Source organism: Castanea sativa, chromosome 4, assembly GCF_040712315.1.
Source record: "Castanea sativa cultivar Marrone di Chiusa Pesio chromosome 4, ASM4071231v1".
Taxonomy (NCBI): domain Eukaryota; kingdom Viridiplantae; phylum Streptophyta; class Magnoliopsida; order Fagales; family Fagaceae; genus Castanea; species Castanea sativa.
This window is the reverse complement of record NC_134016.1, coordinates 32071217-32143305: the sequence shown is the minus strand read 5'-3', so window position 1 is coordinate 32143305 and position 72089 is coordinate 32071217. Positions and strand designations below refer to the sequence as shown.

Here is a 72089-nt window from a genome sequence, read left to right as displayed (position 1 = left end):
TTGAGAATTATGAATGGATTATTTTTGTGAGCATATTGAATATGTTTTGAAAACCTATGGCAAGTCGTGATTGAAAGCTCAGTATTGTATTTAGTCCTTAGCAAGAGACAATCATACTGCAGCTAGTCCTTAGCAAGGGACAATCCTAGAAAAGGGGATAGTGCACATTTGATAGCTTCTAAGCAAGGGAGTATATTATTGTGGATCCAAAAAGGAAGCTCCTTAGCAAGGGAGTGCACCTTTAAGTTCTAAAGAAGCCACCCTTAAGAAAGGGAATGAAATGGAGGTTCTAGTCCCAAAAAGGGGACAACACAACCCTGTCAATAGGGCGTAAACATTGACCACGACAAAAGCCTAGAAAATTGCGTATATGATGGTATATATATATTATGATGGCTCACAATATAAAGATATTTTCTTTTATATGAAATATTTGATGATAAAATATTGATGAGTTACAAGTTATGAATTTGTTGTAAGAATTATTTATTTGAAAGGTTTGTTCCCACATTCCAATGTTAGTGAATTCCACTTATTGAGTTATCTCACACCTTCCCCCCCTTTTATTTCCCCTTACAGATACATTAGAGGGATTAGTGGAGTAGAGATTTTTGGAAGACAACAATTACGAATTATTTTGTGAAACTGAGGATTTTATTATTATTTTTATGGCATTAAAAATTGTATTGGAGAATTATTTTGAGGATGTTTTGTCTTTGGTGGATTAGAGCTCTGACATTTGTGATGAGATTTTAGGTTGCTGGTTTCTTTAATTTAATATTTTGTATGAATTATTTAGATTGAATAGACTTTAATTATTTATGATTTTGGGGCGTTACACCTTTTCTTGAGCCACCTATATATGTGTATAGATAGGACTAGGGTCAGAGTGAACCGAGGATAGAGATGGTGGGCCTAGTCCTATGTGTAAGTCCTGGTCAGAAAGTAGACCCTATCTAGCCTAGTTACTGCCCAAGTTGTTAGTATTGGAGGAATGATTTGGGCCATGAGGTGCAAGATGTTACCCACTTTCGTTGACCCCATTGAGGTGTTTGGCTTGTGTGCTGTAAAGTCTAGGGCCAGAACTAGAGTCACCTAATTCAAAGCAAAATCTCCCCCAATTGACTCGTTGCACCAAAGATTCAATGAAAGAATATGGGGATTTTGGGATTAATCCTCTGTCCCAGGTTGACCCTTGTCTGACCTCGGGTCTGACTTCATTCAATTTGTCCAAGTTGAACATAATAACTGTCACAGAAACACTCTCCGTGTCTGATGTCAGAGCTTGGGATTCTCTAACCTCACCATTTATTATAAAAGGACCCGAGTTTGCTATCCATGTCCATTTCAAACCCGAGGCTTTTGGGGGAAACCAAGATGGCCTCAAGGTAAACATTCCAGAGGGGTGTTCATGGATAGAGCTTGATTCAAGGGAGTTAGGGGGTGCATGTGGAAAGGTTTAGCTCCCTAAATTAAGTGAGTTAATTGTAGGGTTAAGGTTTGCATGGTCATTTTCTATTTGGGCCAAGGCATGGTGGAGGGTGTGGTCATTGTAATTCAGTGGTAGGGGATGGGGAGACTCATGGTCAAGGAATTGAGGATGGAATGTTGCATGTGAGGTTGACAATGAGATAGAGTGATTGTTATCTGGTTCAAAAGGGTTAGGGGGGTTTGGTGGTGTATATTTTTTAGCTCAAGTGGATTTGGTGGGTGGTGAAGGAGGGGGGGTAGTGTTGATGATGGTATAGGATTCCAAATCTAAGTTGGGATGTCCATGCCCTTTTATTAGTAGAAAAGGCTCTCAGCTCATTAGTAAAGGGGGGTTCTAGTGCATTATATCTAAATTGAACCTGGTGGATATTCTGGATACGAACCCATTGTCTAAACAAACTCACCTCAATGTTGTCCATGCTATAAGTACATTGATTCCTCGTTTGACCTATAAGTCCACAACGTTTACAAATTTTATGGATTCTTTCATACCTGCATTGGACCTAGACTCTGGCTACATCATCCAGATGTAGCATAAAACCTGTCATCAGAGGTGACCATGGATCCATACACACCTTTATCCTTATGAACCAAATATTTCTTGGCAGATTTTCATCCAAGTCTACTCTTTCATAAATGCCCATCGTTTGTCCCATTCTCTCAGCAAGTTTTAGGTACTGGTATTCTAAAGGAAGGCCATGGAGTTGGATCCACAGAGATACATAATTGAGTTGTAACCTTCCAAGAACCGAATTTGGTCCCCATTTTTCAAGCACAAAGAGCGCCCCATCCACTGACCATGGACCCTCATTGCAAATATGGTGAAGGTCATCCATGTGCTCAAAATGGAGAATGTAAAAGTAGGAGTCCCTACTTATGACAGAGACCGCACCCCTAATGTGCCATGCAGAGGTGATAATATGTTGAAGGTACCCTATAGAGAATTTCTTGTAGTCCAAAAGAAACCCTATAGCACAAGGGCTCCAGAACTCCTTTTGATTGGCAAGATCTGCTGGATCATCTTCAATGATGGGTCCATGTCGTGAAAAGGGGATGTCTTGGTCCCCACTGGAGCCTGAATCTAACTCAGTTTCCTCAACCAAAGGATCAGAGCTATTCTTTGAGCCATTACATTCAGTCCACCCATATTCTCTAGTAGTGAATATGTCATCCATGTGAGACAAAAAAAGTTAAAAAACTGTGCATGTAAGAGAAAGGTAGAAAAGGAAGGAAGAGGGACCACAAAAAAAGTCAAAAGGTGCTAAGAAGGAAAAAGAAAACAAAGAGTCAAGATGGAGGATATTCAATAAGAGGCTGATGATTGTTAATGGTTAGGGGTAGGCCACACTACAGGCATGCACAAGTAGTATAGGAAACGAGAAGAGAAGAAATAAAGAAAGGAATGGTTGGTAGTTGAAATATAAGACAGGTAATGACTACAGCCAAAGGGGTAAGGTGATAAAGGGAACTAGAAGGTCATCTAGTTGGTCTTTTGAAGAGACTAAAAACACCTTGAGAGCACCATGGACAAGATGATAACGGATAAAATGACAATCAATCTCGATATGTTTAGTCCGTTCATGAAATATATCATTGTGAGCAATATGAATGGCACTCTGGTTATCACAATAAAGAGGAGTAGTAGAAAATGTAGACACACCTAAATCCTTAAGAAGCCATTGAAGTTAGAGGAGTTTAGATGTGGTATCAACAAGGGCACAATATTTCGCTTCAATGCTGGAGTGGGCCACAACGGTTTGTTTATTGCTTCATTAAGAAATCAGAGAAGAACCAAGAAGAAAACAATAACTAGTGGCTGACCTTCAATTAGCGGGATTTCCTTCCCAATCAGCATTAGAGAATGTACGGAGAACATGAGGAAATTGAGCAGAGTAGAAAAGGATATGAAAGGAGTGCCATTCAGGTATTGAAGAATGTACAGGACAACAGCATAATGAGTCGATAGTGGAGCAAATAGAAACTAGCTCACCTGGTGAACAACATAAGAAATGTCTAAACAAGTGACAGTGAGATAAACTAGGCTACCAACCAATTGTTTGTAAAGAGAGGGATTAGACAATAGTTTCCCAGCTGAGGGAGTCAAATGCGCATTAAGTTCAATTAGAGTGTCAATAGTCTTGCTATCAATCTTTCTACCATGTTAAATATTAACTATGATATATTCCATGTTGAATATGCTTGAATAGATGCTGAAGAGAGAAGCATAAAATAGGAACACAAGAATACAAGGGTTACGTGGTTCAGTCTTATGACCTACGTCCATGGAGGAAACCCTTAAGGGCTACATTTTTATTATATAAGAGTGTAGTACAAAACCTGTGTTACAATGAACCATAACATGAGTATATATAGTAGATTAAACTCTAGATTAATAGACTTTTAATACAAGTAGAAGACTTGGCTTGTACAAAAAGTATAATTAGACTTGGGCCTATACTAATGGGCTAATATATTTCTAACACTCCTTCTCAAACTTAAGATGGAAGATTGATGAAACCTTGAGATTTGATAAGGTTGAGAAGATTCCTTGAATGAAGTTTGGCTCTGTGACAATGCTTTAAGGAAGGCAATGGTCTTACAATGTTGATGTGACTTCTAATGGTGGTATGGCCATAATGGAAAGTTTTGACGGTAGTATTGGGAAGCTAAAAAAGATGAACGCGACGATAAAACACCGAGAAAGACAAAGATTGCTCTTAAACACATTGTAAGGATAGAAAACCATGACCATAGGAAGGTAGCTCTGATACCATGTTAGAAATATTAAATGAGTGTATTATATTTCTCAAGTAATAAAATATACAAGAGTGTTTTTATATAAGAGGTAGAGTGTGCTATACAAGTATGTGTGCTATATAAGTAATTAAGGTGGAGCCTAAAGGCCATAGTCTTTTTTTTTTCTTTTTTCTTTTTGAGAAACAGGCCATAGTCTATTACACATTGAAAGTTTACACATTAATTAAAAAATGTTTTGATTCATAAAAAAAATCTCTTTAATAAATTGAAAAATGGTTGAGTCTCTTTTGTTGTTAAATGATGTTCCATCATACAAGTATAAAAACTATTGTTTTGGAGATTATGGTTTTATGTTGTTTTTCAGAGAGAAAATTGTGCTGCCGTATCTTGTATTTTTTTGCTTGAAAATAGTAAAATCTCTATAACTTAGTGGACGTAGGCAAATAGCCAAATCACGTAAATACTGTCTTATGTGTGATTATTTTTCTTCAACGTATATTTTTCTCTAGTATCTCACAGATGTAGAAATTTCGTTAAGTAAAATTTAGCAAAATTTAGAATTATTATTTATAAATATAGGGCGAGGAGAAAATGTTTTAAAAGCTAGGGGAGCTATGGCCTCCTACCTTCTCTAATGTCACCTAACAAACTGGACTGGCTAGGAGAGGAGAAAACTGATTGATGTGGGAGCTGAATTTAGGATCAATATGTATTGAGAAAGTCAAGGGACAACTTTTGTGCCATAAATTTTTTTTTTTTTTGGTGCCAAACTCTAATGTGAATGATTGTAAAAAGTAGTAGGTCAATATGGAAGTGTTTATATATTCATCACCCATAATCAATTGAATCATCTATCGTTAGTTCCTTCTTCATTTCCAAGAAAATCTGTATAATTAAGTAATTAATTAGGTTATATTGTTGTCATGCAATTATTTAATTTTTCTTTTAATATGTAAATAATGTTTACGTCTATTTTCTTCAAGTTCTAGCTAGTTTCTACATAGTCATAGACTCATAGGTTAGACAAAGAATTTAAGTGGGGCCTTTTAAAAAAAAAATTCAAATATCAAGTAAATAATATTTATTTAATTTCTATATTATAATTTTTTTATTTTGAAAAATATTCTTCAAAATGCAAAATAATTAATAAAGTTTTTGTATATAGGTTTTTGCTAACATTATTATTTTTTTTTTCCTAATGGTAATCCCTAATTTTGCTAGTTTTTGAAATTTGAAGATTTTTGGTCTGCCTGCTCGCCCTCTTGCATTTAAAGTGAGTCATGTATGATGTATATAGTCCGATGAGACTATTTTTTCTTTTTGTACCATTATGGAAGAAGATTCGGGTAAAATATGTACTAGTTCCTCTGGAATAAAAAAAGTGACCTATTTTCATTTGGTATTTTAGCTTTAAATTCTTTGACTCTTTGATACTCAATCAAATTCTCTTTGTTGAAGATTGATTGCATCCATTTAGTCCTATAATGTCTATATTCTTTCTTTTCTATTGAAGATCATCATAATAAGCAAGAATACCGAAATGAGGCGTTAACTCTTTTTCTTGTTTTGAAATTGAAAATGAAATATTTTGTTATTTTTTGAAACCCCAGAGTTTTAATATTACACTTTACACCCTTAAATTATAAGGTTTAAAATGTAATTTCCATCTGTTGGGTAAAATATAATTAATTTAGAATTTCATTTGAGTTGAATTTTTATTGACCCAATAATTTGGGAGCTTATTTATTTATTTTTATATATTTTTATACAAGATAGAAATTTTACTCTAACTTAATCTAAGTGTATATGTGTGTGAAGCTCTCTTTTGGAGACTTGAATCTCGATCCTTTCTTCCCACACCCCACAAGTACTTATACTTGTAGAATGACCACCGCATCTAAGGTGCGTAGTGAGAATTTGGGAACTTCTTAAAAGTGGGGAAAAAGTGTACAACTTAGGGGTTGTTTGGTTTTTAAAAAGCCATCACTCATCACTCCTCACTCAATTTTCATCACTCATCACTCATCACTCATCACTTAAAATATCCCAATTTCCTAAACCCCACATGTTTGGCACACTGTTTTCAGTTTCTCATCACTCAAATATTTCTACTTTTTGTGGGACCCACTGCTTGAGCACCATGTTAATGAGTATAGTTAGCCTATCCGCCTCACTCTCATTCCCCACCATTTTCCTCATTGCTCATTTCCCCCTTCACCCTTGTTACTCTTCCAAAACACAAACCCGAACCCAGCTAAAATCCAAACAACTCGGATGTTGTTTTCAAGTCTGGTGATGTTGTGATGCTCGTGGTGGTGGTGAGTTATGGGTCTGTGGAGGTGGCGTGACCCAGCGACACGACCCTGCAGCGGCGCAACCCAGCCCTATGAATCGATCTGATTTTATGTTTTTGGCATTTGGGTTTTGAGATCCAGTGTTGGTGGCGGAGAGTTATGGGTCTGTGGAGGTGGCATGTGATGTTCATGTGGCGGTGAGTTATGGGTTTGTGGAGGTTCGGTGAAGAGAGGAGATGAGAGCTGTGTGATTAAAGAGGGAAAAAAGAGAGATGAGAGACAGAGTGGGGGAGAGCACATGCTCATGAAGTCAGATTGATGAGACAAGGCATAAGTGGGTCCCATTTGGTTGAGTAAAATTACAAAAATGCCACATAACTCAGTTTTCCATAACTTGAAAACACCTAAAATGTGTTTTCAGTTTCCATAACTCATCACTTAAAAATCAGAGAATTGAGTGATGAAAACAAAAACTGAAAACAAATCCAAACACATTACTCAGCCGTGAGACCCATCAATTTTGAGTTATGGGTGATGGAAACTGAAAATCCAAGGGGCTATTTGGTTTTTTTTTTTTTTCATCAGTCGTCATTTCTCACTCAATTTTTGTCACTCATCACTTAAAATACCCAAATTTCCTATATTCGCCCGTTTGGCACATTTTTTCAACTTCTCATCACTCAATTTTTTATACTTTTTTGTGGGACTCATGCTTGACTCCTCACTCAGTGTTTCTGTTAGCCTACCCATGAGGAGGTGATTATTCTTGTTCTTCTTCTTCATCTACCTCCTCGTTCTTCTCCATCAAACCCAAAACCCCATTTCCCAAAACCCCATTTCATCAAAGCCTCCACAAACCCATCTCCTCCATCGCAACAACAGCCAAAACCCATCTCAGTCTCCAAACCTCGCCGCCCACTCAACGAAAACATCTGCGACGAGGCTCGCCACAACAACCCAACATACTCCCACCTCTTCTCTGCCAAGTACGTCCCTTTCAACCCAGACCCATCTCACCAAACCTTCGATGATCGGTGCAGCGGCACGAGAAGGGTTTTTTCCAAAGTCAGGGCGGCATGGGTTGGGTGAGCTCCGATTAGTGACTGCATGCGTGAGGAGGTGATTATTCTTGTTCTTCTTCTTATTCTTGGGTTTTGAGAAGTACAATAAAGAAATCTAAACAAGTAATGGGTATTTTGAAACCAATTCATGTTTGTTCTGTGATGAAGAAAAAAAAGAAAAGAAAGAAAGAACTGCAGTGAATACCAAAAATATTTTGTGATGAAGAACAAAAAAAAAAAAAGAAAAAGAAATGAAGAAAGAGCAAACTGACAAGATTTTGGCAAAAAGGAAGAAAAAAAAAAGTAGAAAGAACAAACTGAAGAACCATGGAGAAGAAAGAAAAAGATAAAAGAAAAGAAAAGAGGAGAGTGAAGTCAAAAGTTGCGGCTTGTGGGTCCCTCAATGTGTGTGTATTTACAAAAATACCATTATAACTCTATTTTTATAACTTGAAAACACCTAAAATGTTTGTTTAGTTTCCAAAACTCAACCTAAAAGGTCACTACAAAAAACTTGATTTTTAGTAGCGGTTGTAACCACTACTAAAACTATTAAAAACTGCTGTTAAAAGTCAATTAGGTCTATACCAGCGGTTTTCTAAACCACTGCTACAACTTGAATAACCGTTGTTAAGTTCCTGTCGCTATAGGTCACTATAGGTTATAGCAGCGGTTTTAGGAATCGCTGGTATAGAAAACATCTATAGTAGCAGTTCATAGAACTGCTACTAGAGAATTAAAAACCGCTAGTACACATAGCCTTACCTTTTGGAAATAATTATTTATTCCAACGGTTATGTAATTGCTGCTATAGATTCTTTAGCAACAATTCATAGAACTGCTGCTAGATAATTAAAAACCACTAGTACACACGGCCCTTCCTTTTGGAATTAATTATTTGTACCAATGGTTATGTAACTGCTACTATAGATTATTTAGCAGCAATTCATAGAACTGCTACTAGAGAGTTGAAAAACCGCTAGTACATAGGGCCTTCCTTTTGGAATTAATTATTTATACTAGCAGTTATGTAACTGCTGCTATAGATTCTTTAACAGCAATTCTATAAACCGCTGCTAAACAAAATTAAAAATATTAGCATTCCTTTCCCTTATTTCTAGCATGAATTATTTTTAATAGTAGATTTGTGAATTACTACTAGATATTCTCTAACAGCAGTTTTATACAACGGTGCTATAACATGTTTGGAATGTTATTAAAATCCACAATTTCAAAACTCAAAGTAATAAAATTATTGCAAATAGTTAATAATATTGATCCAAATGAAGATATAAAACTTTACAATTCGAAGTTTGAAATCACAAATAGCCAAATAAAAGTATAAACAATATTTTTTGGTACTTAAGATAGACAAGGATAAAATAATTGTAGACAACCTACAATGAAAACTAAGACTATAAATATTCCCTTTAAAGTATGCCAAAAGTCACTCCAGCAATAAAACTTGGTCTCCTTTTATATTCCAATGTATTGTCTTAGTTTCCTAGAATACAATAAACCATATATTTGCATTAGTAAAAATTATATAGTCAAATGATGACAAATACATATCTTCTCACATGCACTATTTTTATTGTATTATCTCTAAACCAAGAGTCAACAAGCTCAGAATAATCTTGACGATTTACCATATTTGGAGCGTTAACCACTACTTGTGTTGCAATTTTTGACTTATCAAAGTGCTTTTCTTTCAAAGCATGCTTCCAATTCCTTCATTAATCACCCAATCTCTTTAAAGTATGACGCTTGATTATCCATCTTGCAATCTCATCTTGGGAGATGTTAAATTTTGACTGAAACACAAATACATATAAAAAACCATAACCACTATGTAGAAGCATTTTTTCTTTAAAAAAAAAATGTTAGAAGCATTGAAATTCTGGAAAGAAGTATAATATATGTTACTAAAATTTGAATACCTCTATGATATTCCAACAATTTTCTTTGTAGTCATTTGGCATTGTACGCCAACTAACAACGTTAATAGGACAAAAGTGCGGCTTCCTTGCAGCAATCTTATAAATTGACTAAGCCTACGACTTTCATGTTCAGCAGGCTAGAAATAACGATCAAAAGACAACTTAACCTTATTTTTAGGGGCAAACTCCATATGTCATACATACTTGTTATTCCAAGTATCATATATATACCTGCATCATTTGTTTATGCACCAAAAAAAAAAAAAAGGAGTAGTCAACACCACAATTGTACTTATAATAATGTGTTATATGCTACAAGGACTACAAACATAAGTAATCGTATTCATAGCTACTTGTAATTTGAAATTTTACTTCCATATATTCTACATATGAATAGTCATCAACTTGAGGGTGAGTCTCTAATAGAGCCCTTGATTGATTAGTTGATGGGTCAAGTGAATGATCAGGTCGTGATATGTCATATGATTAATTAGGTGTTGATGAGTCATATGATGGACCTCATGGTTGGGATTGATTTTCAACCTCAACTAAATCAAAACATTCCATTGTCATATTTATGTGAAAATTTACTATTGATAATTACTCACATATGTTTGCAAATAAAATTAATGTTTGAAAAAGCAAGAGCACGCTACACATAGAATACTGTTAAAAACTCTATGAACAAATGACAAACTTTTAAAAAGAGGGAAAATTTAATGTAGTTAAATGACTCAACTCTTGAAACTAAAAATCACTTAATTTATTAAAATTATTATATTTTACTAGTTGGTTATTATGGTGCATTGGATCTTTACCTATGTTCTCTCTCTTCAAAGTTATGCATTATTTAAGGTTTTATAGGTGCCCAACAAAAGTCCCCAATGGAACTGTGATAATATTCATGGAAAACAAAAAAAACTAATGGGTTCCAACTAAATTTTTGAGAGTAAATTAGTGTGAGAGGATAATGATCATAGTCTAAAAATTGTTGTTAGGTGTGCCAAATAATTGTATTAGGCTCCTAGAATTGTTCATTGTATTTTTTGGTGTCCCAAAAAGACATTTTGGTTTTTTTTTTTTTACAAAATTTTTTAGTAATTAATCAGGAAAAAAGAATAATTTTCACTAATATTAGATTAAATTAGTATAAATTCATGAAAATCAAGAATCACGTGCACATATTCAAAGTCAAAGATAAGTCTCAATTCATTCATTACTCATTTTATTAATATAAATGCTAAGTCTCAACGCCTTCAAAAAATGCTAAGTCTCAACAAATCATGAAATGCATAAAAAATCTAATCAAATAATTAACATTATTTTATTTTTTATAATATATAATATATATTGTATATTTTTATAAATTTAATAAGCTTATTTTATTTATATGTTATATAATATTTTATTTATTTATTTAATAACAAATGCATAATACTCACTACAAAAAAATCATCTTGTCCCAGCGTTTTTTTCCTAGCACTTTTAAAAATCGCCGTAATAGATAAGCCTGTACCAGCGTTTTTTGAAAGCGCTGGTATAGGAAACCCTATTATGGCAGCTCAATACCGGCGTTTTACAAATCGCTGCAATAGGAGGTCTATAGCGGCGGTTTTCAAAAATGCTAGTACAGGATGCCTTATTGCGCTGGAATAGGGTTATTGATTTCCCTTCTGGTAAAGACCTATCCTGCTGGAATAGGGTGACCCTATTCCAGCGCTTTTAAAAGTGCTGGGATAAGCCTCTTTCCATAAGGGCATGGAGAGACCTATCCCAGCGCTAGAATAGGTGGACCCTATTCCAGCGCTTCAAAAAGCGCTGGGATAGGCTTCTCTCCGTAAGGGAATGGAGCGACCTATCTCGGCGCTTTTTGAAGCGCTGGAATAGGTAGACCCTATCTCGGCGCTTTTTGAAGCACTGGAATAGGTAGACCCTATCCCAGCGCTTTTAAAAGCGCTGGGATAGGCCTCTTTCCATAAGGGCATAGAGAGACCTATCCTAGCGCTTTTTGAAGCGCTGGAATAGGTAGACCCTATCCCAGCGCTTTTAAAAGCATTGGGATAGGCCTCTTTCCATAAGGGCATGGAGAGACCTATCCCAGCGCTTTTTGAAGCGCTGGAATAGGGTCTATTCCAGCGCTTCCAAAAGCGCTGGGATAGGTCACCTATAGTGTATTTTTTTAGTTATTCAATTATATGGGTCTTAATGGATAAACCCACTGATGCCCACTAAAATCCATCTAAAATTTAAATAAATAGCGTAAAATCTAAATTTCTAGAAAATTAACAAAATACCTCTGAAACTAAAAAAAAAATGACCAAAATACTCCCGAAACCTAAAAATTACAAAAATACACCTAAAACCCAAAAAATGACCAAAATACCCCCCAAAGTCCAAAGAATGACCAAAATACCCTTGTAACCTAAAAATGACCAAAATACCCCCAAAACACCAAAAAAAAAATTGATTGAAATACCCCTGAAACCGATTAAATGACCAAAATACCCCCAAAACCTAAAAATTACCATAGTACCCCTGACATCCAAAAAATTACCAAAATACCCCTGAAACATAAAAGATGACCAAAATACCCCCAAAACCTAAAAATTACCACAGTACCCCTGACATCCAAAAAATGACCAAAATACCCCTGAAACATAAAAGATGACCAAAATACCCCCAAAACCTAAAAATGACCAAAATACCCCTGAAATCCAAAAAATGACCAAAATACCCTCGAAACCTAAAAAATAGCCAAAATAACCCGAAGCCTAAAAAGTGATCAAAATAACCTTGAAACCTAAAAATGACCAAAATACCCCCGAAGCCTAAAAATTGAGGAAAATAGTCCTAAAACCTAAAAATGACCAAATTACCCCCCTAAAACTATAAAATGACCAAAATACCCTCAAACCTATAAAGTGACGAAAATACCCCTAAACCTTTGAAATGACCCAAATAAACCCAAAACCTCAAAAATGGCTACAAACAACTTGTAACCTCTAAAATTACCAAAAATACCTTAAAACCCCTAAAACGACCAAAATACCTCTAAACCTATAAAACGACCAAATGCCCCTCAAAATATCTAAAATGACCAACATACCACTAATCCTATAAGATGAACAAAATACACCCAAAGCCTCTAAAATTACCAAAATAGGGGTTTAGGAGGTATTTTGGTCATTTGTTATGTTTAGGGAGTATTTTGGTCATTTCTCAGTTTTAGGGGAGATTTTGGAAATTTTCTAGGTTTAGGGTGTATTTTTATCGACTTACAGGTTTAAGGGGCATTTTTGTCATTTTATAGGTTTTGGGGTATTTTGGTCATTTTTTACGTTTTAAGGATATTTTGGTCATTTTAAGGTTTAGGGGTTATTTTGGTCATAAGTAGGTTTTAGGGGTATTTTGGTCATTTTTTAAGTTTCAGGGGGTATTTCGGTTAATTTTTAGGTTTCAAAGGTATTTTAGACATTTTTTTTTATTTTGGGGGTATTTTGGTCATTTTTAGGTTTCGGTGGTATTTTGGTCATTTTTTAGGTTTCAGGGGTGTTTTAGTCATTTTCTATATTTCGGGAGTATTCTTGTAATTTTTAGGTTTTAGGGGTGTTTTGGTCATTTTATTGGTTTCGGGGGTATTTTGGTCATTGTTAGGTTTTAGGGGTATTTTGGTCTTTTTATTTTTGTTTTTGTTTTGGGGGTATTTTGGTCATTTTATGAGTTTCAGGGGTATTTTGGTCATTTTATGGGTTTTAGGGGTATTTTTGTAATTTTTAGATTTTGGGGGTATTTTGGTGATTTTTTGGATTTTGGGGATATTTTGGTCATTTTTTTTAGGTTTCATGGTTATTTTGGTAATTTTGAGGTCTTGGGGTATTAAATTATATTTTAATATTGTTGGTCCTTGAGTCTCATCTTACATTTTTTTTTAGCTATTACATTATATTTTACTAATTTTTAGTGAGGAATTATATTTTATTAATTTGAAGTATTAAATTAAAATATATTAAATTAAATTAAATTTTGTTAAATTGAATTATTAAAAAATATTTTTATTAATTAATGTAATTCATTTTATTAATTTGTATTGTTAAATTATATTTTATTAATTTGAAGTATTATATTAAATCTTATTAATTATTAAATTATACTCAATTAATTTGTAGTATTAAAATATATTTACATAATTGGAAGTATTAATTATATTGTTATTCATTAGTAAATTATATTACTAGGTTTGACAATTGTAGTATTAAATTTAATTTTAGTAATTTGAAGTATTAAATTATATTTTTTAATTATTAAATTATATTTTATTAATTTGAAGTATCAAATATTATTTTATTAATAAAATCCTAAAGAGCTATTAAGGCGGGCTTGATTTTCGCCACAACAAGTTATATTTCCATCATAATAAACCTTAGCCTACTTTTTCTTTATTGCAGCAGCTTTAAGTTCGCTATAATAGGTAAAAATGTTGTCACAATAAAAATCTGCTGAATTCCCTCTAAAACTCTTTAGTTCCCACCAAAACACTTGGTAAAAAATTGGGTCTCTTTCTCACTCAAATCAAACCATCTGACTCCCAAACACTCTCTACCTCATTCTCCCTCACTCTCGTCACTGTACCCTCGCCACTCGAACTACTGAACCACCACTGTTCTCTCCGCCGCCAATCCAACAGTCCTCCGATCTAGAGAGGAACAACCTCATTCTCCCTCACTCCCTCCCTTACTCTCCATCACACTCCGTCAGCCTTGCCTTCTGCTGCCAACACCACCACCTCCAACAACACAGCCACCGCGGCCATCCTCAGTCTCCTTCCCTACCTCAACCGCTTGACACACCCTCGACGGTATACCTTCCACTCTTTATTTATTTAGCACTTTTTTGTTTCTTTTTTTTTCATTAAATATTTGTCTTGGGTTTTTGGTTTTTGATTTTTGAATGTGTTAGGAATAGGATCGCTCTAGTGTGCTTAGCATTGGATTGGCTCGTATTATCAATTATTTATTGTTATTAAAATTGGTGTTATTTTGGTTTGTCATTCTCAAGTGTTCCCATTCTGTTTTAATTGGTTCATCTTGTCTATACTCTAACATATGTAAAGTTAATCTTTCAATTTTCTATATTGTGGATTGATCATGCATTGGCTCTGCTTCCTTGAGTTAGCACCTTAAACCTGGATTGTATTTTTACCACACAATTTTAAAAGTGCTTTTGTGCCTTGAAGTGACATTTCTTGTCTTAGGTTGCTCTAGAAATATTATCTAGCCCACATTGTTCTTCTAGTGTATATTTATATTCGTCTTATGTAGGTTACTTATGCCCCTAAAATACTACCTCATAAGTCATAATTCATTCTCCTATGGATTCAATTAATCCATAAATTTTATTTTATTTATGGATAAAATGTTATAAAGAGTTTTAAAGTATCTTCCCTGACACTTTCAACTTCTTATAAATTATGAAGCAACACAACATTTTGGTATCAAAATCTTTCTCTTTCAAATTCTTCACTCTTTATTACTTGTTTAAAGCTTTATGTCAGTTTGCTATAATGTTAAAAATGTGACCTCCTAAGGAGTTAATTCAACTTTACACATGGTAGGCATGATACATAATTCCTACAAACCGCATCCCACATGGCGACCAAAGGAAATGGGCACTCTCACGGATTGGGAAGTTGTGGAGGGGCCACAAATCAGAGTTGAAGAAGAAGCACTACAAGCAAGGCACAACTAAGGAAGAATTACTTCAGCTATCACTGCCGGAGGTTGATGACACTCAATTTCATGGCTTGGTGGAGTACTGGTTCTCTGACAATTTTAAGGTAGTAATAGTTACAGTAGTATAGATGTTTTGCTTTTATAGGTTCCATGCTCAAGAGTATTATATATTAGCTTGTTATTGTAATTGGTAGTGACTTTATTGAAATGTTTGTAGGAGTTGTCAAAAGATAACAAACTGTGGCGTGAAAAGCAAACATAGCTATATACGCTGGGATCGAGAAGCATGGCCCAGACGGCAGATAGCATGGTAAGAACAATATTTTGTAGCATTAATAACATGCTTAAAATAACAAAGCTTATATCATTTTGCTTTGTAAAGTATGAATAAATGTGATTCGACACCATCGAATCGACACCCTTGCTTTAATATGCTGAATGTACTGACCATGTTGTAGGCAACAAAGAAAGGCAAACAACTAGAGAGGGATGAGATGTATGTAGTGGCGTATTCTCACTGTAATGGTACTGCTGTGAATGCCACTGCGGAAGCGAACATTGTAAGTTTGTAACAAATTATACTTCTAAATTTAAATTTATTGTATTTTGAGTTGGAAAGAAGTTCTTTGATTAACGTCACATGGTAGGGACTTTAATTAAAGGGGAGACTGGTTTCTCATTGCCCAACCTTGTCCTTGATTAGGTTGCTGGGATTATTAGATTATATTAGATTAGGGTCGTCCAATGTTAGGAAACTTTTGTTTATAATATTTTTTTTTTTTTTTGTAGTTAATCCAACTTGCATCTGATATTAATTAAAATAAGAATAAAGACATGTCCTTTTAGGACCTATGAGTTTGACCATATTTTGCCCCAACAAACCAAAATTGCAGTAAACAACACACTTACAAATATTTGTAGAAAGCTGAAATATGGCATAGAAAATTGGGAACTGCCCATATGGTACCCTTTGAATTTTTCATCCAATTTATGGTTGGGAAACCAGAAATTTTTTCATATTTTCCAAGTTCAACTAGTTTCCATTCTTTTAATTAATGTCTTTTACAATAAATTACAGCTGAAGGTATTGTTAACTAATCCTCACTAGCATTGTCTTGCCTTGGAAGAAAAAGGTCATTCTCTAAAAACAAAACCACTACTATTTCTAATTATCAAAAAAAGACCCACTGCTATTTCTAAGAAACTAGTAACTAATCATATTCACTACTACCCTAGTAAACCAAGAACTGGAGCACTCGATCTGAGATGTGATACACTCAATTTGAAAGGCTATGACAAGCTCCTCTTACAATGAGCTCTAGTGAACTCTCCAATTATACATAAATTTTTAACACTAATAGGTGCACAATTCATACCATTTCATATAAAGATTTTTTTGACCAAATCTCACAGAAAAAGCTCATCGTGCCAGTCAAAATTGTACAGTCTCTTTTATAATAACTACAACCCAACTTCTATATATATAAAAGCATATTACTTATGTTGGCATGTGTATTATTGCCCTCGTTGCTAATATGCTGTCTTGTTTATTTGTGAGTACTAGGCAAAGATGAAACAGCTTATGGCAACGGGGTCACAGTTGCAAGGAAATGACATTGAGGCTGGCATACTTTGGCAGCCCGATGATGCATTCGGACAGGTTATTGGTGCAGAGAGAGGTGGCCGTGTCAGAGGGGTAGGCTTTGGTCCAACCCCCTCTGGCAATCGTGCAAGGTCAATGGATGATAGTACGCCACCTCCAACATCTATTGCAACCGACCAAAGAGTTATGGAGTTGTCTACTCAAGTAGAAGCAATGAAGGAGAAATGCACTCGTTTTGATGCCCTTGAAGCTGAAATGAGGTTAATGCGGAGGGTGTTAACTCGACTGTGCCCATCGTTTCCTATTTTGTCTATGGTAAGAAACTTGAATACAAAGTATGTTGTGTGTCATATGTATTAGATATATGGTAATGTAGATATGGTAATGTACATTGTGGCCCCATGATAACGGAAAACACCATGCTTTTCTTTCCTTCAAAACATAGTAACATCTTCAATAATCCAAAATTTGTACCATGTAAGTGGAATGCCTTATTGAACAACTCATTGAAGACTATATCCATTAGGGTCAGATATAGTACAATTGTGTCTCTTGTTTAGTTCAATCTCTAGATTTGCGCAGCAATTACAAAATTACTAGGCTTAAACAAAGATATATATTGACAATGGAAGTTTTAACATTATATCTTTCTCATTGGTCAATAAGTTATATAAGTTATATCAATAAGTTGATATAAAATGTGCTACTGTTTATGGGTATTTCTGTGTCTGAATATGTACATTTTTATTTTGAGTTTGGTGATGTTGAAACCAAGTTGTAGCTGTGATCGTAGGTTTGGTGGTAGGTGTGGGTGTGGTGATTAGTTTGGGTTTTGATTTGGGCATGGCTTTGGCTGTTTCTTTCTGTCTCTTCTCCACTCTATCTGGTTGGTTATGGGGTGCCTGTGTGTATATGGTTTCCAAATTTAGTGGTGGTGATGTTATGGGTTTTGATTAGTTGTGGTAGTGATGGAGGTGGGAGTATGCTCTTCTCCACTCCATTTCTATCTAAAGGTGGATTTGAGGAGTTTAGGAGTGAGCTTGCTGAAATCTAATGGTGGATTCATGGTTGTGTGGTGTTTGTTTTCAGGCATATTTGCTATGACTTTTACCAGTTTGTAGGAAGTGGCTTCTAACAGGTGGGATAACTGCAAAAAGCTTCATTTGTGTATGTATCTATTGGGTTTGTAAAAAAAAAAGTTAGGGAAGACTAAAACTGAAAATTGATGCCAAAAAAAAAAAAAAAAGTTAGAAACAAAAAATGAGAATAAGATTTGAGTATAGAAAATGAATCCACACTTGCCATAAACCAAACAGGGCTTGAATGTCTCTTTAGGCGAGAGGTCATTTACATATTTGGTTTGTTTATTAAATCCTCATTTGAACTTATTTTAGTTGATAATTGTATTGTGGTTTTCTGACTAGGAGCTTGGAAAACATTTTCCTTTTCTTTGCATTGATGGTTGGTTCGTACTTATTTGTAAGTAATCACTTATTGAATCTTTTGCATAAATTGCTCATTAATCACTTTTTGACAAATTTATTGAGACTAATACCCAATTGATATGCTTAATTGGAATAGTAGTGATATTGTGTCATTTAGCTACTAACTCTGTTGTTTAGTACACTAATCCATTGTGTGTTTCTTAATTTGTACGATGTTGATGATGATGGTGGTGCTGGTGATAGTGGTTCTGCAGTGGATATCGAGTCTCCTGGTGCTTAGCACTTATCATTTGATGATACGCAGTAGGCGATAATTTGGCCACCTATTTTGGAGTAGTTACTGTGACATTTTCATATTTATAATAAAGTTTCAAACTTTGATATATATACACATCATAGTTGGAAACTTTATTATAACATTCTATATAGTTAGAATGTATTTTTTTGTGTAGGACATTGTACATAGTTGGAAACTTTATTATAACATTCTATATAGCTAGAATGTATTATTTTGTTCATAATATTCTAGACATTTGGGATGTATTATTTTGTGTATAATATTGTAGACATTTGGGATGTAATTATTGATATGGTGTAATTAATTATATTTAGCTTATTGGTTTAATGTGGTATTGTATTTGCTATTGGAAAATATGTATTGTATGTACATTAAAAAAAAAATTACAGGTGCTAAAAATATTTAAAATTTTTTTAAAAAAATGACCTATTCCAGCGTTTTGAAAACTACTGGAATAGGGTTGGCATAGGGGTATATACATATGCCCTATACCAGCGCTTTTGAGAATGCTGGAATAGGTAATACCTTTTAAATAATACTCATTCAAGACCTATACCAGCGCTTTTGAGAGCGCTGGCATAGGCGTCCATATGCCAGCGCTTTGAAAAGCGCTGGTATAGGCCTTTTAAATTTTGTTCATTCAAGACCTATATCAGCGCTTTTAAAAGCGTTGAAATAGGTATTGCCTATGCCAGTGCTTTCAAAAGCGTTGGTATAGGCCTTTTAAATTATGTTTATTCAAAACCTATACCGGTGCTTACAAAAAGCGTTGGTATAGGTCCAGCGACCCTATACCAACTGGCACTGCACGGCGGTGTGAAGCGCCGGGAAAAAAAGCGTCGGGATATGAATTTTGATCCTATCCCAACGTTTTCTGGGGCTGTCCCAGCGGTTTTGAAAACGCTGGGATAGCCCTGTTTTTTTGTAGTGACTTTATATAAATCATGATGTTTATCTGGGGAGTAATAGTTAAAAACCACATGCAGTCACTCTTTAATCTTCAATCTGTTAGATTTGGAGAAAACTCTAAAAGAAAACTGTAAAAAAAATACTGGATATTAGATTTGGAGAAAATAGCAAACTCTCAAATGTAAAAAATACTAGAGATTAAGAAAACTGGTGATGTGATAGAGAAAGAAAGAGAGACTCACCCGTGGGTTCTTGGTATGATTCCTTGATTTCCTTCTGCAAGAGCTTTTTATTTTTATTTTTATTTTTTTTGGTTCTTAATGAGATTAGAAACTTCTCGTGTTCTCCTTTGCTTTTTTTAGGTAACTAGAAACTCCTTTATTTTTTATCAGAGTGATTATGAGGGGCTAAAGGTTTTTTTTAAAAAACATGGCGGCAACTAAAAAATTTTTTTAATAGGAGCGGCAACTAAAATTTTGAGATAAAGAATTAAAGTTAAAGAGACGGCTAAATCTTAAACTATTAGAAACCAAGATAAGGATTTCTAAAAAAAGAAAAAAAACAAGATAAGCTAAGCCATTGGGTTAATTCACCCTTCCACATGCGTATGCCACACTGCCACTTTAATTCACCTTTTTTTTTTTTGTGTGTGCTGAATGTCTAGTTTTAAACACTTCTTTTATTTTATTATTATTCTTGAACGAACACACGTTTATGGGAAAAAAAAATTATTATTTTTGAATGAACACACACGTTTATGGGAAAAAAAAAAGGAGGTTGTAAAATTTTCAACCAGGATTCGAACCTGCCCTATCAAAGATCCTTTGTGTCCAAAATGGTGACCAATAAGTTGAGCTATTGGCTTAGTTAAGAAAAGGAAAACTATAGTAATTAATTACAATTTAAAGAATTTGGTAAATTAAAATAGTTCATGACACCTATCAATAAAATACAAAATCCTATATATTACTTTATATTATAAATAATATATTTAGCATTAATCATTATGTTTTATACTTGCAAGGTACTTATTCATTCTCATTATAATAGTCCTGAAGGATTAATTATAATTTTAATATCTTTTATATGCTTTATTATTTTTGTATTTTTATAACAACAAATTAATGAAATTATATTTAAAATTTATTTTATTTCTTTATATTTTTTGTAAGTACTCAGAGATTGATGGGCCAAGCCCACTAAGAACAGTGATGCTTTGTCCTTCAAATCAAGCCCAAACAATAGAATTTCTATAGAGAGTGGTAAAACAATTTAAGTATAATGCTAAGCTAAGTCCAAGTCTAAGGCCGAGGTGCCTAGAGTAATAGAGAGGTGTAATTCAAGTAGTGATTGAGAATAATGCCCTCTCCGGGCAAGTCCGAGGTTTAGTTTCTTATATATGATTGATACAATTTTTACACAAGAAAACACACTATTCCCTCCCTTATATATCCTTCCTCCTTGCATCCTAGCCCTCCATCTGTATGCCTCAGGGTTTTTCTCAAGACACTTGTCCCATCATAGTTCTGCTGAAGGTGGTAGAAGGGGACTGCTAGCTGTGAAATCACTGTTCAGGTGTTATTTCCTCATTAATGTAGTTGATAAGGTTGTTGCAGGATATTCAATGCGGAGGGGGAATGTATACTTTTCCAGGAAGCTTCCTCCCACCATCTCTACCCCCTATGGTCCACTATCTTCTACTAGGGTTCTCATGAGACACTATCCCACATCTCCTTCCATTCTTAGGTTGGTGAAGTCCTCTAGGTGGATACATTTCTACAAATGGGACCGTAAGAGATATTTCATGTTCCAGTCCTCTTCGGTCCTCGAACCCCCCACATTTTTAATTAAGATTGCTCATTTGTTCAAATTTGTTCCATTTTTTTTAATTAATAAATACAAATTTCTTGTGCTTGACCCCAAGAGTCTTGAGGTCTTTAGCATTCGAAGGGATAGACTTGATAATTGAAGCTTAAAAGGGGTAGAAAATAGAATTAATGAGAAATTCTTTCCATCTTGGTGGATTGGAGGTTGAATAAATTAAATCAGATATTGTAGCTTCAACATGTAAAATCTAGGAAGTATGGACACTTCATTTGAAGTGTCATACCCATGTCGTTTTAGGTGTCATACCGTGCCTTACCCACTGTTTCATGCTATATTAGGTGTCGCCGTGTCATTAGGGGTGGAACTACATTTGCAATACCCCACCCACCCCCCCCCCCCCAACAAAAAAATATAAAATATTTTTTATAGTATATATATTAGTTGAGTTTTTTAAAGGATTCATAAACAAATTAGGAATTCCCCCCCCTAAAAAAAAAGAAATTAAGTTATCAAACAATGATAAAACAAACCCCCCCCCCACAACAAAAAAATTTTAAATTTTTTTTATAGTATATATATTAGTTGAGTTTTTTAAAGGATTCATAAACAAATTAGGAATTCCCCCCCCCCACAAAAAAAAAAAAAGTTATCAAACAATGATATAACAAAAAATAATTGACTAGCAGAGTAACAGTCCTAGTAATTATAGAATTCATGTATTTTTTATTAGTTTCTTTTTTAAAAATAATTTCACTTTTTTCTTAACAATGCACTTAAAGTTTTGGTTTATAATTTGAAGACTTCTTTGGTTTTATTGGAATTTTTTTATTCACTTTGATAGATAGCTTAGTAATTTATATTGCAAATGAAAATTTTAAGAATTTATTATGTATATGATAATAGATGAATATTATTGTATGAAATATCATTATTGAGTTTTATTCTATATATTTTGAAGATACCGAGTTTTTTTTTGTACATATCTAATATCAAACTAAACAACATTTATTTAATCACTAGAGTCTAGAAGATGATAAGTTATTTTCAACCTCGTGTGTGTGTGTGTAATGTATCGGTATTATAGCTCGGCCCCCTAAAGGAAATTCCTGGTTCCGCCCTTATGTGTCACAGTTGTACCTATGTCCACACTTCTTAGGCTAGAATAGAACGTGGGAAGATTACTCATTGACTATGAGAAAGTGGGAGCCTATTGTCGCCCCAAATAAAATATCTAGTTCCGCCCTTGTGTGTTGTATTTGTACCTATGTTCGTGCTTCTTAGGGTAGAATAGAACGTGGAAAGATTAATCCTTGACCAAGAGAAAGTGGGAGCCGATTGTCTTCCTAAACATTGATTTCGGTACTTGTTCTCGCCTTGTTAACTAAACGTGTTTTTTTAACCCCAAAACCCGCCCCGCCGCTTCAGGACCTAATCTAAAGTCCCTAATCCTTGGCCGAATCCATGACCCAATCTTAAAAATAAAAATAAAAATCAATTTTATGTTTTCCTAATTTATGATTTTCAGATTTATGATTTTCCCTTTCAAATTTATGATTTTCCTTTCAAAAGAAAAACTCATACACAAATCCTATCACAAACCTAAATACAGTTCAAGAAGAAATAATAAATAAATAAAAAAGTAAAACACTAAAACACCCCAAAATCAGAACCACAAAACACTTGGAAACTCAAAAAAAAAAATCCTCGTTTTTTTGATTAAGGCCAAATCAGAACCACCACAGTCGTGGTGACCCATTTGCTGAAAGTGCAGTAGACCCAACATAGTGTGTCTCTGCGAAACAATTCTAGCTCAGCCCATTCCAACAAAGACCCAAATCGTAATCATCCAACACCCCCACGAAGGTCCCCACAAGCTCTCTACTGTACCAGTCCTCGCCAAACAAATGCATCACAAAAATGGTGATTAGGGTCATTCTTCAATTGAGATTTTATTGGAAAGTGAGAGTGAGGGCAGCTGAGAGTTAGGGAGAGGGAGGCGGCGGCAATAAGTGAGAGTGGGCAGCGTGGTGGAGGAGTGAGTGGCAGCAGCAAGTGAGAGTGAGGGAGAGGGAGGTGGCTAGAGTAAGAGTGAGGGAGAGGGAGGCAACTGAGAGAGTGATTAGGGTTTTAAATTTTTTTTAATATTATATATGTATATGGGTTGAGTTCGGGGTTAGTATGCATAATACCCGCACCCGACCCTAACCCACTACGGGTTGGGTTTTTAAAACTCAAACCCGCTTCGTTTGCTTTGCGGGTCGGGTAAAACCCGCCCATTAGGGTCGGGTTAGGTACCTGTGGGCCGGGCAATTTTCGTCATTCCTAGTTGCACTTGGCCTCACTATGGTCCAAACCCATGGCAATAAATATAAGGGAAATAAGAACAATGGAGTTTGAACAATAGAATTTGCCCACCTTCATATAGTTATGTTATTATTTACTTTATATGAGTAATTTTAATCAAAGTAACTAATTATAATATTATTAGATTTTTATAATGGTCAATATAAATGGTTTTAATTTCAAAAAACCATAGTTGTACCCTCATTTATTATTAAAAAATTGGTTATTCACTATTTTTTTAAAAGGAGATATTAAAAATAAATTTATTTTCCTCATATTCTTAGGATTTTTTTCCTCGCTGGATAAATTTGGTAACATACTCAATTTTTTCCATATATTTTATAGTCTTGAGAGCTAAATTTATTTGTTCACAATATCATATCATATCATATACTATATAATAAAAGTTGGGCTTAAAAACTGTGGTTGTACCAAATGAATTCACCAAATTGTAGAATTTTTAAGTTTGTAAATTATTTGTTATTATCAGGATTCCATCTACTACTTTATCACCTCTTTGGATAAAGTTTGAAAAACACAAAACTTAATAATTTAATACTAATATATCAATCTCTTTCTTTGGATAGAAATAGACTTCTCATAGGTGAAAAAAACAGTTTGGATAGACACAAAAGCCTAATATTGTATTACAGCTAATCAATTATATTGAGGATTATTAAAAAAAAATGTTTCTAAAATTTTTCTGTAATTATTTTTTCCTTCACGTTTATTCATTTCTAATACTTTTCTTTTATTTTTTCCCTTCACTTTTTCTCCCTATTTTGGTTAACCTATTATACTTTTTTTTAGTAAAGGATAGAAGTTTTTTTTTTGATAGATGGATAGAAGGTTAATCTACTGAAGTCTATCAACTTCTTTTTTATTTTCACTAACACACGGCTACTTGAACTTTCTTTTAATATATATAAACTTTAAACTCTACCTTTGTATCTTCATATATCAACTTTTTCTCTCCACCATTAATAACATTCTCTTATAATTCCTAGATAGAAAATTTTATACATTTTCTATTTTCTTTTATGTAGTCAGACTCATCACCCCCAAATCCTCAAGACAATGTTGCATCTTCTACCTATCCTATCTATTATTGTTATAGGTATGTATTTCTGTCACTCTGTTTTCTTTTTGGATACGTTTGTGGAGGCCTTTATAATTAGATATATATATATATATATATATATATATATATATATATATATATTTTTGGAGTACTTTATTAGAAATATATGTCATATATACGAGTACGCAATTCTTTCTTTTGAAATATATGGTATGCCTTTTTTTACAGAAACAAGATTATATGTCTATAAACATCTAAATTTAGACTATTGATTTTTGAATGTCATAGATAAACTATATATAGTTGTCTTCTACAACTCTTCAAAGGTGTAGGGGTCTTAAATTTAAGAAAAAGGTTAGTATAAGTTTAAAATTATTTATTTATAACAGTTAAAGTTTATGTTTTCTTAGTGTCAAATTTTATTTATTTATTTATATTTTCTCAATTAAATTAGAAGTAGTACGAGCATAATATATTTTATTTTTCTTCTTGATCACTTATTCTATACCCTCTTGACTTTTTAAAACTTTTCAGGTAGCCTCTTTGAGCATTACATCAGTTCTTTATCTCAAAGATGAAGCTTACATCAGTTCTTTGAGCATTACATCAGTTCTTTATCTTAGAAATTTTGTTAGTGATGATATGCTATACATTTCTTGTTGGATTTGTGTATAATGAATATGTGATTAGTGTTGATACTTATCTATATGGATATTTTTTTAAATAGACATGGCAAAAAAACAGGTTGGTGTTAATGTTGAAATCAAGCCACTTCCACAAGAGGGAATGATTCTTGGTGATTAATCCTTTCAAAGGAAGAGAATATTATGGCATTAGTTTAAGTTGTAGCTTGCGTAATTAGTTTATCCTTGCTTGAGTAACAGTCTATCTATATTGTTTTTATTGTAATGTGTCTAGTGACTATTTTGGATCTGAAACAATATTATTACTTGCATTATTTAAATTGTGGATTTAAAATAATATTTTCTCAGCTACTAGGACTAACTTTTTTGCCATGGTGTATGAGCCATTTTATTTTTAAAATTTTTATTAGATACATAAATAGCATTATACATGGTCCAATAACTTGGAATTTATGCTCTTCTCATTTCTTTAATGCTAGCTGAGTTCCCGCACGATGTGCGGGGAAACTTATTATTAGTTTTCTCCAAGAATCTTGTAAATTAATTGGTTGACACATTTCCAATAGAAACATCTAAGGCTCAAATCCTCCACCCCAACAATCAATGTATAAAAAAATTTATTTCAATAACTTTTCAAATAAAAAAATTGTAATATTTAGTTATTTTATATACAAAATAGAAAGACAGTAAGTATATGTAAGTGCACAATTGCACCTGGACCCAAAGACAATTATGGGCTCAGGCCCAATGAGCCTTAAACAATGAAATTTGTAGAGTGTGGGCTTGAAATCTAGATTAGAGGTACTGAGAACTTGATAACAGACTATGGTGTGCAAACACTTGTAAATAATGAATGATAATTGCAGATGGACCTCTTCGGACATGAGCCGAGGACTACTTCTGTATTATTTCTCTTTCTTTCTTAAAGATTACAATTCTTCCTCCCGTTTTGGTTACAGACTGCCCCCCCTAAATACTTCTTCTCCTGATGCTTTATCCACGTGTTGCTCAAATTCCCTCCCCTCTAGATATTTCTTCTCTTAGTGCCTTTGAATAGTAACCAGAAGTTTCAGTTCTACTATTCAGGGGTTACTTCCCCATTAATGCGGCCAGGGAGGTAGGTGTAGAGTCTTTAATGTGGAGGTGGCAGCCTTTGCTCATGATATTTTTCTAACACCGGTGTATTTAGCAGGTTCAGGGTTTCCCCCCTCTTAACCAACAGTCTTTCCGGAATTCTGCCTTGACCTTCGTAGTGAATCTCCGAGTTCTCTTGGGTCTGTCTGAGGAGAAACTCACCCTCGGATGTGTCCTCAGACCCTCGGCGTATGGGCCGATTCGTAGTACTAACAAATTCTTAGCTCAAGAACAGATCGGCCCTCCTTGCTAGAGCCCAAAGACCCAAATGCCCGCTTGGGTCCTTTTACTCCCCACAGTATAGTTTAGTGATTTTATTATACTATGTGTGTGTGTTTACAAATTGAAAATTGCATGATATAGTGGCTAATATAGATAGGCATGTTTCATGCCTACTAAAAAAAAATGCAAATATCCTTTAATTGCTGTGTTTTTTTACATTCTTGATTGTGTGTAACTAATTTTTTTTTTCTCCTTTTTGTTGGACATTGTTTCAATTGTTGCAAAAAAAAAAAAAAACTTAATTTGAGCAAGAATACCATATTTCAAACCAATTGTTTCTCACATATAAAAAAAAATCAATTGTTTTTCGTATAAATATTAGAAAAATGATATGAAAATTTCATTATGCTTAAAATAATTAATATAACAAAATAAACATATTTATTCTATTAGTAATCTTTCTAATCACATAGAATAAATAATAAAATGTTAGTTCTCCCCCCCCCTCCCCACACGCGCGCGCGCGCACACGCACACACACACACACACACACACACACACACACATATATATATATATATATATATATATTTATATTTATATATTATATGTCACTAAAATGAGTTAGGAAATTATGGAATTTTCAATAGGTGTTTGACACCACACTAAGATTGCTGAGGATAAACATCTTCACAATTTAAACCAATAGATAATAGTAGTAATACTATGGTTTGGGGGGTATTTTTATTATTTTGTGAGTTGAGGGATTTTTGTTTTGTTCATTTTAATCATTCCTAATATATTTTGTAAATTTGGAGGTCTAGGGGTATATTGTTCATTTTGAAATTTTTAGAAAAATATTTCTCTAGTTATGGACATTCCGGAGATAAGTTTTCTACATTGGATTATATATATATATATATTAAAAAAAAACAAAAAGGACAAAACTTTGTAGTTTTGTATTTAGGAAAAACCTATAGAACACACAAAAAATAAAATATATTGTAGCTTTTGGGAAACTGTTACAAAAAAAAAAAAAAATTTATTGTAGTTTTGTATTTAGAAAAATCCTATAGAAGCACAAAAAGTAAAGTATATTGTAGCAGTTGAGAAACCGCTACAAAAAACAAAGTATATTGTAGCGGTTACAAAAAAATCGCTGCTGCAAAGAGATTTATAGTAGCATTTAAAAATCTGCTACCATAAATCCATTATAGTAGCATTTTTGTAAGCGCTATAAAAAAGACCACTGTTATAACTCAAATTTTTTGTAGTGGTGTGAAATCAATTATTAAGGCTGCGTTTGGTTGGATAGTAAATAAGTTTCAAAAAATGTTTTACGCGTTTGCGTGTGTTTGGTAACAACTGAAAACTTGGTCAAACTGAAAATCACTTGCATTGACCGTAAAATACCCCCTTCCCACCCGTAAAACAATTTCCATCTCTATTTTACCTTCAAATAGAAATTTTCCAGAAAACAGAGAGACAGAGCACGAAGAGAGAGAGAGAGAGAGAGAGAGAGAGAGAGAGAGAGAGAGCACGAAGAGAGAGTACAGAGAGTGAGATCGCCTTCGCCATCGCCGCGCCGGCGCGATCGCGCCCCAACCCGCGCCGGCGAGATCGTGCCTTCGCCATCGCCATCGCCGCGCGATCTCACCTTCGCCATCGCCGTGCCGGCGAGATCGCGCCTTCGCCATCGCCGCGCAATCTCGCCTTCGCCATCGTCGCGCCGGCGCAATCTTGCCTTCGCCATCGCCACGCTGGCGCGATCTCGCCTTCGCCAACGCCATCGCCGCGCGATCTTTGATGAACCCAGTCTGATCGTGCTCGCCTTCGCCTCCGCCGCGCGATCTCGCCTCAACGTCGAACCCAGTCGCCTCTCTCTCTCTCTCTGTCTTCGTTCTTCTCTGACCGAATTTGATGATTTTTTTTTTTTGGGTTTTGTTGTGCTGTATTGAGAAAATTTGATGAGTTTTTTTTTTTTGGGTTTTGTTGTTCTGTATTGGGAAATGATATTTGTTTGGAAGCTGAGAAAATGTGAGAAAATGTGAGCAACAAGTAGAAAATGTATTTTCTATAATATTTTCAAGATCACAACCAAACACCTAAAAATATTTTTTAAAGTATTTTTTAAAATACTACCAAATACCTAAAAATATTTTCTTTTCTCGAAAATATTTTTAGTTAAAATTATTTTACACCCGAAAAATATTTTACACCCAATCAAACGCAGCCTAAAGTATACTTTTGGAGTTTTGTTTGTAATGTGGCCATGGATGATTTAGTCCTAGGCCTGGAGCCAACCCTGAGAGGCTGCACTTGTTCTAGGCTTCTAGATTGTAGGCTGCACAGTTTGGCTAGTTGTTACTGCAATAATTGTGAAAAATCAGGTTATACGTCATTTTACGAATTTTTAAAATAAAATAATGATTTTATTATATCTCTTCAGTATTTAAACTTTTTTTTTTACAGAGTTATTATTTTTTAAAATTATTAATTGAGTAATATTTTAAAATTAAATCATTATTTTTGGAAAAAATTCACTCTCTAGAGACATAGAGGGCGTTTGGATCCGCGTTTGTGCGTCCACGTCCGCGTTTTTGCTTTTTTTTTTTTTTTTAACCCAGCCGCATGTATTGACTTTTCAGCAATGAACAGTGCACAAATGCACTGTTCACGGGTCTCACAAATTTCACTTTTTAGCAACTTTTTCATTAAAAATGGGTCTCACAGCACTATTCACACATTTAAAAATTATTTTGTTACAGTGTTTTCAGTTTTCAGTTTCAGCAAAATAAGTTCTATCCAATCGGACCCATAATAATAAAAAATTTCATTTAATTTAACATAATTTTCTTTTAGTAAGAATTTTAGCATGATACCAAAAATTATTTCTTAGAAGAATGTATTCTATCATAATTAAAAATTTATTTGCAGTTGTGTTACTAAACGCAACCTTAATGAGTAGAATTTTTTACTCTAGCCTAAATGCTTGGTAACAAATTAGAATAACTTTTTCCTCTCTCAATTAATTCCTTCTCTAACGGGAATTAAGTTTTATCTCAAGCCTTTGATATAATATTCAGTCTTTTCACAGCTAACCGTTCCCTTAATCTGTTTTTTGTTTTTTCTATTAAAAAAAAAAAACTATATTTCAATAGTCTTAGCTTGAGAGTGGTTAAAAAAAAAAAAAAAAAATATATATATATTTCAATAGTCTTACTCTAAGAGTGATTATGGTGCTACGTACTATGGTCACGTCTAGATAAACCACATTGGCCCTCACTAATAATTTTTTATTTACAGAAAAAAATAGTAAATCATGAGTTTAAGATTGTTAGAAGTTAACTCTTATACTTTGACTAGTTTTGAATTGAGCCATGAACCTTTAAAATCCCATCGATTTCAATTCTAGACTATTCAAGTTTAATTTGGAATTTAAATTGATTTGAAACTAACAAAACTTTAAGGTTTAATTTATAATAGCCTTAAATTTTAAGATTTAATTTGAAATTATAAGTTTAATTTGAAAATATTCCTAAAATATAGGGTTTAAAATGTGATTTTTTTTATTTAAATAAAAAATTAATATTTGTCTATTTGCATAGGATGCCAAAAAAAAAAAAAAAAAAAAATTTAGGAATTACATTAGTTGGCTAGATCTTGATTAAACCTTTTTTTTGGGTACTTATACAGGGATGTGTGCTCGATCAGTCCCATAATTAGTTGTGTTATTAATTTTAAGTTTTTTTTTTCTTCATTTCTTGACACAACTTTTTTTTTTACAGCAAATCTCTCAATTGCTAAATTGGTTGACCTAGAGTAGTGGCGAAAAAGTAATGGCTCCATGAGTATCATTTTGTCTATTATTCATAGTCGAACAATGTAAAGTGTTGTGAAATTTGTTTAGAAAAAAAAGTTATTTACGTAGCATTATTGAATTAACAAAGGAAGGATTCAGATAATCATGATCAAACTAACCACATGGGATTCACTTTAACTTTAGTAAAGGAATCTCTACCTTCTTTACGAAGGAAAAGGCCACTTTCTGCGAGGCTTGAAAAATGCAAGCATGCAAAACTATCTTCAAAGTAAAACGGAATAAAAAAAAAAAAGAAGTGTTAGCTTTAGCCCTTTCCATCTTGTATTCCACACATTCATGCACTTACGGCCGGCTAAAGAAGCAACAGTAACACTTTTATCACAACATACTGCAAATATATATTTCCATTTCACAATATGCTAATTCTACTTCTTCAAGAACAGCTATGGCAACAACATCACCATCACTGCCTATGCAGCAACAGCCAGGGCAAACCTTGACTTATAACCCTGTAGCTGTACCAAACAATAATGCTGCTTGGAGTTCTTCTGGGTCTATAGGTCCTTTCTTTGCAGTGATGTCTGTCCTAACTGTGCTCGCAATTCTTTCGTGCTTATTGGGCAGGATGTGCACCAAAGAGGCTGTTACTCCATTAGAGAGTATCAAGGATAGAGGCTGCCTTGGGTGGGTGAAGCGAAAGTGCCGGCAGTGTATGTCTTGTGATATTCAAGTTGGAATGAAGATGATGTCTTTTTGCAAAGGAAGAAATGAATGTAACGTTAAAGATGGTGAGGTTCAACAACTTCCACAACCTTAATTGATGGTGGGCTCATGCAAACTTGGCTAGATACCTGGTAGTTTACACTGGATTTGGTCTTAGCACAAGTTGTAAGTTGTAACATTGTATATTAGTATCCCTTGAGAAATGGCTTTTGAATGGAAATTGTAAGAGACTTTCGGTTTTTGTTTTAAATCTTGATTCTAATATTTTGATCAATAATAGTGTCAGAAGCAACTATATTAATTAGATTAGTTGCTTCCATACTCTGGTTAGCTATGTTAAATCGATTAGCCATAAAGGGGAGACAACTTGTGTTTTTTCTGCAGAAGGGCTATGTTGTGTACAGAATGGAGTGTCCTTACTTTGTAAATTTGTATATTGATTGGGTTGCATGTGAAATATAATGTTTGCTTGGAATTGTGCAAATATAATGTTATATAATGTGCAATATTAATATATATATATATAAATAAAATAAAACTTTCTTTCAATCATAAAGGTGATGATCTAAAGTGGGAGGAACAAGAAGTAAGTTGTAACATAGCATATATAGTATCCCTTGAGAAATGGCTTTTGAATTGGAGTTGTAATGGTTTTTTTTTTGAACCTTGACTCTTATATTTTTATCAAAATTAATTAGTATTAAAAGCAACTAATTAAATGGATTAGTTATTGCTTCCATTCTCTGGTTAACAGCTATGTTGAATAGATTAGCCACAGAGGGGAGACAATTTGTATGTAGTGAATGAGTTTGGTGGAGGATTATGGACATGTGTCTGATTTTCAATCCAAATTCTGATAGGAATAGGCTTGTGGAATATGAAAAACTGGAAAGAGAAGAGCCATAAAGCCATAAAATGTAAGTTGGCGTGGGGTTTTTCAGTTTACCAAATTTGGCTCCAAAGAGGAAGGTATGCTTCAAGAAGTCAAGTGGAAAGTGATAGAACTCCGTTTTGTTGTTGGGGGTATTTCAACATCTGTTCTTGGTTTGAATGTGCCCTGTTCTTTCTATGCAATTTTTCTAGTCTTGGGAAGGGGTTAATTTTGTGGTGTTGAACTTAAATGTTTCAAAGGTTTGTCATTAGGGGCATGTAAATTTTGTTTGCTGTTTTCAAGATGGTTTATGTGAGATGAACAGAGTGGAGTGTCCTTACTATGTAAATTTGTATTTTGATTGTGTTGTGCAATAAAATGTTTGCTTGCTTTTATATATACTAGCTTGGGTGGTAAATACAAGTCACCTGAAACCCCTTGAGTAAGAAAATTAAGATATAACTTATATTCGAAGAAGTCTAAAACCGTGTACTTAAACTTAAAGTAGTTATTTAACACATCAATTTGTTTACTATGATATTTTCTTAGAACCTATTTGCTAAAGATAATATTCACTCATCGAAAAAATTTTAAAAATAATAACGAATATCATTATCTTCCAATAATAAGCAACTGAGTTTTACTAAAACATTATCATGAGATTTAAGTTTCAATATTTATTTTTAGTTATTTAAATAAACTATTATATATATATATATATTTTATAATAACTTAGTTTTACATGATGTGTTTTTGTCATATAATTATAAATATTTTTTGTTCTTTAATTTGTATTATCTAGTTTTATTTGTTCAATTTCTTTTGATAATTCAATTTCTTTAATTAGTCTATGCATCACACAATTATAAGTTTATACGTGTATATATACACACAACTTGTGTAGCTCACTTAATGTAAAGAGCTTCTTGCATGCCCAATAGCCAAAAATCTTCATGTTTTGTTCTCACTAGATTTTGACCTTATTCGGTATATATTAGTAATTTTTTCCTCATGTATTCTATTTTTAATTAATTTTTTTTATAATAATTTGATAATTGAGAGATAAGAGACCTAAACTTTGGACGTTTCTTGAAAAGCACAAAAAAATGTTATTTAAAATACAAAACTCTTGGTTTATACCTTTTTTTTTTTTGAGAATCAACTCTTGGTTTATACCTACAACAGTATTGTCTACACTTTTCCATCCCTCAAACTTTTTCATCCTAGGAAATTGAAAAAGTCAACATTAATAAGCTAGCACCTTATTTTGGTGTGTTAGACTTTAGATTACGACAATTAAAGTTTGACTTCTACAAATCTCCACTTCCTACCTTGCACTGTAGAATTGGTCATCTAACAACTGAGCTCAAACTTATTAGTACTTAATAGGCTGTATTGCTTGGGCTGGTGCTATAAATTTTCAAACCAAAAAAAGAAAAAAATAATTACAATAACTTTAGCATTAAGTCAACTGTTAATTTTATCGATATGACCAATTCCTATCTACAGCACCAATAAATTAACACTTTCCCTTTCATTATTACTTTCAATCCGCATTCTTTGGCGCTTTGTTTGGGTATTTTAAACTTGTATGAGCATTCATAGTAAAGTATCTCAATTTTTTTGCTTTTAACAACTCAAAATACTATTTTATTTATTTTAACAGCCTACTTTATAATTCCCTCTACAATAAATGTTTTATATTAATATTTAACACATTAAAATAATATAAACAATACAATAAAATAACATATTGAACACAATAACCAACATCTACAACCATTAATACATTAAAATATTTATTTTTTAACACTTTACATTAAAATATTATTTTTTGTTTTGAGTTTTGAGCTAGAGTGGGCTGCTATAGATAGTAGCCCACTGCGGCTCAAAGTTTTTTATTTTTTATTTATTTTTTTTTTTTAAGTTTAATTGCTTTGCTGTAGCCACAATTTTGGAGAATTGGTTGTTAAATTGACTTTTTTGTCAATTTAGCAACCTCACTAGAGATGCTTATAGTTAAGGTCAAATTTAGGTCAAAACAAAGAAGCTACAAAGAAGTCATAATCAAAGGCACAAAAATTATATATATATATATATATATATATATATATATATATATATATATAGAGAGAGAGAGAGAGAGAGAGAGAGAGAGAGAGAGAAATGATATGTCCACAATATTTTCACAACAAATTTTAAGTGGCAAGTTGTTACTGGTTGTTGTTGTTGAGGCAAAAAAATAATTTTAATGTTAGATTCAAATTTGAACCAATAACAACTAATCACCAATGATTTGTTATGAAAATGTTATGGACGTAGCACATCTCATATATATATATATATATATATATATACTTTTTCATTTTTTCATAAAAAGTTTCTTAAAATAGTTTACTAATGTATATCCTAGGGGCACACGTTAGTAAAACTCTTGAGTATATTGCGTCCTACGATCCGCTTATTATGTTTTCACTTTTCACAACTAATTTGAACTAACCACTAAAATTATTCTTTTGACTATTAGTAACAGTTTGTCACTTAAAATTTGTTGTGAAAAATATTGTAAAAATAACAATTTTTTATCAAAACACCAATTAGTTTTTGACTTAAGATAATTAAGTTGAATTAATTGAAATTCAATAATGTAATTTCTAACCTAGTTCATGGATCCAGAATATGCAATTATATACCAGCTTGAATCCCGTAAAATGAAATACGTGAGTGTGTGTGGGTGACCTTTTTTTATCAGTTTGGACATGTATGATGCATCTCCTTATTATTATTATTATTATTATTATTATTATTATTATTTTGTTTTTATTTTTTTGGCTGAATATGTATCCACCTCAAATGAGCTGTAGGGAGCGTGGTATCTATATATCTATATATATATATAAGAGTGTGTTAGGACTTAGGATATACCATATAGCAGTGATGGGGCCATAAACAATGCAGGGTTTGTCGCATACAATGCTACATGAGCTTATCACCAACCTTTTCACTAAAGAATGCCATCTCAAACTGATAATATTTCACCTCCCATAGTTTTGATTTTTTTTTTTGAAATGCCCATAGTTTTAATTTAATTATTTAATATTACGGATTATTTTTACTGTTTTTTTTAATAATATACACAACAATCACTAAATCAATATTAATTTTAATATAATCAAAGTTAACAAAAAAATACGAAGCTTGATAAAATCATGTTCAGCTATTTTTCTGGAACAAATAAAAGAAATTATTTATATTTTTATACCATACGCATGCAAATCTCTAGATTTATTTGATCTCTAAAGTAATTATAGAGCATATAATCTACATGTAACAGCATCATGTGATTTCTACAATGTACTACTGTATTATATAGGATTCGCTTAATGGCTCATATAATTTTTCATCTCTGGTTTGTTTGTTAATATTTTTCTTTGGGATAAATACTCTTACACACACCTTATTACGAACAAACTTGTATGTAAAATTTTTTTAAACTAAAATTTTCAATTTAAAACAGTTTAATTGTGACTTCAAGTTATATACTATTTTAATTTAAAAAACACAAGTTTGTGTAATAAAATATGCTTAACAAACCTACTCTTTTTTTTTGTACCCAAAAGTTTGTATCTCGTCCGCATTTATTTTTCTTTGTACCCAAAATATTGTATTCAATTAGTGCACAAACTTTTCATTTTTATTGAATTCTTTGATGGAAGACCCTTACCATCACACTAAGACCTAACCTCTTTTATCCTCTCCAAACCTCCACCAGATCCATATATGGGTGGAAAAGTACGACGAAATCTATTGACATGGTATGATTTTTGTAAGATAAATTTTTTTTAATAAATTTTTTATACTTGTTTATGTTTATTATTATTATTTTTTAATGTGCTTTTAAGTTTTATGCCCATTTCAAGTTATTTATTAGTTCTTTGACAAAAATCTTTCTATAAATAACTTGAAATGGGCATAAAACTTAAAAGCACATTAAAAAAAAAAAAAAACATAAACAAGTAAAAACAACCCATACCAAAAAAAAAAAAAAAAAAACCCCAAGGAATCTCAGCCTGCCATAGGTGTGACAGCAATAAATCCACCGACACGCTTTCTGTTCACAAATAGTCAAATTTAAAAAAGAAAAAAAAGAAAAACTCAACCTCACAACAATAACAACCCCATAACATAACATAACACCTCCACCCAATAAGACCAGAACCACCACCACCACCATTTATACATTCTCATATACTATCATATCATTCATTGTGTTATTATTATTCATTACTATCAATCTTTTTCTTCTTTCATTCTTCTAGATTAGGCTGCTTTTTTATTTATGTTATTACTACAAAAATGGCTGCACCTCATCTTGATCATCTTAATCAATTAAAAGCCATATTTGCAAGATTTGACATGGACTCAGATGGTAGCCTGACCATTCTAGAGCTTGCAGCACTCCTAAGGTCCCTAGGACTCAAGCCATCAGGTGACCAAATTCATGTCCTATTAGCCAACATGGACTCCAATGGGAATGGCTCTGTGGAATTTGATGAATTGGTCAATGCCATTTTGCCTGACATGAAGGAAGAAGTATTGATAAACCAAGAACAACTTATGGAGGTTTTTCGTTCCTTTGATAGGGATGGCAATGGCTACATTACTGCGGCTGAGTTAGCAGGGTCCATGGCCAAAATGGGTCAACCACTAACGTATAAGGAGCTGACAGAGATGATCAAAGAGGCTGATACTAATGGAGATGGTGTCATTAGTTTCAATGAATTTGCGGCTGTAATGGCTAAATCTGCCTCAGATTTCCTAGGCCTCTCTTTGTGGTGACTAATGTTAGGTGGTATGTTAATTGTTTTTGTTGACAACATGCTGATACATTCATTGGTGTCAAACTTATCATCTTTGTTCGAGTAATTGTAGATCGTTACATGTAGATTTTGATTATTTGGTCATAGAAATTAAATGTACATGGTTGAGCAATAGTCCTTTGTTAATAATTAAGAACATGGAAATGAAGTGCATTCATCTCTCAGTCTGGTCTTCCTATGTTTATAGTGTTGTTTTGCATCTCTCTATGTATTTAGATCGGAATTGCATGATTAAATTGTATTGCATAATTGTGTCTTACTAAGAAGATCTATATGACATGGGAATTAAGGTTCATATAGAGCATTGTGGGCACTGTCTGCAACAAAACCAAACTTAATCATGAAGACCATTACTTGGATTAGCATGGGTGCCTAGAAAAGAAATCAAAGCAAAACAATATGCATTTTTTTGGGGATGGTTAATAATTCGTGACTGAACCATTATTTTAAAACTTTCAAGATCAGTTCTTCTCTCAGAAAATCCATAAAAGACAAACATTACATAAGAGCTACCTAATCTAATAACTTGTCTCTGTTTGCACACAGCCTATTTTTATGTTCGGGAGCTTATAAAAGAATGGCATGGAATTAAATGAGCATTCTTTTGCAGCCTTTCTGTTCTTTCCAACTAAGCTTCCGAACAGAAGAATATATGATACATCTGCACAGTTTGGGCTTCATGATAGAGCTCTCTATTGACAAAGATGTCAAAGTCAGTCTGTCCAGATCAACCTCTCTGCATAAAGGGCTAAGTAAAAAGCTATGCTGCAGAGAAGCTACCTAGGTGAGACAGCCAACTTAAAAATAAAGCATCGAGAATAGCTTCCCCACAGTACGGTTTAATCTAAGGAATCTCATATTTGCAATTGCTTTAGGGATTCCCATTTACTTAATGTTCAAGCCGCTTGGCATTTCACCCTAGGAAGAATTAATTTTTTATGATATAGTCACAGGGCCATCCATTGAACAACCTTCCATGAACTTTAGCTTTCATGGCCATTAAATGGTTGCTTTTGAAGCTGGGCTAAAAATTCTAGTCATGGATAATTAGTCTCTATATTCAGTTGGGCTAAAAGTTCTAGTTTAAGGACTAAAATAGTAGTTTCACTAAAATTAACCTGCTCTTACTAGACAGACTTTTCAACATAATACACGCTTAATATTATTGCATTGCAATATAATTGCTATACTCAATGTACAAAACACCCACTTTTGTGAGGTTTAATAGAGGCGATTTGTAAACAGCTTTGACTTCTTTTTTTTTTTTTTTGGGAGAGACTAATTCCTAGATTTAAGACCACAATGATGAAAATTTTTGCTAAAAAGAAAGTTTGTGCTAAGAACCTGTCATCAATGGCCGCATGCCTTGCAATAATATGAATGTTGCCTTAAAATGGGATGTATATCTTACAGTCAAACTCGTAGGCCCTAATGATCTCTGCTGCACAATATGACAGTATTCAGAGTGATCTTATTGCCCATCTGCTCTTATTTACTGTATCATCTGATGGATGGATGCATAAGTGAAATATGGGATAAGAGAAGAGATTAGCACAAACAACGTGAGGAGCCAATAAGAAGGGGCCAGTGCACAGGTTTCAATAAAGACCTTATAGGCAGTTGTTGATATGTTGGGGTCCATTGCTCCAAATGCCAAGAGGAATATATACCAGACTACAATAGTGGTCCAGATGAAAAAAGTGTAGTAGAGATGTGAAATAGTGGGAGATGTGAAATAGTTGATGGATATTTCCAATTGACAGTTCACCACCCACAAAAGGCAAGTGTATATAGTAGTTCCAAGGATTTTCAAATCAACAACTTCCCCACCTTTAAGGAAGGCTTGATGCTTCATTGCACTCATTCAAAAGACAAAGATCGAAGTAGCACTCAGTACCCCCATTAAATACCCAACCAAGGATTCAAAACCAGCTAAATAGGACATTTTGTACACCTTCTTGGTGCAACAGAACGCACTGCAAGGATTAGCAACAATATGTTATACCAATGCCATTTACTTTTGGGTTTCAAATTTTGCAAAAATTTCAAATTTTCCATCGGTATATCTTAGTATTAAATTTTTATCAAATTAGAGTGACAAAAGATAAGCATCACTACACAGGATTTTCCCTCAGACAAAGCCTGTCAGAGATATCCTGGTTAAAGATTCCTGCAGCTATCACAGGAAGTAATGTGAAGATGACATCATGAAGTGTCAGATACCAATCATTGTAGTCAGGTTGGCCTGAGAATGACGCATACACCTCAAAGAGGAAGAGAGTGAAGCCAAAAGCAATTCTTGTAAAAGAAATAGCATATCTGTTGATCAGCAAAAGGATGGTGTGAAGTTGTAAACCATCAACTTATTTGGGTTAATTTTAGTGTTAAGAGTGCACCATTAACAATTAATAAGAACCATAACTTCTTGGCACTATCTATCAACTATAAAGAGCACACTAGTAACAATGTAGTCAATTGGAGCTTTTCGCTGTCACAGGGCCGATATGTAGAATATTACATTACATGTATAATTTTCATTATAGGAAAGCATGAATTTAATCACTTAACTACCATTCTAACAAAGTGACAATGTCCTTCATTTGTGGGCTCAACTCTCCCTCAATAGTTGGGTCAATATGTGGAATTTTTTACTTTCAAATGGGAGGTAGAGTGATACAATGATAAACTATCACTTATGCACAAGTTTAAAGTTTAAACTAATAAGAAATGTGGAATTTAATAACTTAATCATTATTCTTACAAATTCTATGTTGGGGCAAAGTTCACTGATTTGGATTCATTGCATGAGAAAATATTTTCCAATTGAGTTATAGGTTAATATAAGAAAGCTACAATTTAGAGGCATGTAATCTGACATTTCCAAGATCATATGTTACCATTAATGAGATCCTTCTATAACACCAATGCCTGTCCACAAGAAGCAAACTCTCCAAATAACAGAACTGAGCAATTGCAATGTCACTTGACATGACTGCCTGGAATTTTGGAAAGAATTATTTGTCAAAAAGAACAACTGAAAACATATGTAAGTGAGATTAATTTCCAGATGGGAGTGAAATAATATACTGAAAATCTGTTCTGCTTATACCTGCATTCCCTCAACACAACTGATACCAACCCCAATATCTGCCTCTGCCTCTTGAAGAATCACAACATCGTTTGCTCCATCACCAATTGCTGAATTGTGTTTCCTATTCCAACTTTGATCAGTCTTGTAACCTAGATTATCAAGAAGTACCTATTTTTAGATTAAAATATCCTCAAAATCATTAGAAGCCTAGACTTGCTGGAACGTTTTGTTGTAAACAAGATAGTGTAACCAATTTGAGATGACCAATTTCCTAAACTTGAGAGAGGAAGTAGACATTTTTGGTTAATTTTTTGCTTAATTCTTATTAATGCATTCAACTTACATAAATGGCCGTTATCAAAAAAAGAACATGAATAAATAGCCAATGATGAGATAAACTCGTTAACAAATCCTAAAACATAGGAACCAATCCTATCCTAAACCATAGGAATTAATTTGAATACAAATAAATAACAATACTAATTTGTCTAGGAAGCCTTATTCTATCACTAAACTAAATTCAGATATTTATCCAGCACTTGGGTTATAACTTATAACACATTTCTACCAGTTACAAGTCTGTTCTTTGCTTTAATGTGTTAAACCTACCCCATTCTGAAGTTTGTCTTCAACTACAGTAGCAGTGACAAGAATCAAATCCCTCACTATCTTTTCTTCCACTTCCTCCATCGTTTCTTGACGATTTGCACTCACTGAGTTCTTGGCCTTTGTAAACTCTTTATTAAACTCGTTGTATTCTTCCTTATCCAGTCCACGATATGCAAGTACAAAGGTCCTCAAACCAGCATTGGCATACTCATTAATGTGCCCCTTAGTCTGCTCCTCAAATTCCCTTCCATTCTTTGAAAGTCTTTCAAACATGATGCTGATCAAGAAATAGATTAAAATTATAAATGATGTTCAGATTGATTTAGGGGGGGGGGGGGGGGGATTGTAGTTTACCATCTACCTATTATCAAATCAAAAGAAGACATGCTTCAAATTATAGTGGCACAACATATACTAAAGAATCGCTCTGTAAAACAACCTTTCACAAGCTAGTGCAGGACTAACAAGATTTTATAGCAGAGTTTATTGGATCTTATAACCTACCCTGCATAACTTAATGAGTCTTAGACATGTTTCTCTTTAAGCCATACATACCTCACAAAAGCTGAGCTATTACCTTCATCAGAAGATATCAGAAATGTCATCATAGGAACGAAGACGGGATTATTTACAACATAAAATATAAACAGCAAGAAGATATGTAAGTATGTAAGAGACTATCCTGCAACTTTCCTGCCAGAGATGGGATCTAATTCAGGCAGTAAGATGCTTGTGAGTTCTCTTGTAAAATTCAAACCCCAGTTCTCTTGCTGCAATCACAAAAGCTGCCTCATCTGGTGATTCAGCTTCATAAGAAATTCTTCCCATTTCTTCATCAATATCAGGTATTGCAGTATGGCAGATGGCCAGTAACCATAGGAATTTCTGGATTACATCTGCATGAGGTTCGCCAACCCAATTACCATTCATGAATAATCATGATCCTTTCATCTATAAAATTAATAACCTTTAATGGATGGCATTGCTTCAGTATAATCCTCAACCTGGCTCTCTTCATCTGTCACCTCTTGAGCTAAAGGTGACCCTTTTCTCCAAGCTCTCTCAACTTCTGTAGCTCCGCACCCATACACAGTCCCAGCCATAGAACACTTAACAAATTGCATAGTACCTGTCTTATCAGAAATTATTGTGTCAACCTGGCCAAGTTCTTCATTCAAATTTGAGGTATGGGCACGTGCTGGCTTATCAGTTTCTTCATAATACATGTGCAGATCTTCATGTGTGAAAGTAATTTGAAGAACTTTGACCATCTTCATTGATAAAATTACGTTATAGTACTAAGAATTCTTCGTGGTTTATTCAATAATAATGAATGATGCTTACATTAACCCAAATTTAAGGGATTAGCTAGCAAACAATTTCACCCTTTTTTTGAATTTAAAAAAAAATTCCAATAAAAGTCCTAGTACTTTTATTTCTCATTCACAATTTCACACAAACCAAATGAGAAATACTATGTTCACAACATTCTCAAATTGCCTTAGAACTGAACAAATTCTCAAATAAGCATTTTATCAAACAACTTAAGGTGCAACAATAATGTGTTTAGAAAGGAAAGCCTTGCATTATATTTGATCTTATACTAGGGCCAAACCAGCCAAAATGATACTCCCAGAGTTAATCATGACAACATGAACATAGTGCAATGGCCATTAGACTTTTCTATCACATAACCTGTTACGACCACCTCGACCACGGCTTCCACCACGTCTTCCGCGAGGAGCTATGGTGATTCTTTGTTGTAACAGACCTGATCATGAGAATAAATATGGTTTTAATTCGAGGAAAAACCAACCTCCAAGAGCAATTTGCTGAATAATATTCTGATTAATTTTATTGATATAACGTGAAGCTATATAAATAGCTTTACAAACCAAGATAACAATAAACAACTCCAACATCCCTAAACAACTCAACATCTAGATAAGGATAAGCACGATTCCTAACCAAGCTCCCTAATACTCCAATCTGATAACAATTCAGATTGCTCTTATTATCTTTTCCTAAAACAAATTCAAATAAAAGATAAGGCAGATTTGAAACAAAGGCACATCCACTCCAGCGTGTAACACAGCAACTCCAACTGCTTCAACAGCTGCCTTGTGGACATAACATTCCTTCCCCCTTAAATTCGACCCTTGTCCTCAAGGGTAATATTAGGAAAACGAAGCCTCATTGCGTGAGCATCTTCCCAAGTAGCCTCTGCTGGTGACTGCCCTTGCCAATGGATCAAAACTTCCTCTTTATTTCTCTGAGTTCGCCTATCCAAAACAGCTTGTGGGAGAGAACCCACAACACCACTGCTCCCATCAATTTCTGGCAAGGAAGTACCCTGTTGGTCCTTGCAGCCAAGTGACTGCTTGAGGTTGGAAACATGAAACACCGGATGAATCTTGGAGGTTTCAGGCAATTTAAGCTTATAGGCAACTTCACCAACTCTTTGTATGATCTGAAAGGGTCCAAAGAATCGGGGAGAAAGCTTCAAATTCTTGCGCATGGCCACAGATAAATGGTGGTAAGGCTGTAACCTGGGAAGCACTGGTGCAGCGTTTGGGCCGCCGCACCCGCGTTCGACGTGGCGTGACAGGGGACGCGCAGGCGACGCCGCTGCCTGCGCGTCCATGCCGCGTCGGACATTAAAAAAATATTTTTTTCAGCACGATACGCGCCAATACGGCGCCGATTCGGGCCGACGAGCGCAAAATCGGGCCGATTCGGCCCGAATCGGTCCGTATCGGGCACAACACCGATACCGGCGAAATTGGCCGATATGGCCGAAATCAAAAAAAAAAAAAAAAGGTGCGTAACGCACCGTTTAACTTGGCCGAAAAAAAAAGGGTGCAAACACACCGTTTGGAAAAAAACCAAGACCCAGCCTTCTCCCTCTTCATTTTTCTTGCGCCTCTCTCCCATTCTCTGCCTTCACTCTTCAGCTAGGCTCTCTCCCATTCTCTGTATTCTAGTTATTATTTACTATTACTCTTAAATTTGGTATATGTCTATATAATGTGAAAAAAATATGTTTAGCAATATATTAAAAATATAAATAAAAATATTTTTAATAATTTTTTAATCGCCGCACCCGCATCCTACTTTTTCAAAAATTGCCGAGTCCCGCACTCACACCTGAATCCCGAAACGCACCCGTGCTTCATAGGCTGTAACCTCAAGTACACCCACTCACCTACTTCAAACGATCTTTCCCTGCGCTTCTTATCTGCATAAAACTTCATCCTTGATGTGCCAGCAAAATATTCTCACGAAGCTCCTTCAAAACTTCATCTCGAGCTATCAATTCCTTCTCCATTGCTTCAGTTCTAGCTGTTCCTGCAACATATGACAGTAAATTTGGTGGGGGCCTGCCATACACAATTTCAAATGGGGTCTTTTTGGTGGCCGTGTGAATGCTTGTGTTGTAGCAATATTCAGCCCAGGAAATCCATTTAACCCACTCCTTGGGCCGAGGGCTTGAGAAACACCGCAAGTACATCTCCAACGTGCGATTCACTACCTCCGTTTGTCCATCCATTTGTGGATGATAAGCAGAACTGAAATTGAAGCTAGTTCCATTAAGGCGAAATAACTCCTCCCAAAACTTACTCGTAAATGTAGGGTCACGATCACAAACTATTGATTCAGGCAGCCCATGCAATCGAAAAACATGATCAAAGAATTCTTTGGCTACACTCTGAGCTGTGTAAGTATGAGAAATGGGAATAAAATGTGCGTACTTGGAAAGCCGATTCACAACCACAAAAATAGTTGATTTACCCATAGAAATGGGCAAACCATCCACAAAATCCATCGATATATCAGACCACACCTTAGTTGGAATAGGCAAAGGTTGGAGAAGGCCGGCTGGGCTGGTACATTCAGACTTATGTCTCTGGCACACATCACAATGGCGAATATAGCCTTGTTTTTTTTTCTTCATTCCCACCCAATAAAAGGCTAATCGGATCCTCTGCAATGTTTTGTGTAGGCTTTCATGAGTACTTGAATGAAACTCTTGGATTATAACTGGAAGTAACAGAGAATCCGAGTTGAGATAAATCCGATTCTTGAAAAATAATACTCCCTCCTTGAATTCCCATGGACCAACCGCCTCCTCTTCTTGAACAAGCTTGACAATGTGCTGTAGTTTTGGGTTAGTTTGCACCTCCTCCTTAATGGTATCAAGCCATCTAGGGACTTAGGTGGAGATTGCAGCAAACTCTGCATTTTCTTCCCTTCTTGAGAGTGCGTCTGCCACTTGATTCTCTGTTCCCTTTCGGTATTCGACTTGGAAATCATACCCCATCAACTTGGACAGCCATTTTTGTTGAGCATACATTGTGATTCGCTGCTCCCATAGGAATTTAAGACTTCGGTGATCGGTTCTCACTATAAAGGTTCGACCAAGGAGGTATGGCCGCCACTTCTGAACAGCCAACACCAAGGCTAGCATTTCTTTTTCATACGTTGATAGTAATAAGTTCCTTCCCTGCAATGCTTGACTGAAAAAAGCGATGGGTCGCCTCTCTTGCATTAAAACTCTGCCAACACCGCTCCCTGAAGCATCACATTCCACCACAAATATGTTTGCAAAATTAGGAAGAGCCAACACCGGCGCTTGAGTCATTGCCTCTTTAAGATCTTGGAAGGCCCTTTCAGATGCGGAAGTCCATGTGAAAGAATCCTTTTTTACCATGTTGGTTAGTGGCGATGCAATCTTCCCATAATCACGAATGAATTTTCGATAGTTGCCTGTAAGCCCCAAAATCCTCGAAGGGCTTTTGGAGTCTAAGGTTTCGGCCACTCCATCATGGCAGCCACCTTTTGGGGATCCACAGATACCCCCTCCACATCTATCAAATGTCACAGATACTTGATTTGTGTTTGCCAAAATTGGCATTTTTCCCTTTTCAAGAACAGATTATGGTTTTGCAAGATGTCTAAAACTATCTTGACATGTTGCAAGTGATCTTCCCAAGAACTGCTATATATCAAAATGTCATCAAAAAACATCAATACAAATTTTCGAAGGTACCTTTTAAAAATGTCGTTCATCAAAAATTGGAAGGTGGATGGCGCATTTGTTAGTCCAAATGGCATCACAAGAAACTCATAATGCCCATGATGAGTGCGGAAGGCAGTTTTTGAAATGTCAGGAGGATGGATCCTTATTTGATGATAACCCGAACGTAAATCCAATTTAGAAAAGTACCTTGCAGTGTGCAACTCATCTAGGAGTTCATCAATAACCGGAATTGGGAATTTGTCCTTCACTGTAATTCAATTGAGTGCTCGGTAATTGACACACATTCTCCATGAACCATCATTTTTTTTGACAAGCAAGACTGGTGATGAATAAGGACTGTTACTTGGCCTCACAATACCAGACTTGAGCATCTCTTCCACTTGCCGTTCTATCTCCGCCTTTTGAAAATGAGGATACCAATATGGCCTTACACTAACCGGTCCGCTTTCGGGTATCAATGGGATACAGTGGTCATGAGCCCGTGATGGTGGGAATCCCTTGGGCTCCCTAAAAGATCCTGGAAAGAATTGATGAGATTAATGAGATTTTGATCCGTAAGGATGTTGGGACTTTTTTCCTTCTCCCCCATAGCAATGGCGTGAAATTGTATGAAAGCACCATGCTTGCTCCCCTTAAGAATTTTTTCCACCTTATTCCCATCAATCTGCTTGTGTGGGTTAGACATTCCCTGCAAAGAGATTCTTTTCCCACCATATTGGAATCTCATGAGTAGTTTAGAGAAATCCCACTCAATCATTCCCAACGTTCTAAGCCATTGTGCTCCCAAAACCACTTCATATCCTTCTAATGGTAAAAGATAAAAATCTATATCAAGAGTGACCCCTTGTATCCGAACTTGCACTCCAATACACCTTCCCTTGCAAGAGATCCATCCACCACATGCAACCTTTACATTAAATTATTCTTCCGTGTTACATGTTAATCCCAACTTCTCCGCTAACCTCTCTTCAATAAAGTTGTGGGTGCTCCCTGAGTCAATCAGCACAACTAGTGAGTGTTGGTTGATGACCCCATGGACTTGCATGGTTTGAGGGGCAGGGGAACCACCCATGGCATGCAAGGAAATCTCCAAATCTTCGCTGGATTCCTTCTCTTCAACATCTTCAATTCCGTCACCGCTTTCCTCCTCTGGCCAGCAACCTTCAATCAAAAAAAGCTTCTTACACCAGTGTCTAGGAGCAAACTTCTCCTCACAATTGAAGCAAAGTCCCTTATCTCGACGTTCCTTCATCTCAGTTGGTGATAACCTTCGAATGGCGGGAGTAGATGGAGGTGGGCGACCGGTGATTGTTGGGCTAGTTGATATAGCCCTCTTCGGCTCAAAATTGGAATTGGATCGCTTCTGATATTTAGCCTCATAGAGTCGAGCCAAACCTACTACTGCAGACAAAGTTGTTGGCTTCATGGCTTGAACATCTATCCTCACACCCTCCTTCAGACCACCAATGAAACAAGCAACCTGTTGAGACTGATCCAACTTCCCCACTCGACTGAGGAGTTTCTCAAATTGGCTTTGATACTCTCACACCGAACCAATCTGTTTGAGCCTTGTAAGATCTCTAAAAAAATCATCAAATTCCGTTGGCCCATATCTCAAATTCAGCCCTTCCTTGAGTGTGAGCCATGTAACTTCCTTCTCTTCTTCCTTAAGTATCTGGTACCACAATTGTGCCTCGCCTTCTAGATGATATGTCGCTAGTTGAACCTTCTCTTCCTCGGCAATTTTTTGAAATTCAAAGAATTGCTCCACTCGACAGACCCAACTCGTCGGATCTTCACTGCCATTGAAGCGAGGAAAATCAAGTTTGGTAACTTTTGGAATTACCGCGCCATGAGACTCAGTGGAACTATGAGAGCCTCTATAATTGAATCGACGAGATCCACCACCATCGTGTGAACCCTCCCCTCGTTCCAGACTCTGGCTGCCCAATATTTGGTCTAATCCGTGATTCATTCATGGACGTTATCGCCTTCATCAATGTTTCCTGTAACTCGCGGAACTTCATGTCTTTCCCCGCTACTATGGAGCCTATCTCTGCCTCCAAACGATCAATGCGTGATTCATCCATGACCTGCTCTGATACCAAGTTGTTATGACCACCCTGACCACAGCTTCCACCATGTCTACCACGAGGAGCTATGGTGATTCTTTGTTGTAACAGACCTGATCATGAGAATAACTATGGTTTTAATTCGAGGAAAAACCAGACCTCCAAGAGCAATTTGCTGAACAATATTTTGATTAATTTTATTGATATAACGTGAAGCTATATGAATAGCTTTACAAACCAAGATAACAATAAACAACTCCAACATCCCTAAACAACTCAACATCTAGATAAGGATAAGCACGATTCCTAACCAAGCTCCCTAATACTCCAATCTGATAACAATTCAGATTGCTCTTATTATCTTTTCCTAAAACAAATTCAAATAAAAGATAAGGCAGATTTGAAACAGAGGCACATCCACTCCAGCGTGTAACACAGCAACTCCAACTGCTTCAACAGCTGCCTTGCGGACATAACATAACCCTCCATGTGAAAGTAAAAAATTTAACATTTTAACAAGTCTGGCCTAGTAATTGTTAAGTAGATTAGTCTTCCAACTACTTGACAGTACGATGAAAGATCTGGAATAGTTTATTCATGATATTCAGTGAGAGAAAAATTCTACTCCATTGGAAACTTGAATGGATTTGCTTGAAAAGAAACTATATCCTTTAAGTCTGTGCCTTTTGAATACTTTAAAGTTTTAATGAAATACCAACCATTATTGAATTATTGCAAAAATTTAAGACTTAGAGAACCAACCATTTCATTTATACATGTGATCTTTTAATTGTGAGAAGGATACTGCCTCCTTTAATCGAGCAACCTCTATGCCCAAGAAATATTTTAGATTCCCAAAGTATTTATCTTTGAACTGTTCTCCCAAGAATTTCTTGAGCTCCTTAATTTGCTTCAAATTGTTTCCTATTAAGATTATAACATAATGAGAACAACTGTTAAGTTATGTCCTTGGATTGGATGAATAGTGAGTATTCTGCTTTGGATTGTTTGTATCTTGCGTCTAGAACTGCTTAGTAAAATTTGGGAAACCATTATCAAGATATATAGCCTAAAATAAGCTGAAGTTCATATAGAGACTGAACGAGTTAAAAACAGCCAAGGGTCTATTGAAATGGGATGGGTTTCTACGGATGGATTCAGTTGAGATATGAACACTTCCCTCTAAACAATTTTGGAAAAATGGTTCATGCCTATAAGGTCATCTATGGGCGTGGAAATCTCAAGAAAGAATCTTATGGTTCCGATACCAATCAATGAAAATGATTAAAAATGCGACAATGGTCTTATCTATATTGACGAACATTTACCTCTAGGTCTTGACAAAAACCTATAGCCCCATTTGCTTTTATTAAATAACATATTACCTTAATACTTACAAGTTACAACTCAAAGAATGGAGGTCGATGCATTTACTTCAATATCAAAGGATTGGCCTGATTGGGAGGAGGTAGAGAGAAAGAACAAGTCAATATGTAACAACTTTGGTAAAAAGCCTGACTAAGATTTTAACATAAACTGCCTGATAGTGAAAGTACATTAAGATGCAAAGAGACCATTATTCTTACACATGGAAAAGAATTTTCATTTTGAATCAAATAATTATTCTGTATTGTTTAAAACAAAATTGTCTTTGAAACAAAACTACACTATTTCCGCTAAGAACCTTCATAAAACTACTACTATAAATGGAGTTCATGCATCTCTTGAAAGCGTTTGGATGTTGCCTCCAAATGGGCTGTATATCCCACTGTTGTAGGCCTTAATGATCTCTGTCTTACCATTTGACAGTATTCAGGCTCATCTGATTGCCCATCTTTACTTATCCACTGTATCATCTGATGATACATGGGGAAAAACCACAGTTGGATGCATCTGTATGTGAAATATGGGATTAGAGAAGTGGTTACCACAAACAGTGTGAGAAGCCAATAAGAAGGGGCTGGTGCACAGGCTTCAATGAAGACCTTATAGGCTGTTGTTGATATGTTGGGGTTCATTGCTCCATATGCCAAGAGAAATATGTACCACAATATAACGCTACCCCAAATGTAGCGATGATTTTTTAAAGTGAAATAGTTGGTGGATAGTGCAATTTGACAATTCACTACCCATACAATGCAGGTGAACATGACGGTTCCAAGGATTTCCCAATCTGCAACTTCACCACCTTTACGGAAGGCAGGATGCTCCATTGCACGGGTGCAAAAGAAGAAGATCAAAATCGCGTTCAATACCCCATTGAACGCCCAGCCAAGGAATTGAAACCAGCTGAATAGGACGTTTTGTACACCTTCTTGGTACAACAGAGGGAACTGTGAAGATTACAAATGAGAAGTTAGCCCAATGCTATTTACTATTAGGATTCGAATGCTTAAATTTTTTTTGAAACTTCCATTAATGTGGCTTGGTAAAAGGAATGAGTAAAATTTTTATAAATTTGAATTGACAAAATAAAAAGCATCCCAACACAGGATTTACCTTTATACAAAGCTCTGCAGAGACATCCTGCTCAAGAATTCCTAGGGCTGCCACAGGAATTGACGTGAAGATGATATTATAGAATAACGTATACCAATCGTTGTAGGTAGTTTGGCCTGAGAAAGATGCATACGCCTCAAAGAAGAAGACAGTGAAGCCAAGGGCAATGTTCTTGTAAAAGAAGTAGCATATCTGTCAAACAACAAAGGATTGTGTCATTATATATAACTAGAAGGTTGCCCGCGCGTTGCGCGGATAATGCTGTAAACTTTTATGTAAAATGGTTTTAGAAATTTTTGTACATATATTATAGCATAAATAATAGATATTTTCATTGCTAAAATCACCTACAATTATAGTAGAAACTTCAGAGTATGTAGGCATATTTTGTTGCCTACCATCAGTTGATCATAAACCAATTAATTGCAAGGATACATTATGCATAATTGCGTATCAAACTCCTTGAACCTATCCCTTGTCATACGAAATGTCTAACTAAGGCATTGATCTTATGAAGCATCTTCAATAATATTTTAATTATAGTAGTGCTAAGGTTGCATAGTGATTTATGTCTAGGCAAAGCAACAAACACACACTGATATTGTTAAGGCTCTCGTGGACATCCATACATGATACTTGACCAATAAATAAATAAAGCAAGCAACTTCAATGATAATTGAGCTAGACATGATTCAGCATATTTAACAAATTTTTAACAAAGGTGTATAAATATAATATATTTAACAATTTTTTTAATACCATTTTGAGTTAATATAGATTATAAGCTAACCTTCAAATAATGGAGACACCACATAATTTTTTTGCCCACTTAGTTCTTAATTTGTACCTTTGCGGTTCTCATTGTTTCTTTCTTTGTTCCTATTTTTAACAATTGAGTTTTTGTTATTTAGTAGGACATAGAATATGTGTAGATTGTGTTGATTATTTTAAAACTTTGCTTCCAACTAATACTTAACCTCTCAATAGGTAAAAGACAATTATTCACCTAAAAATAATAACAACTTTCCAACCCGTAGTTAAGTTAATTTGTTTCATTGTCAATTATATAGGTCTACATCATACAATCAAATAAAAATTATAAATTTTCTTCAAGCATTTTATCAAACACTATAGATTCAAAATAAAATATATAATTATTCCCGGGCTCTTAGCACTTCAAATCCCACAAAAGTTTTGGCTCCATTGGCGTTTTGAATGTGATCCAATCCATATAGATACATGGGTATGTGCTCCAACTACATGTGGCATGGAGGACCTTGATTTGTTGATTAAGCTTCTTCCTCATTGATCTTTCTACCTGCCTAACAAAACCGGATTATATACTCAACTTATCTTTGCCTTAGGGTCTAAATAGTACCCAATTCAACTAATTTTCTTAATCACATCCTCATGTAACATATTTAAATCACTCACCAAAAGCCAAATTATAAATTATAAAAATGGTGTGGCTCAAGAAAATCTTGACCAAGAATAGTTCAAATGAAAAGAAACAAACTACCATCTAGTTTGATTATCAAAAACCCATTACCTCTTAGCTACTAATGTAGAGTTTTAGTATTTCATACCTCTTAGATACTAAATAAGGGTATGATAAATTAGGGGCCGGTGGCTTTTTCTTCTTGGGTTTAGTGACTTTAGTCTCCAACCAAAATAGGTAAAGTTGAAGCTTCGATCTCCTCAAGTCAATCTTCTCTCAAACATTGCAAACCACAAACTCGGTACCTCAAATAATTTTTTTTTAAATGAAAGAAATAAACAAAGAGTGAGAGTCAGAATATTTATTGATTTATTTATAGACACTGAGAAAGGAGTTTTTGTCCATGAACTCGTAGTGGAATTGTTGATCCATTAATAGAAGGAAGATCCATCAATTGATAAAAGAAATAGGTACATTAGTGTGTGTTTAAATTGAAAGGGGAAGTGAAATAGTTTTTATTTATTTATTTATTTTCTAAAAGAACTGAAGAGTTAAGGGAGAGAAAAACTGAATAAAAAAATTTAAGATGGGTTGATCTTAACGGAAATATATTAAAATTTAACATTGCAAAGCTTGGTCTCACTTTGCAAAGTGCTTATCCTTAGTGTTCATTTAAATTTGAACATTTAAATTGGTAGATTTTGTTATATATCTTTCTAAAAAATTCATGATTATAGTAATGTTGGAATAAATAATGTCCACACTAATAAAAATAAAAATGGAAAGAATTGACTTGTAATTAATATATATATATATATATATATATATATATATATATATATATTCTTAAATGTTTTGAATTATTCTAATATCACTCACACATACACAATCAAAATGTTGCAAAATGGGCATCACTTAAGATAAATTTCATAGCTACAGAATTCTCTTGTCTTGTTTTTTTATTTTGTTTTGGTGTAGTGACAAAATTGTCAAGTTAAGCAAACCATAAAAACTATAGAAAAGAAATCAAAACCAAAATAGTGTTTATTTGAAGCAATTTACAACGTTACTTCTAGCACAGACCATATTTATTGCGTATTGCTACAATTTACAATATGAGCACATAAAAAATAGTTTGCTACTCCTGCATTAAAGCTATTGCCTATAGCAAAACACTCAGCTATTTTATCAAACAATTTGCGTACATATAAATAAAAGGAAATTGCATCCAAACCAAAATTACAAAGTAAAATTAAAGATATCAAAGTAATAAAGTAAAATTTTAAAAGACTGACAGAGAAATGGTTGTTTTAGAGATTATATACCCACCTTTTAGAGGAAGAATGACCTTACGATTCAATTTGGGATCTAAAGGATAGCTCCAAGAAGAAGATATAATGGTTTAAGCAAATTGGCATCAATGGAGCTAGAAAGGGTAGAGGTATCTAATGGGATTTGGGTTATTGTCCAAAGAATTATTACATTGATTTATTTTCCTCAGTGTCCAGCAAGCTTTGAGGGCTACAAATAATATATATATATATATATATATATATATATATTGATTTAAAAAGAAATATATTAGTGTGCTTCAAATTTAAAGGGGAACTGAAGAGTTAAGAAAGAGAAAGAGGTGAATTTGATTTTGCTAAACAATGAGTAATGTGCATCTTTTCAATTTCTAAAAGGATGTTGGAATTTATTTTTCAAGTGAAGGTGATTTGGGAATGTTAAATGCAATAATTGGTCTAATAGAGCTCAAATAGAGCGCCACATGGCAGGACCTCATGCTCTTCCGCATGAGGTCTCTGCTTTTATATATATATTGATTATTTGCTTCAAAACATCGATAGTCAAGCTCCCAAGTTTGTCTCTATCAAATATTGCCTCAAGGCACATTGATTAATTATTATGCTTTTGTGCCACAAAAAAAAAAATTAGGAACACAAAAGAAAAAGAAAGAGAAAAGCAAGTGACAAAGGAGGTAGGAATTCACATGCTTTTCAATATATCCATGCTTAACATTTTTCCCCATGGTTACACATTCTTTTGTGCGTATGTGTGTGAAATATGACTTTTGTGTGAGTGACATTAAATTAACAATCTTTGTATGGCTATCTATGGTATAGAAAACTTCTTTTTTTGTTTGCCCATTCTTGTGTTTGAGTGTGTGTTTGTTTGTGGAATCTACTTTTGTGTAACATTAATTAACAATCTTTGTTGTGGCTCTTTGTGGTATAGAAAGAAAATAAAAAAGAAAAGAAAAGAAAAAACAGTAATTTTTAGGAGCAATAGAGTAAGAAACAGGATAAATTTTTTATATATATAACGAGTGAAAATTCAAATTTACGGGCCTATTTAGATTCAAAGTTTATAAACATCTATATAAACTTGTTTGGATTGATGTTGGTGTTAGAGTTCACCATTAACAATTCATAATGACCATTTTTAGGATTCTAGACATTCACAACTGATTACTTATAATGGATAGCCATTTATATATATATATATATATATATATATATATATATATATATATATATATATTATTAATTTAAAACAAGGTGTGAAAGTCATATTGGTCTTTGACATTTCCAAATGATATGTTACCATTGTTGAGATCCTTCTGTAACACCAATGGCCATGCACAAGAAGCAAGCGCTCCAAATATCGGAATTGAGCAATTGCAATGTCACTTGACATAACTGCCTGTAATTTGGAAACAGATACTTGTTAAAATGGACAGCTGAAAACACAAAGTCGCCAACTGAAATAAATTTCCAGATGGAATTTCAAATAGAAGCAGAATATAATCTTTGAGCAATCCTTTCAAAAAATACCTGCATTCCCTCAACACCACTAATGCCAATTCCTATATCTGCTTCTTGTAGCATTCCAACATCATTTGCTCCATCACCAATTGCTAGAGTTGTTCTACCTGTTCTAATTTTGACCAGTCTTGTAACCTGCATTATCAAGCATCACCTATTTTCAGGCTAAAAGTTTCTTGAATTGTTAGAAACCTAAAAAGTTTGGATGGTTTTGCATATATATTTTTATTTTTAACTTGCAGAATAAGAAATAGAGTCCTTTGGACTGGATTGATACAAAAATATATTCATTATCAACTTCAATTAATTAAAATAGGGAACATCAAAAAATTAAGCACGTTTGACAGCCTATGACTACCCTAAGGATATTATGGGAATGAAATTATGACTCAGGATTGTGCTAAACATTAAAAAAGTTGAAAAGAAGTAAAATACGTTGATTCACACACATACACACACACACACCTGAACTGAAAATATAAAGAACATAGATAAAGAAGGAAAATCTTACAAGGGCTTTTTGTTTGGGAGAACAACGACAGCAAATAACAGATGCACAGCCAAGGGCAAGCTCTAAAAACAGGCCCTTGACATCATCCTCCAAAGCACAACTGAGTGACTTCCCATCAATGATCAAAGCCAATGCCTTTGAGCTTTTTCTTAATGTGGTAAGTGATTCTTTTGCCTCCAGAATCTGTTGGAGGACATTTGCCTTAAATGCCTAAAATAAGAAAGATCTCATCAAGCTCACAAATTACAAGTCAAACCGTGATATTAAGTTCACTTACAAATGAACATGAATTTACTATGGCTGTCAACTATGAGGACTTATAAGGAAAAAGAAAAAGTTCAACTATTTAGTTAGAATTCTTATTTATCATTGGTTGTGTAATACTCTATTTTCAGCATTACATGTGACGCATTGCATATCATGTGTCACAGTAGCTGTTTCTAAACACTCTATATCAATTTCATTTAAGTACCAGCTATTTATAGTTTCCGTACATGCATTACATCAGAAAAAATTATGTTTTTGGAGATTTTATACAATAAGAACTACTTATAAGAAATAGGTTTTCTTGGAAACACGCACCACACCTAGAAAAGCAAAGTTTACTACGCTTCAACCTCTAAACTAATCTGTAGGTTGTGCTATTCTTGTGGTTGAAAATGGAAAGCAGTTACCTCTAATTAACAAAAATAAAAAGTAAATAAAAGAAATAAATAAAAAGGCTTAACACCATATAAAATTAGGGTTTACCACTGCTATAGCAAAATTGTCCCCTACTTTCTCCAGTGCTTTGATTTTTGGTGTCTCTGAGCTGATTACTATTTGCTTCATTCCTTGTCTAAGCAAACAACAGGCAAAGCTGAAAGATAAAAGATAAATGATAAATAAAAATTAATTAAAAGTCAGAAATCTTTATTTATTGTGGTCAATATCTAATGATTCCTCGAGCCAACCACTAATCATACCCAATATTGATTGCTGTCTCCATTTTATCTCCAGTCAAAACCCATATTTTGATTCCTGCCTGTGCAAGCTTGTCAATACATTCAGGAACCTATCCAGCACAAATAAATGAATATTAGATTTAATTTCACAATTGTTTGAACATGTCGTTTAAACTCATTTTTTTCAGCATAGAAATATTGATAAGTATTTGACTAAGCCACTTACCCCATTTTGAAGTTTGTCTTCAACTGCAGTAGCACCAAGAAGAATCAAATCCTTCTCAATCTTTTCTGCCACTTCCTCCATCATTTCCTCATGATCTGCACTCACAGAGTTCTTGGCCTCAATAAATTCTTCATTAAACTTATTATATTCTTCCTCATCAAGTTCACGATATGCGAGCACCAAGGTCCTCAAACCAGCATTGGCATAGTCATTAATATGCTCCTGAGTCTGCTCCTCAAACTCTCTTCCATTCTTTGTAAGTCTTTCAAACATGACACTGCTCAAGAATAAATTAAAAATTATTTAAATAATTGAAGTTCAAATAAATTTGTTAACAAGGAAACAAGTGAAAAAGTAAATCAGCCACGCACATTGTTAGAAATGTATAGACTCATGAAGTTGAAATGTGATTGCATTCCCTTTTTTATGTCGTGAAATGCATGTCAGAATTAGAATTCTTTTTGTTTTGAAAGGGGGGAGGGGGGGGGGGGGGGTGGGGTTGGTTATAGTAAACCATCTATACTATTGCCAAAAAGGTCAAAAGACATTCGCTGACCAACATAAATACAAGAATCACTTTGCCGACCAACCTCTTGCAGGCTACTGCAGGATTAACTACATGTTGTCACAGAGTTTGTGGGAAAATATTACTTACTGAAGTAACTAACAAGTTTTCAAGTGATGTTTCGTTTTACAAACCTGTCAGCACCTTTACAAAGAATTAGCAGCTTTCCCTCCATGTTTCTTACAATCACCGACATCCGCTTTCTTGAGCTACTAAACTCCAAGATATTCAAAAGTTTATAAGATCTGTAAAATGAAAATATATCACTTCAGCCATATATCTCTAAAAAACTTACATTATTACCTTGAGCAGAAGAGCTCAAAAATATCACCATGCTATGAGTGAACTGCGATGTTTTCTGTAGCAAAGTACAGGATTTTTTACAGCAGAAAATGTAAAAGCAAGAGGCCTAAGTGCAAGACACTAACCTTTGAACTTTCCAGCCAGAGACGGGATCTAATTCATGCAGTAAGATGCTTGATTGAGTCCTCTCGTAAAATTCGAACCCCAGTTCTCTGGCTGCAATCACAAAAGCAGCCTCATCTGGTGATTCAGCTTCATAAGAAATTCTTCCTGTTTCTTCATCAACTTCAGGTACTGCAGTATGGCAAATGGCCAGTAACAGTAGAAATTTCTGGATTACGTCTGCATGAGGCTCATTAACCCAGTTACCATGTGTGATTCTTTCATCAAAAAAGTTAAATCCTTTAATGGCTGCTGTGGTGGAATTCTCAACCTGGCCCTCTCCATTCGTCACCTCTTTAGCTGAAGGCAACCCTTCTCTCCTAGACAGAGCTCTCTCAACTTCTGTCACTCCACGCCCATAGGCAGTCCCTGCTATTGAACACTTAATAAATTCCATTGAGTTGCAAGTCAAAGTTCCTGTCTTATCAGAAAGTATAGTGTCAACTTGGCTCAGTTCTTCATTCAAATTTGAGGTACGGGTTCGTGCTGGCTTGTCGGTTTCTTCATAATACATGTGCAGATCTTGATTTATGAAAGTACATTGAATAAGCTTAACTATTTCTAGTGTAATATACAAGGAAATGGGAATAACATAACTATACAACATGAGGAAAGTCAGAAAGCTCAAAATTGCTGCAACTGGTGCTCTGCTTGGATCATAGAATATTGTAGTGTCATCTGGTCTAAGGTACCATCTTTTCATTGTTCCATTTTCCAAGTCCTCCCTAGTTGAAATTCCAAAGAAAATTGATCCAATAAAAGATATCAACACAAGGATAAAAAACAAGAAGTAAACAATCTTATCCATTCTTCTCTCAATTTTGCTTCTCTTGGAAGGAGGAGCTGTTGAATTTTGCATAACCTTTGTGTCATGACCTGTAAATATTACCACCCCATAAATAAAATCCGTGTTTCTTAGTTTTGATTCCCTAAGCAGAAGCTGCTGAGGTGTAAGTGGGTACTGCTGTTCTTCAAGCTGCAAACTGCCTATATAAGAGTACAAATTTGCATTTGGGTCCTCACTTTTTATTACAGCCTTGAAATTTTGAAAGCCTGAGTCTTTGTGCAGCTTTGAAGTTGCATCCAATGCTTGTTTTAGTTTTAAATTGGTTTCTCCATCTAGGTTCATGGTCTCAACGTAGCAAATTGCTTCCTCATAACTTGAAGAAAGCAGGATGAGATCAGCAGGAAAAAATTCATCCTTTTCCACCCTCACTATATCTCCAACTTGCAAATTCATCCATTTAGCATTATCGAATACACCTTCACCACGATGCACTTCTACCTTTCTATTGTTCACCTCAATATCCTGATAATAATAATACAGACAAGATTAAGGACCCAGGATTCAGAGATAACTAAAAATAACATTGTGGGTAATAGGATTAAAAAAGGTGAATGCATAAATATGTATGTATAATATCAACTTTATATCCTTTAGTATAGATGAAGTTTTAAAGTTCTTTAACACCTAGTAAGATATGTGTGTGTGTGTGTGAAGATTTATACTGCACTCTCTCCATTTGTTTCTGATAGCTTACTTTAAAAACAGGAATCAAGCCAAGGGTGGGAGAATAATATCTAGTAAGAAGTGAGCTATACTCACTTTAAAAGTCCACCTTGTTTAAAGTTGGAGGATCCAAAAATTAAACCAAGTACTTAACATATTTAAATTGGCCAACTCTAAAAAACCAAAGTTTTTCTCTTGAAGATGCTGGTAGTAAATTTATTTTTAAAAATGGAATTAAATGCATTTCTCTATGACAGATCAAGTCACTGCATTTGAACACAGACATGCTAATTGAACCTCCTTTGGCTCCAATTTTCCACTAAACCATCATGACAACTGAACCATTACTAAAGTGACAAATAAGTTGAAGCTTTTCTATGAAGAATATGCTATAGGGGAAGGGCAAAGAAAACATATTCCAACAATGCCTTTATTTGCTATAGTTAACTATGTAGATAATATCATATTTCCTGTTTACTCAGTATATTCTAAAGTTATAAAATTGTTTCAGTAACAAATTTTAGATAGGATTACAAAGCTCCCTTGACATTTGTACATCTATATTTATTACTAAAAACTGAAGCATAGCATTTAATGTTGCTACGCTCACGTTGAGCCACATCAGTAACCATATCATCATTTTTTCTTTTCAATTTTTCTTATATATATATTTTAAACATTTTCTCATTTAAAAATTAAAATATCTTTTAACCATTATTTTTATTATTAATTTCCCAAAACTCTCATTTCCTTTTACCTCTTCATCTCCCCATTACTTTCTACATTAATATCATTCTTTCTCTACTTTTTTACCTTCCTTTATTTTAACTTTTCTTATTCTCAATATCTTGCTATAAATTTGACATTTTTTTTCTTCATTCTATGCATAATTTTCTCACACAAAAAATGTTACTTCTCTCTCAATTTGTTTTTCATTTTTTGTTTGATTTTTATTTTTTTTATTGCATCAATTCTTTAAGTTGATGAATTTTTGTGTTAGTTAAAATTCTACTTTGGGTTGATGTAATTTAGTTTTTTGTTTTAAGTTGTTATCTTTTATATTCTCTTTGATTAAATATTATTCTACTACATTATACATATAGTATATAATAATATAATGTTATTATTGTAAGTGCACAATTGCACCTGGACCCCAAAAACAACTACGGGCTCAGGCCCAATGAGCCTTAAACAATCAAATTTGTAGAGTGTGGGTTTGAAATCTTGGTTAGAGGTACTAAGAACTTGCTAACAGACTAAGAGTTACAAACACTAGTAAATAACAAATGATAATTGCAAATAGGCCTTCTCGGACATAAGCCGAGGACTACTTCTGTATTATTTCTCTTTCTTTCTTAAAAGTTACAATTCTTAATTTCTTTCTTAGTTACAGACTCCCCCTTTTCTTTGGCGTTCATCCCCCTTAAATACTTCTTTTCCTGATGCTTTATCCACGTGTTGCTCCAACCCCCTCCCTCCTAGATATTTCTTTTCTTAGTGCCTTTGAATAGTGACCAGAAGTTTCAGTTCTACTGTTCAGGGGTCACTTCCCTATTAATGCGGCCAGGGAGGTAGGTGCAGAGTCTTTAATGTGGAGGTGGCAGCCTTTGCTTTTGGTATTTTTCTAACACCGGTGTACCTCGAAGGTTCAGGGTTTCCCCTTTTAACCAACAGTCTTTCCGGAATATTGCCTTGACCTTCATAGTGAAGCTCCGAGTTCTCCTAGGTCTATCCGAGGAGAAACTTACCCTCGGATGTGTCCTCGGATCCTCGGCGTATGGGCCGATTCGCAGTACTAACAAATTCTTAGCTCAAGAGCAGGTCGACCCTCCTTGCTACAGCCCAAAGGCCCATATGCCCACTTGGGTCCTTTTACTCTCCACAATTATATTATATAGAATGACTTGGATAATTTGATGTTTATTGCTATAAGAACAGTGACAAGATATTAAGAATAGTAACTTCAAATGTTAATTTCCCCAAAGTAGAAGGTCCGAGGACCCGACATAACTAAGGTTCTGTTTAACAAATGACAAGATATCAATTTCTACAAGGTTTGTGGTCCGAGGACTACACTTAACCAAGTTTCTGTTTGACACTTAAGAATAGTAATTTCAAATGTTAATTTTCCCAAAGTAGGAGGTCCGAGGACCCAGCATAACTAAGGTTCTGTTTAACAAATGACAAGATATCAATTTCCAAAAAGTTTGTGGTCCGAGGACTACACTTAACCAAGTTTCTGTTTGACTCTTAAGAATAGTAACTTCAAATGTTAATTTCCCCAAAGTAGGAGGTCCGAGGACCCAGCATAACTAAGGTTCTGTTTAACAAATGACAAGATATCAATTTCCACAAGGTTTGTGGTCCGAGGACTACACTTAACCAAGTTTCTGTTTGACTCTTAAGAATAGTAACTTCAAATGTTAATTTCCCTAAAGTAGGAGGTCCGAGGACCCGACGCAACTAAGGTCTCCGTTTTAACAAATGACAAGATATCAATTTCCACAAGGTTTGTGGTCCGATGACTACACTTAACCAAGTTTCTATTTGACTCTTAAGAATAGTAACTTCAAATGTTAATTTCCCTAAAGTAGGAGGTCCGAGGACCCGGCATAACTAAGGTTCCGTTTAACAAATGACAAGATATCAATTTCCACAAGGTTTGTGGTCCGAGGACTACACTTAACCAAGTTTCTGTTTGACTCTTAAGAATAGTAACTTTAAGCCCCTAAGGTATTTATAACTTTGAATTACTAACTTACAAAAGCACATTTTATTAATAATAATACATTCGAAGGTTATTTACATTCCATGGGCGTGGTACAATTCTTTCATCTAGGTCAGCTAGCCGATATGACCCTATGCCTGCTACTGAAACAATGCGATAGGGGCCTTCCCAGTTTGGTCCTAGCTTACCCCAAGCTGGGTTCTTAGAAGTGCCCACAACTTTTCTTAGTACAAGATCCCTAGGTGCGAGTGGCCTTAGCTTCACGTGAGCATCATATCCCCGTTTTAGCTTCTGTTGATAATAAGCCATTTGGACCATAGCGGCCTCGCGTCGTTCCTCAAGCAAATCAAGACCTTTCTCCAGGAGGCCATCGTTATTCTCCGGACTAAAAGTACTTGTCTTCAGGGTGGGAAAACCAGATTTCAGAGGTATCACGCCTCGGCTCCATAAGTCATAGAGAATGGCGTTTCTCCCGTGGACCTGCGCGGTGTGGTCCGATACGTCCACAGAACATGTGGGAGTTCTTCCACCCACCTGCCTTTCGCATCGTCCAACCTTTTCTTGAGCCCACTAACTATGACTTTGTTAACGGCCTCGGCTTGCCCATTTCCCTGAGGATAAGTTGGGGTGGAGTATCTATTTATGATACCCATATCACCGCAATATTTCCTAAAAGCCTTGCTGTCAAATTGAACGCCATTGTCTGAGATAAGTGTATGTGGTATTCCGAATCTAGTGACAATGTTTTTCCAAACAAACTTCTTGGAATCAACGTCTCTGATATTTGCTAAGGGCTCGGCCTCAACCCATTTAGTGAAATAGTCTGTCCCCACGAGAAGCCATCTTTTGTTTCCTGCAGCCCTCGGAAATGGCCCCACTATGTCCAATCCCCACTGTGCAAAAGGACGCAGAGAAGGTTGAGAGCCCCTCCAGGTTGATGAATATTAGGGGCGAACCTCTGGCATTGATCACACCTTCGAGCATAATCCTGAGCCTCCCTCTGCATATTGGGCCACCAATAACCCTGAGTCAGAGCTCTGTGGGCTAAGGATCTTCCCCCGGTGTGGCTCCCACAAATCCCTTCATGCAGTTCTTCCAAAAGTGCTTCCGTTGATTCAGGGTGCACACACAACAAGTACAGTCCTGAGAAGGATCGTTTATACAATTTCTGGTCCTCGGACAACCAGAAACGTGGCGCCTTTCAACGTATCTTATCTGCTTCAGATTTGTCCTCAAGAAGGATGTCATTCTTAAGAAAAGATATAACTGGGTCGATCCAACTAGGTCCAGGCCTTATCAGATGAATGCGAACTGCGTTGACAATGGTAAGAGTTGGCTTTAGCAAATCCTCCACGGGGATAATCCTGGGCAAACCCTGAGCCGAAGACGTTGCCAATGTAGCCAAAGAATCTGCATGGGTATTTCCACTCCTAGAAATGTGAGCTAAGACGAAGGAGTCAGATTCGGCTTGCTGACGCTTGACCTGGGCCAAATATTCCTGCATTCTGGGGTCTTTAGCCTCCATGGTCCCCGTGACTTGGCCGACCACTAACTGAGAGTCTGAGAACGCCTGGACTTCCTTTCCACCCATCGTATGTACCATCTTCATGCCCACTAAGACTGCTTCATATTCGGCCTCATTATTAGTAGCCGAGAACGACAAGCTCAAAGATTTTTCGAAGACAATCCCGTCAAGGGATATCAGGACAAGTCCGACACCAGACCCTTTCTGATTAGCTGCCCCATCCACATACATTCTCTAAGTCAGAAGGGCTGCAGCCGTGATAACACCAACTGATTTTCCATCCATGTGTGCTTCTTTCAAAGTTTCTTCTAGCAATGGTTCGGTAAACTCTGCCACCAAGTCAGCGAGGACCTGGCCCTTCACCGAGGTGCGAGGCTTGTATTTAACGTCAAAGGCTCCTAGAATGGTTTCCCACTTTACCACCCTGCCAGAGTAATCGGCGCTGCGTAACACCGCCTTGAGAGGTAATTGGGTAAGAACCACCACCGTGTGGGACTGGAAATAATGAGGAAGCTTCCGCGTGGCATGAACTATAGCCAGAAGTGCTTTCTCCAAGAGTAGGTAGCGCACCTCGGCCTCATTCAAAGACTTACTAACATAGTAGACCGGTCTTTGCACCCCGGTTTCATTCCTTATAAGGACCAGGCTGATCGCGTGGGCGGCCACTGCCAGACAAGCAAACAAGACCTCGTCCGCCTCGGGGCAAGATAAAATGGGTGGCTGAGAAAGATATTGCTTAAGCTGTTGGAAAGCTAACACGCAGTCCTCGGTCCATTGAAACCCTTTCCACTTGTTCAACAACTGGAAGAAAGGACGACACCGGTCAGCTGACCGAGATATAAATCTGTTCAATGCGGCAATCATTCCGGTCAATTTCTGGATTTCTTTTGGGTTCCGAGGCGGTTGCAAATCCTGAATAGCCTTAACCTGCGCTGGGTTTACCTCTATGTCTCTATGAGTAATCATATATCCCAAGAACTTTTCAGACCCCACGCCAAAAGAGCACTTTGAGGTGTTAAGGCGCAGCTTGTACTTTTTTAGCATCTAGAAGGTGTCGGCCAGATCTTTCACGTGTGAAGGTATTGTTTTACTCTTCACCACCATATCATCCACATATACTTCAATGGTCTTCCCCAGTTGCTGTTTGAACATTCTGGTCATCATTCTTTGGTAAGTAGCCCCAGCATTTTTCAATCCAAATGGCATGACCTTATAGTGGTAGTTCCCCGTTGGAGTAATGAAAGCAGTCTTCTCTTGATCCTCCAACGCCAAGGGAATCTGATGGTAACCCTGAAAGGCGTCCAAAAAACTCATTTGAGGATGTCCAATAGTGGCATCCACCAGTTGATAAATACGCGGCATTGAGAACGAATCCTTGGGGCAGGCCTTGTTCAAATCTGTGAAGTCCACACATACTCTCCACGTTCCATTCTTCTTTTTAACCACAACCGTATGCGCCAACCATTCGGGGTAGAAAACTTCTTTAATAGCCCCAGCCCTCTTGAGTTTGAGCACCTCTTGCTTCACGGCCTCGGAATGTTCTTTGGAAGAACGCCGAGGTGGCTGCCTTCTCGGAACAATAGCAGGGTTGACGTTTAAATGATGACAAATGAAGCTCGGGTCCACGCCGGGAGCCTCATAAGGGTCCCACGCAAAAACATCAATATTGTCCTTCAGAAATTCCAACAACTCCATCTTCTCCTGGTGTGGCAAACGTATGCCAACTTGGAAGAACCTCTCTGGGTCATCCGCTATCAAAAACTTCTCTAATTCCTCACAAATAGCCTCCTTTCCTGTCTCCGCTCCAGGTGCATCCGGAGCTGTTAATTGCTATGACTCTTGGATGGGCAAAGCTGATGACTCGGCTTCTGTCTGATGAAGCACTGCGGCCGATATGCATTGCCTGGCCATCGATTGGCTGCCGAGGATTTCCTCAACATATTCCCCAGAGGGGAACTTAACCTTAACATGCAAGGTAGAGGAGACGACTCCCAGAGTGTGCAGCCATGGCCTGGCGAGGATGGCTGTATATGGGGAGTACGCGTCGACCACAATGAAATCCACCTCAACCGTTTCTGAGCCGGATTGAACGGGCAAACGAACCTGTCCCTTCGGCACAACGGCCCTTCCCTCGAAGCTTATGAGTGGCGAGTCATAAGGAGTAAGATCTTCCAGCTTCAATCTTAGCCCCTTAAATAAATCAGGGTACATGATATCTGCACCGCTGCCCTGATCAATCATCACTCTCTTCACATCATAACTCCCTATCTTGAGAATGACCACAAGAGCATCGTCATGGGGTTGAATGGTACCAACCTTATCTTCCTCCGAAAATCCCAAGACCGGTAAGGTCACCTTCAACCTCTTCGGCCTGCAGCCTGGCTCCTTGGCCTGAGAATGGGAAACCGCCATCACCCTAGTGGGACCTGAGCTAGTCCTGCCAGGTGCAGCGAAGATAACGTTAATCGTTCCCAATGCGGGCCGAGATGGATTATTCTCCTGATTGTTCGAGCCAGATTGACTGCCCTGTCCACCAGGTTGACACAAGTGCTGCTTTAGTTTTCCTTCACTGACCAGCTGCTCTAAGTGGTTCCAAAGGGTCCGATAGTTCTCGGTAGTGTGGCCCACATCCTGGTGGTACTGACGAAAGAGGTTATGATTCCTCTTCGCAGGGTCTCCTGCCATCTTACTAGGCCACCTGAAGAAGGGCTCCTTACAAACTTTCTCCAGTAATTGGTGTACTGGTTCTCGGAACACAGTGTTCACAGCCTGAGTTGATGCCGAGCCGGATTGACCGACATAATCTCTCCTCGGCTTGTTGTTGTGGTATCTGTCCGACCTGAAATCCCTTCTCTCCTGCGGGATAACCTTCTCCTTACCCTTTCCTTGCTTCTGTTCTTCCTCCACTCTTTTGTACTCGTCAATACGATCCATGAGGCGACGTACGCTGCAGACGGGCTTCTTGGTCAAAGACTTTCTCAAGTCGTGATCAGTAGGAAGACCTACCTTAAAGGTATTGAGCGCCACCTCATCGAAGTCACCATCTATTTCATTAAACATTTCCCAGTACCGGTTGGAATATGCTTTCAACGTCTCCCCTTCCCTCATGGTCATGGATAGCAGCGAGTCCAATGGCCGAGGTACTCTGCTACACGTAATGAACCGCGAAGCGAATGCTCTAGTGAGCTCCCCAAACGAACCTATAGACCCCGATTTAAGGCCGTTGAACCACCTCATAGCAACAGGTCCCAAGTTAGAGGGGAAAACTTTACACATCAGAGTCTCGTTATGAGAGTGCACCGCCATCCTTTGGTTAAAGTGACTCACGTGCTCCACTGGATCAGTTCGGCCATTGTAGATGGTAAAGGTGGGCTGGGTAAACCTCCTGGGAAGCCTCCCTTTCTCAATCCTCCGTGAAAATGGGGATTTGGAGAGTTGGTGCAACGCCCGACTCATAGCATCGTTCCCTAAGCCCCTAGAAGGAAGCTTTTTGCGTCTGCGAGCTGGCTGGTCACCCTCCTCACAAGGGGACATTGCGCTGGGGGGTGAGCATGACCTTGAGCTATAACTACCTCCCCGAACCTCCTCTGAGGAAGGATTAGATGAGGACGTTGAAGGCCTACGTCTGGCGCGGCGTAACTTCCTCTTCAAACAATTGATCTCCTTTTGCATGGCTTTAGCACCATCCTCGTGGGCGGTGCTACCACCGCCATGAGTATGGCTAGCCCTAGGGTATTCTGTATGGACACTTCCCTCACCATCCCTTCGACGCTCAAGACGCTCGAAAAGATCCTCCGGTTGTGATCCCTGTGATTCTGCATGGTGAGAACTTAAGCCTGTCATAGTATCCCAACTCTTTCTAGACTAGATTTCCCACAGATGGCGCCAATTGTAAGTGCACAATTGCACCTGGACCCCAAAGACAACTACGGGCTCAAGCCCAATGAGCCTTAAACAATCAAATTTGTAGAGTGTGGGTTTGAAATCTAGGTTAGAGGTACTGAGAACTTGCTAACAGGCTAAGAGTTACAAACACTTGTAAATAACAAATGATAATTGCAAATAGGCCTCCTCGGACATAAGCCGAGGACTACTTCTGTATTATTTCTCTTTCTTTCTTAAAAGTTACAATTCTTAATTTCTTTCTTAGTTACAGACTCCCCCTTTTCTTTGGCGTTCATCCCCCTTAAATACTTCTTTTCCTGATACTTTATTCACGTGTTGCTCCAACCTCCTCCCTCCTAGATATTTCTTTTCTTAGTGCCTTTGAATAGTGACCAGAAGTTTCAGTTCTACTGTTCAGGGGTCACTTCCCCATTAATGCGGCCAGGGAGGTAGGTGCAGAGTCTTTAATGTGGAGGTGGTAGCCTTTGCTTTTGGTATTTTTCTAACACCGGTGTACCTCGAAGGTTCAGGGTTTCCCCCTTTTAACCAACAGTCTTTCCGGAATATTGCCTTGACCTTCATAGTGAAGCTCCGAGTTCTCCTAGGTCTATCCGAAGAGAAACTTACCCTCGGATGTGTCCTCGGATCCTCGGCATATGGGCCGATTCACAGTACTAACAAATTCTTAGCTCAAGAGCAGGTCGGCCCTCCTTGCTACAGCCCAAAGGCCCATATGCCCACTTGGGTCCTTTTACTCCCCACAATTATATTATATAGAATGACTTGGATAATTTGATGTTTATTGCTATATATATTATTTTTACTCTTTTTTCCTCTCATATTATTTTATTCAACATTTAAATCCAATCACATCCTCCATACTATTAAATTATGCAGCATAAATCAAGAAAATAGCTAGACACAAACCTGCCTTCCTTTACCATACATTGGGGGAATCAAAATATTTGTGTGATAAAGGGTCATATAATTTATAATTTAGATAGCACCTTTGAATGTGTCTAGGACCATAGATTGAGTAATTTGTAGACTTAAAAAGCTATTGAGAATGAACTTTTTGAATCAAGTCTAACAAAATATGAATTACTATATATCATTTAATTAAAACTTTTATCATAGATACATTAATATTTTTTTTGCCACAAATTTAAACCACGCAAACTTAATAATTTTATATTATGTGTTGGTAGCGTCTCTGCTTCTTCTTCTTCTTCTCGAAAATATTATGTATCATCTTTAAAGGATTCTAACAATATTGATCTTATGGGAAAAGTTACATAAAATATTGAGAAAAAAATGTTTTATATTACAATCTACTAAAAATGTTTTTTAAATATTTAAATATTTCTACTTTTCATATCACTGACATGTTTTACAATTACCACATGTGTTAACTTAGGACTTAATATTCTTAAGTTGTTTCGGCAAAAAAAAAAAAAAGTTGTCACAAAAGAGGAGTTCATGTAAAGTTTTTTTTCAAAACGAAATATTTTTTTTGTAAGGCCACCAAACTTGATAATTTGCAAATGTGGAACCATTCGCAACAATATTTGCATAGTTATATAGTTATCTAGCTAAAGCAATGTGGAACCATTTGCAACAATATTTGCATATTCGCAACACTATTTGCATAGTTATCTAGCTAAAGCAATTGGGTATAGTTTTAGTCTTCAAAAAACACATATCTACCGATGGTTAAACGTTCATCCTGGGTAGCTTTAACTTGTCATATAATTTTACCTTTATATATTCATCTATTTTCATTTAGATTTTTTTTTTCAAAAAAAAAAAAACTTTAATTTAGATATTTATAAGTAAACAATGAAATAATGATTCATGAATAAAAAAAAAAAACTATCTATACATATTTATCTTGTGCGATTGTAACTTTACATATAATTTTGCATTTATATATTCATTTACTTTAATTTAGATGTTTATAACTTAATAATGAAATCTATAAATAAGGTAAGTAAAACAATCATATTTCTATAATTCAAAAAGTCACAATTTCTTTTTTCTGAAAAATGCCTTTTACATTTCCTTGGAATTATTTTTAATTTTTAATTTTTATAAAACTTTTGACATACCACTAACCTAACCACTTCATACATTAAAAATAATTAAGGCTCATTATTACTTCCGTTAATATATTATGGATATCTTAATTGATTGAGACCAAACTAAAGAAATGACTTTCATATTTTCTTGAAAATTCAGAAGGAAAAAAAAACCTTTGACATACCACTAACGTAACTATATCTATAACTATTTAAGCCATCCATGATATCTATTTTTTATTGATAACCATAAAATTTACAACTAGCAAGGGAACATACAAAGTAATTAAGAATAACTGAAGGAAGAAAAAAAAATGAAATCAAACATCAATTAATAACCGTTATTTGGAAAATAAAAAGGTGGTCAAGAGGAATAAGAAATAAAATAGAGATGGCTATACAGAGGGCATTGAAAACTTTATAGTGCAATAAAATCAACTATTACATTCACTTAATTAAATCAATAATCAACAATTAAATATATTAATATAAAATTTAAACTTAAAACTAATCAAACTCTAACTAGGGAAATTATGTGTGTGTGTGTATATATATATATATAATCATAATCTTCATACACAATGAATAGTTTTACCTCTTATTTAATGTCTATGTTATGCAAAGCATCAACCAATAAATATATGATAATGGAAAAAATGTTATAGACAAAATTATGAAAATTATGAAAAAACTATTTTTTTAAAAGCTTTTTATAAAGTCTAGGGACTAAAATAGTATTTTATCTATAAAAAAATCACGCGCGACGCGCAGGACTGTGACTAGTTACCATATATAACTTATTCTGCAAGTTAAGGAAAACATTAAACTTAAAAGCAAGAAAGCAGAATTAAAGCAATGTGTATAATTACAAACTAACCTGCATTTTCCGCCTCCAATCTTCTATAGCCTCCTTGACCATTGCAGCTACGACCACCAGAGCAAGAGGAAGAACAGCACTTACTGGTGAAGAAGGAGACAATGGCGTGAAAGTCAAAATTGCGATAATAAGGAAATATGTGTTGGCAGCCCGCCTGAACTGCTCAAACAATGATTTGGGGAAGAATGATGCAAGTGTATATTTTGTACTTCTGACATAATTGTTGCCATAAGTTAGGGCCTCTTGACTTTCTTTATTGTTGCAATATACTACCCTTGAGAAGCCAGGTCCTCCAATCAGTGAATGTTCAGGTTGAATTGATTCTTTTCCAGGTTTGAAGGGACGGAATCTGCGTAAATGCAGCTTCTTTGTTATACCACCAGCCATTTTCTAAGCTATCACCTCCACCCCTAATTTTTTAAATACTTCTATTCCCACACCATAGAACAATTGTGAACCTATAGAGCAAATAATTTCTGGGAATTCACCTTTCTAAGGAAGCTTATCCACCAACAAACTTTCTAAACTCGATTCCCAATTACTAATAACAAATTCTGCCCCCTCAAAATTAGGCTCAAAACAATGACAAAATTTAAAAAATTAAATAGAAATAAGGTAATAAACCAATCCAAAAAGAATGTTATATGAAGGGGTTTTTTTCTTGAGCTGAAGTGTATCTCAGTTTTTATTATAGACCTGACTACCATCCAAGCTTATGATATTTATAGCTACAAGGAAACAGATACAGGTTTCCCCAGCTAAAAACTAAAATAACTATCTTTGAAAAATCAAAGGAAAGTGAAATTTGAACTCTAAAACTATTCCCATTTTGGTAACGTCAGTCTGGTCAACAAAAGCTACGAGGAATAAGAGAACCCAAAACCCACGGAAAGTGGAAACAACTAAGAAAAAACGCATTATAATTGGCTTTCACATGCTGGGTCTGCTTCTATTTGTCAATCAAAGAATCTACACGGCAGAAACCGAGTGAAACTAAAAATTGATCCGGGAAGGTTTATACATGAGAACCAATGCTTAACTTTCTACTGGTACAGTAGAAAGTTAATTATTTTCTAACAAATAATGTCTTAACTTTCTACTGGTACGTTTTCCTGAAAAGAAGAAAACAAATGCTGGATATTATCATAATTCACATCTCACAACCAAGCTGAAAAGTCCCAAAATTAAAAATATCCATATCTTGCTTCCCATTATTAAGTGTCTTAGGGGTAGTTGGTACTATTAATGGGTGTACTTAAAACATTTATTAATTGGATTATTCTAGAAAAGTTTTAATACCCTTTCATAGGAAATATAAAAGAGTTTGAATTTGGTAAGAGTGAGGTGTAAACAATTGCATTAGTTTGGCCAAAATTTTCCATCTATTTTACAATAAAAACTTACTTTTTCTATTTTATATTGTCACTTTTCCAAAGTACTTACATAGGAACATCTATTTTACAATCTCCTCTATTTAAATAATAATATTTTTTAAAATTTTTAAATTTTATTTTGTCCCGATCTTTTTGTCTTTTCTTTTGTACTAATCTTTTTTTTTCTTTGTCTTTATCTCATCTCTCACACCAATCTTTTGTCTCTCTTCTACTTCTCCTTCCTTCTACGCTAACTTCTCCTTCTTCCTTTCAAGATCACGCTCAAATACCTCTCTTCACAAGCATCTCCTTCTTTTTCCTCTCATGGTCAAATCACTTATCCACCACAAGCACCAATCTCCACCGCAAGAACCACAAGAATTAAAACCCACAAGAATCAAAAGCCACAAGCACCACAAGATGAGGGGAGGAGAAGTTTGAGATTGAGTTCATTTTGCACAGAGAAGAGAGAGAAAAAAAGGTGCCAAATCTGAAATTAATAAAACTAGCCGCGAACCTGCGCGTTGCGCATGATAATTATTTTTAGGGTGGTATTATTAATTTTTTTTATACAATTTAAACTAATTTAATAAAAAGTAATGTATTTTGAAATTATATTTTTATTTATTATAAAATAATCATAAATGTAATATAGGAACACTCATAAATCATAAATTTAATAATTTTTGTCGTACTAAAATGAAAAAAAAATACAAATTTTCTTAGAAATTCAAAAGGCAAGGTAA

The 72089-nt window shown here is 35.3% G+C and overlaps 3 protein-coding genes and 1 pseudogene across 3 annotated transcripts; 2 read left to right on the top strand and 2 right to left on the bottom strand.

Moving 5' to 3' along the window:
* The first annotated feature begins 31046 nt into the window (after positions 1-31046).
* On the top strand, positions 31047-31418 carry LOC142632726 (uncharacterized). Its single transcript, XM_075807076.1, has one exon. The coding sequence runs from the start codon at positions 31047-31049 to the stop codon at positions 31416-31418; it is 372 nt and encodes a 123-aa protein (XP_075663191.1).
* Positions 31419-36374: 4956 nt separating this feature from the next.
* LOC142632262 (putative calcium-binding protein CML16) lies at positions 36375-37182 on the top strand. Its single transcript, XM_075806688.1, has one exon. The coding sequence runs from the start codon at positions 36552-36554 to the stop codon at positions 37032-37034; it is 483 nt and encodes a 160-aa protein (XP_075662803.1). The 5' UTR covers positions 36375-36551; the 3' UTR covers positions 37035-37182.
* Positions 37183-38411: 1229 nt separating this feature from the next.
* Positions 38412-42715, bottom strand: LOC142632724 (putative phospholipid-transporting ATPase 9; annotated as a pseudogene).
* A 6851-nt stretch (positions 42716-49566) lies between these two features.
* LOC142631777 (putative phospholipid-transporting ATPase 9) lies at positions 49567-70357 on the bottom strand. Its single transcript, XM_075806090.1, has 11 exons — positions 69971-70357; positions 57331-58676; positions 57037-57147; positions 56338-56614; positions 56133-56221; positions 55918-56026; positions 55168-55377; positions 54666-54791; positions 54436-54534; positions 50388-50579; positions 49567-50221 (listed from the first exon to the last, which is right to left on the bottom strand). Exons 1-11 carry the CDS (start codon positions 70355-70357, stop codon positions 49589-49591), a joined length of 3579 nt encoding a protein of 1192 aa, XP_075662205.1. The 3' UTR covers positions 49567-49588.
* Between the last annotated feature and the right edge of the window lie 1732 nt (positions 70358-72089).

Excerpts from the sequence above, each read along its gene's own strand:
- LOC142632262 (XM_075806688.1), top strand. The coding sequence starts at position 36,552 with ATGGCTGCACCTCATCTTGATCATCTTAATCAATTAAAAGCCATATTT.
- LOC142631777 (XM_075806090.1), bottom strand. The coding sequence starts at position 70,357 with ATGGCTGGTGGTATAACAAAGAAGCTGCATTTACGCAGATTCCGTCCC. Across the intron at positions 56,615-57,036 it reads CTTTGTAAAGGTGCTGACAG|TGTCATGTTTGAAAGACTTA; the intron begins GTTTGTAAAACG and ends ATTCTTGAGCAG. Across the intron at positions 54,535-54,665 it reads GTGGTGTTGAGGGAATGCAG|GCAGTTATGTCAAGTGACAT; the intron begins GTATTTTTTGAA and ends TCCAAATTACAG.
- LOC142632726 (XM_075807076.1), top strand. The coding sequence starts at position 31,047 with ATGGCAACAACATCACCATCACTGCCTATGCAGCAACAGCCAGGGCAA.